This window comes from Amblyraja radiata, chromosome 1, assembly GCF_010909765.2.
Source record: "Amblyraja radiata isolate CabotCenter1 chromosome 1, sAmbRad1.1.pri, whole genome shotgun sequence".
Lineage (NCBI taxonomy): Eukaryota > Metazoa > Chordata > Chondrichthyes > Rajiformes > Rajidae > Amblyraja > Amblyraja radiata.
Window position 1 is genome coordinate 99,943,873 of NC_045956.1, and position 70,086 is coordinate 100,013,958.

Genomic DNA, 70,086 nt, shown 5'->3' on the forward strand with positions numbered 1-70,086 from the left:
TAACCAATCAACATCTTTCCTTGTAGAAACAAAATAAAGCAGATACGTGGAAACATGGTGGCTAAACAATGCAACAGCTGAAACATTAATAACGCATATGGGAAAGTATGAATGGTTACACAAAATCACCGTATCTAATGGGTGGCCTGCTGACCCGTCCGGCACGTGTGCGGTACGAATCCGCATCTCTTTCTTTCACCGGTGAAGTGACTGGGGAGGGGACAGGGGATGTGACCGGGGACAGCACCGGAGACCCGCCGGGTGGAGGTGGTGAAGTAGGCGAGCTGGGCGCTGAACGCCGTGGAGAGGCCACGGGGGACACAGTCTTTGGTAGTGGAGCAGCCGGCCCGGTAGTGGGAGGGTAGACAAAACCCGAGACCTCTGGATACGGAGTCGCAGGACGCGCTTCCTTCACAGGAAGGAGATGTTGACGGTTGCGTCAGTAAATGGCCCCGTCCGCGCTAACCAGGTAGGAGCGCAGTTCTTTGGCAAGGCTGCGGATGTGACCCAGACGGCCATAGCCCTTGTTGGTCTGGAGGCAAACAACCTGTTCACTGGAGAGAGCTTTAAGTGGCTTACTGGACTTGTCGAAAAAACTTTTTGTGCATCGCGCTTGAATTGTAGTTGTTTCTGGACTGTGGGCGGAGAACGGACCTGTGGCTGCAGAAGCTGCTGGGGTACAGGCAGGGCAGCACGGGTTTGACGAGACATAAGTCATTGGGCTGGGGAACCCAGTGTGGGATCCCTGGCAATGTTCCTTAAATTGAGCAGGTCCAGGTAGACGTCAGATTTAGCAAGGTAAGAACGCTCCATTAGTTGTTTTACGCATCGGACAGCCCGTTCGGCGAGTCCGTTAGACTGCGGAAACTCAGGGCTGCTGGTGATATGTCGAAAGTCCCATCGTTGTGCAACGTTTTTGAAAAGGTAGCTGGTGAAATGACTGCCGTTGTCGGATAGAAGGCATGCAGGGGAACCATGCACGGAGAAATGGCGTTGCAACTTCTGGATAACTGCTTCAGATGTGATGGTTTGGAGTAGATCAATGTCAAACCAGCTCATCAGGTGCAGAGGATTCTTCCCATCAATGAAAACCAAAAGTGTTATTAGTGTTTAAAAAATCTCTCTCCTGTCAATCACACCACGAAGGCTACACCTTTTCCGGTGGGAGGGGGAGGGATTATAAAATCCGGAAGTGTGGGTGTGGCTCAGTCTCTGCATGATTGGGGAGGGAGAGGTCACAACTCTGTCTGAGCTGTGAATCAACTGAACACACTGAATGTCTACTGAACTGTGAGTGTGGTGTTTTGTATGGTTTTATGGTGGTTTTATGGTGATTTCACCCTGCTTGAAATGATATGAAACTGCACTTGAATTTGGTGGCCTTGCACCCTGCTTGAAGTGGTATGAAACTGTACTTGAATTTGGTGGCCTAGCACCCTGCATGAAATGGTATGGAACTGCATTTGAATTTGGTGGCCTTGCACCCTGCTTGAAGTGGTATGAAACTGCATTTGAATTTGGTGGCCTTGCAGCCTGCTTGAAGTGGTGTGTAATTGGACTTGAATTTGGTGGCCTTGCACCCTGCTTGAAGTGGTATGAAACTGCATTTGAATTTGGTGGCCTTGCACCTTGCTTGAAGTGGTATCAAAACTGCACTTGAATTTGGTGGCCGTGCATCCTGCTTGAAGTGGTATGAAACTGCACTTGAATTCGCTGGCCTTGCACCCTGCCTGAAGTGGTATGAAACTGCACATGAATTTGGTGGCCTTGCACCCTACTTGAAATGGTAGGAAAATGGATTTGAATTTAGTGGCCTGGCACCATGGAGACCAGTCCCTTCAGCCCACAACACCCATACTAGCGCTCCAGAAATCTCTTCCTTCAATGGGGATGTGACCTTTTCCTTGTCGTATCTCCATCTCCGTCTGAGGCCTAATATCATGGAGCTGGCGGCCTCCAACTGGAATCGACCTTGGGGGCTCCGGTCGCAGAGCCTGTGGACTCACCATCGCGGAGCTGGCTGACTTCGGAGGCTGTTGTGGCGCTGTGGCTGCGATCCGACTTCGGAGCTTCGGAGGCTTCGGCCGCGAGCCCTGTGGATGGTAACATCGGGAGCTCGCAGGTCCCTGTTTGGTGACCGATTTTCGGGAGCTCCCGCAACAGCAGTTTCGTCGCCCCGAATCGCGGAGTTTGAATCGGCCCGCGTGCGAAGCATAAAATCGGCCGCGGGATTTACCGTCACCCGGCGGGGGCCTCAATATCAAGAGCCTCGATCGCCTCAATGCAGCGGGAGAACAAGCAAGGAAGAGATAAAACGTTTTGCCTTCCATCACAGTGAGAAGGTGCCTGGAGATTCTCTGTGATGGATGTTTGTGTTAAATTGTGTTCACTGCTTTTTTCTGTCATGAATGCATGGTATGAAATTTCATTCAAACTTGTTTGAATTACAATAAAGGAAATTCAATTCAATATCTCTCATCAACCAGTTTCCTAACCTTGCAAATTGCCCTTCACCCTAATAGGAACTTGCTGCCCCTGTACTCTCCATATCTCTATTTAAAGGCCTCCCACTTGCCAGACATCCCCTCACTACCAACACTCATCCAGTCAACCTCTGCAAGTTCCCAGCTAATGTCTCACAAACTTTCCTTGCTCCAGTTCAGGACCATCACTTATGGACCAGTCCTATCTTTCTCCACAGCTATTTAAAAACTAATACTGTAGAACTATAATTGAAAAACTGGCAGCGCAGAAGGCTGAAGGATGATCTTATGGGGGTTATAAGATCATGAGGGGAATAGATAAGATGAATGCTTTTACCCAGAGTAGGGGCATCAAGAACCAGTGGACATAGGTTTAAGGTGACAGGGGCTCCCAGAGGAGGTAGTTACTGTAAAAGCATTTGGGCAGGAACATGGATAGAAAAGGTTTGAAGGGATATGAGCCAAATGCAGGTAGGTGAGACTGGCATAGATGGGGCACTTTGGTTGTCATGGGCAAGTTGGGCCGAAGAGCATGTTTCCATGCTGTATGACTGTGACTCTAATTATGGGTTAAAGTGCTCCATTATTGACAATTAAGTCACTTGTCCTACCTCATTCTCCAAGAGGAGTTTCAGTGTTGTGGCCTCTTCCAAAGGGGCAGCAATATATTGATTAAGGAAGTTTTCAAATTCCATCCTGTCCAATCGTTTTATATTATGGGTGACCCAGTCAATATTAGGGAACTTAAAATGTCCTCTGATGCTACCCAATTATTCTTAGTTATCTGCGACCTTTGCCACGGCAGGAAACTGTAGAGTACAGAGAAAAGTAAAATCATAGAGTGAGGCAGCATAAAACAGGCCCTTTGACCCTCATTGTCCCCATCAAATATCCTGCACTTGCTTTATTGCTTTCTATACATTGGATATTCCAGTACTCGTGCAGATATTTCTTAAATGTTGTAGGAGTACTTGCTTGCACCTCTCACTCCAGGGCCGGATTTACGTATAAGCTTGACAAGCTTAAGCTTAGGGCCTCGAGATCTAGGGGGGCCTCACAGAGCCGGATTTACCACTAGGCTTCATAGGCCGAAGCCTAGTGCCTCGAAATCTGGGCGGCCTCCGGCCAAGGCAGGACCACCTGCTGTTCAACTCTCAACACACAACACACAATTTCCCTCCTGGGATTAATAAAGTTCTATCGTATAGTATCGTGTGTGTGGGAAGGAATTGCAGATGCTGGCTTAAACTGAAGATAGACACACAAAAAACTGGAGTAACTCAACAGGTCAGACAGTATCTCTGGACAAAAGGAAAATATTACGTTTTGGGTTGGGTCTGAAATAGGTTCCTGCACACCTTTGGAATGTGGAAGGAAACAAGAGCACCCGGAGAAAACCCATGCGATCAAAGGGAAAAGGAGCAAAGTCCCTACAGACAGCAGCCATATTCAGGATCAATTCCGGGTCTTTGGCACTTTTAGGCAGCAACTTTATGGCCAATGTACTGCCCCATAGACTTGAACTGAATTAAAATGTACAGTAGCTGCAAAGTGACATAGCGTCACTTGGAGATTTAAAACTGAAATTTGATATTTTCATTTTTTTAGTAACCAAAGTTATCAACGTATAATTTTTTGTGTGTTGGAAAACAAAATATAATGGCGCAGCTGGTAGACTTGCTGCCTCACACGCCAGAGATCTGTGTTCGATCCTGTCCTCGGGCACTGTCTGTGTTGAATTTGCACATTCTCCCTGCAAGCGTGTGGGTTTCCTCCCACATCCCAAAGATGCATTGGCTTTGTAGGTTAACTTGTCTGTAAAATTGCCCCTAATGTGTAGAGAGTGGGTGAGGAAAGTGGGATAACAGAACGTGTGTGACTGGGTAGACAAAATGCTGGAGAAACTCAGCGGGTGAGGCAGCATCTATGGAGCGAAGGAAATAGGCAACGTTTCGGGTCGAGACCCTTCTTCAGACTGATGTGAGGGTGGGGGGGATGGTAACAAGAAAGGAAGAGGCGGAGACAGTGGGCTGAGGGAGAGTTGGAAGGGGAGAAGAAAGCAGGGATTACCTGAAATTGAAGAAGTGAATGTTCATACCGCTGAGGTGTAAACTGCCCAAGTGAAATATGAGGTGCTGCTCCTCCAATTTACGGTGGGCCTCACTCTAGCCACAGAAGAGGCCCAGGACAGAAAGGTCGGATTCGGAATGGGAGGGGGAATTGCAGACCAAGTGCAGACCAAGTGGAGGTGTTGGGCGAAGCGATCGCCAAGCATACGCTTGGTCTCACTGATGTAGAGCAGCTGACACCTAGAGCAGTGGATGCAATAGATGAGGTTGAGGTGGTGCAGGTGAACCTCTGCCGCACCTGGAAAGAGTGCTTGGGTCCTTGAATGGAGTCAAGGGGGGAGGTAAAGCGACAAGTGTAGCATTTCCTGCGGTTGCAAGGGAAAGTGCCAGGAGAGGGGGTGGTTTGGGTGGGAAGGGACAAATTTACCAAGGAGTTACGGAGGGAGCGGTCTCTGCGGAAAGCCAACAGGGGAGGAGATGGGAAGATATGGCCAATGGTGGGATCCCATTTGTAGACAAAAAATCTGGAGAAAATCAGCGGATAAGGCAGCATCTATGGAGCGAAGGAATAGACGATGTTTCAGATTGATGTCGGGGGGGGGGGGGACACACGAAAAAGTAAGGAAGAGGCGGAGACAGTAGGCTGTGGGAGAGCTGGGAATGGGAGGGGAAGGAGGGAGAAAGCAAGGACTACCTGAAATTGGAGAAGCCAATGTTCATACCGCTGGGGTGTAAACTACCAAAGCAATTATGAGATGCTGCTCCTCCAATATTGCGAACTGAGTGGAGGTGTTGTGCGAAGCTTGGTATCACCGAGGTTGATCATACGCTGTAAAGTGTATAATATTTTTGACACTGTAATAGGCCTTTCTTACATATGCTGTCACAACGCACTGTAGTCTCTAATCAACCCTTCAGTAATTTTCCTTGCCCTCCAATTCAGAATAATAGTGTTATAAGCCAATAACTCGACACCAGCACTGGCAATAAATAAATAAATAAAGCACAGCTTCCCAGCCCCTTATCTCATTGGCCACACTCGGCTGCAAATCGGTGCAATCTGGTGGACCATCTTTCTCTAGTCGTGGGGGTGGGGGATTGGGAGGGGCCTCACAAGTGGAACAGCTTAGGGCCTCTCTTCATCTAAATCTGGCCCTGTCTCACACACATCGTGCTTACTAGATTCCAACCACCAACTGAGTACAAAGATTTTCCTCACATCATTTCTAATTTTATTGCCCTGTACCCTAAACCTATGCTTCAGTTCTGCATATACCTGCCATGGGGAAAGGTTTCCTTTCACCTATCCTACCTAAACCCTTCATAATTTTGTTTAACTCTATCAGTACATGATTTATTTATTTCACTTGGGAACATATCTACTAATCTAAAGAAATGTATCAGGTTATTATGTCCTATAAGGTATATGTGTAAATCAAAACAATTTTACATTCAGCAGCACCAAATTTGTGGGCTGGAAAATTGAAAAAGACTTTCAGCAAAAAAGATCTGATTTCAAGGTTTATTTTCCACCAGAAATAGTTCTGTCAATACACTTACAATTTATGAAATACTTTTGCAGAATGAAAGAACATGAAACTTCCTTTTACTTTTTTTCCCAAAAGTTTTGTGGTTTTTAAAACTTGTAGAAAATCCATCCAGGCCTTTCTTTCATCCTTTAGGAATTTAGGGCAGCACAGTGGCACTGCAGGTAGAGCTGTTGACTCACAGCACCAGAAATCTACGCTCAATCCTGACTTCTGGTGCTCTCTGCGTGGAGTTAGCATGTTCTCCCTGTGACCATGTGGGCTTCCTCTGGGGTCTCCAATTTACTCCCTACCTAATGTGTATGGAGTGGATGATGGGATAACATAGAACTAGTATGAACGGGTGATCAATGGTCGGCGTGGCCTTGGTGAATGGATGGGCCTGTTTCCATGTTTTATATCTAAACTAAACTCAACTAAATTCAATTAAAATTCATTAACGTTGCATAAATATTGGGCCAGTAGGTATTGTACCTTAATGTATGGGGCAGGTAGGTGCTGACTTTGCCCTGTGCATTTCAAACCTAGAGGTTGGATCTCAGTGAATCTGACAGTCTGCTCCACTGCTGGACTCAGTATTGAGTTTGTGGATGTTGCACAATTATCCTGAGCAAACTTAGCTTAATGTCAGTGATATCCAACATATGTAAAGCAATCACATTCATCTGAATGAATCTACTTGACTATGATTTGATAGAAAGGTGCATACTTATTTCTTGATTTTACTGACACTTCATATGCTGAGAGAATATGAGGGCGGCTGGGCTTGTATACTGAGAGGGGATGAGAGGGGATCTTATTGAAACATATAAGATTATTAAGGGTTTGGACACGCTAGAGGCAGGAAACATGTTCCCGATGTTGGGGGAGTCCAGAACCAGGGGCCACTGTTTAAGAATAAGGGGTAAGCCATTTAGAACGGAGATGAGGAAACACTTTTTCACACAGAGAGTTGGGAGTCTGTGGAATTCACTGTGGAGGCCGGTTCTCTGGATACTTTCAAGAGGGAGCCAGATAGGGCTCAAAGATCAGGGGGATATGGGGAGAAGGCAGGAATTGGGTTCTGATTGGGGATGATCAGCCATGATCACATTGATTGGCGGTGCTGGCTCAAAGGGCCGAATGGCCTACTCCTGCACCTATTATCTATGGTCTATTCAACTTTATTAATTCACAGCTGGTAGAGCCACTGCCTCGTAGCTTCAGAGACCCGGGTTCAATCTTGAGGTCATATGATATCTGTGTTGAGTTTGCACGCTCTCCCAGTGACTCCCAGAGACAACAACGTTTCTCTCAATGTCAGCAAGACAAAGGACATAGTGATCGACTTCAAGAAGTGAAGCGGTCCACATATCCCAGTTTGCATTGACGGCGCTGAAGTAGAGATGGTTCAAAACTTCAAATTCTGAGGAGTCAATATCACCAACAACTTCTCCTGGACCACCCATATTGCCGCAATGACTACGAAAGCACACCAACGCCTCTACTTCCTTAGAAGGCTTAGGAAGTTTAGTGTGTCCCCTACAACTCTCACCAACATGAGATGCACCACAGAAAGCATTTAATCAGGATGTATCACAGCTTGGTTTGGGAACAGTTCCATCCAAGACCACAAGAAATTGCTGCGAATTGTGGATGCAGCCTAGACCATCACACAAACCAACCTCTCTTCTAACATCACCCATTCCTTCTCTCCAGAGATGCTGCCTGCCCTGATGAGTTACTCCAGATTTTTGTGTCTATCTCTCTTCTATTAACTCCATTTATACCTCACGCTGCCTCGGCAAGGTCAGCAGCATAATCAAGGACGAGTCGCACCACAGCCGCTTCCTCTTCTCCACTTCAGGCAAAGGGTATAGAAATGTGAAAACGCACACCTCCAGATGCTGGGACAATTTCTTCCCAGCTGTTATCAGACAACTGAATCATCCTTCCACAGAGAACAGTGCTGAACTATTATCTACCTTATTGGTGACCCTTGAACTATCCTTGATCGGACTTTGCTGGCTTTACCGGCACCAAACGTTATTCCCTTATCATGTATCTATACATTGTAAATGGTTCGATTGTAATCATGTTTTGTCTTTCTGCTGATGGGATAGCATGCAAGAAAAGCTTTTCACTGTACCCAATAAACTAAACTGAACTGAACTACATTGGTCTTCTCCAGGTTCTCCGGTGTCCTCAATGTTAGAGATTAATTGGAGATTTGCAGGTTAATTGGACTCTAAATTGTCCCTAGTGCCGGGAATAGATGTGACTGTAAGATAATATTGAACTAGTGTGAAGGAGTGATAGATTGTCGATGTGGACATTGTGGTGGAAATACCTGTTTCCATGCTGTATCTTTCAATCAAAAAACATTTCATAAGGAGGCTGCATCTTTTTTATCCATATTAAAATTCAATTGGTCGTTAAAGCATGTAACATTTTCAAACGGTCTCAGTCTTTATTCAATCATGTTAATTGAGGCAGCTCAACGGGTCGGACAGCATCTCTGGAGAAAAGGAATAGATGACTTTTCAGGTCGAGACCCTTCTGCAGACTGAGAATCAGGGGAAAGGGAAACGAGAGATATAGACTGTGATATCGAAAGATATATAACAAAAATATGCAAAAACGTAATGATGATAAAGGAAACAGGCTATGGCCTAGGTGAAAACGAGTTACATAGGAGACAACAAGACAGCTTTGAAGCTAGTACTACGACTTGGGAGGGGGAAGGATGGAGAGAGAGGGTTGCAACGGTTACCTGAAGTTAGAGAAATAAATATTGGTACCGCTATGTTGTAAGCTACCCAAGCAAAATATGAGCCGCTGTTCCTCCAATTTGCGTTTGGCCTCACTCTGACAATGAAGGCCCAGCCATAAAGGTCAGTGTGGGAATGGGAAGGAGAATTAAAGTGTTTGGCAACCGGGAAATCAGGTAGGCCCCAGCGAACTGAGCGAAGGTGTTCAGCAAAACGATTGCCCGGTGTACGTTTGGTCTCACCGATCTATAATAGTCTACACCTTGAACAACGGATACAGTGGATGAAGTTGGAGGAGGTGCAAGTGAACCTCTGCCTAACCTGAAAGGACTGTCGGGGTCCCTGGACAGAGTCGAGGGAGGTGGTATAGGGACAGGTGTTGCATCTCCTGCGGTTGCAGGGGAAGGTATCCGGGGAAGTGATGGTTTGGGTGGGAAGGGATGATTTAACCAGGGAGTTGCGCATGGAATGGTCTCAGCGGAAGGCAGAAAGGGGAGGAGATGGGAAGATGTGACTAGTGGTGGGATCCCGTTGAAGGTGGCGAAAATGTTGGAGGATTATATGTTGTATGTGACGGCTGATTGGGTGTAAGGTAAGGACTAGGGGGACTCTGTCCCTGTTGCGACTAGGGGGAGGGGGAGCAAGAGCGGAGCTGTGGGGTACAGAGGAGACTTGTGTGAGGAACATCTATGATGGAAGAGGGGAACCACCGTTCCATAATGAATGAGGACATCTTGGAAGTCCTGGTATGGAACACTTCATCTTGGGCATAGATGGTGGAATTGGGAGTAGGGGATAGTCTTTGCAGGAAGCAAAGTGGGAAGAAGGTGGGAATCTTACAACCCATTGATGAATATTGATTTCTCTAACTTCAAGTAACCCTTAATAATAATAATAATAAATTTTATTTATGGGCGCCTTTCAAGAGTCTCAAGGACACCTTACAAAAATAGAGCATGTAGAGGAAAAACATGTAAGGGGAATGAAATAAATAGTAGAGACATGACTAGTACACAAAGTAAAGACAGAATTCAATACAAAACACAGTATGAGGCAATTAATGCACAGATGAAAAGGGACGGGGACGTGGGGCTAAGGATAGGCAGAGGTGAAGAGATGGGTCTTGAGGCGGGACTGGAAGATGGTGAGGGACACGGAATTGCGGATCAGTTGGGGGAGGGAGTTCCAGAGCCTGGGAGCTGCCCTGGAGAAGGCTCTGTCCCCAAAACTGCAGAGGTTGGACTTGTGAACCTTTGCAACCCTTGCAACCCTCACTCTCTGTCCCTCCCCCCACCCACGTTGTTGTACTTGTTTCAAAGTCATCTTGTTGAGTCTCATTGTATGTAACGTTTTCACCTAGGTCACAGCTAACACTGACCTGTCTTCTTTATCATTACTTTTTTGCATATCTTTCATTCTTTTGTTCTCTATCTCTCCATATCACTGTCTATATCTCTTGTTTCCCTTTCCCCTTATCAGTCTGAAGAATGGCCTCGACCCGAAATGTCACCTATTCCTTTTATCCAAAGATGCTGTCTGGCCCGCTGTGTTACTCCAGCTTTAAACCTGCATCTGCGGTTCCTTCCTACACATGTTATCTGATTAGAGTCAATGACTATGGCTGGTAGTTTCAAAAAGTGTCATCATGTCAAACATGGTGTCATCAAGTTCAAAGAACAATCATAGAATTGTACAGAAAATCATTGACAATCATTGAAAAGACAGAAAGAGGTCCTACAGCACACATTATCCGAGTTGACCATCATCAACATGAGAGTTTTGTAAAGGAATGAATTGATTTAGACAAGGGAACATTGCTTTTATTTAAACTTTTTAATTTACTCTTTCAATATATATCAATAAAAACAAGTTGCCTTACATCTGTGCAAAGTGATTCCCATCATATCCTGTAACTTGCTGATCTTCAAAACAAATCTGTTCTTTCATTTTGAAATAAGCACCTTTGCTTTTCACAGTTGCTAGAGTGAACTTTAGTCAAAATAAATCCACAACAGCGACTCTAATTTAAAAAGCAAATCATAAAAGTGACTTCCAATGGTAGGAAACCAAACATAAATTTAAATGAACATCGTCAATGTTTAAAACATAGAACATATAAAAGCACAACGCAGGAACAAGACCTTTAGCCCACAATGGCTGTGTCCAACACTATGCCAAATTAAGTTAATTTGAATTTGATTTTGAATTTGATTCCTTTATTGTCATTCAGACCTTTCGGTCTGAACGAAATTACGTTGCCTGCAGTCATACACAGTAACAATAAATAACAAAACATACAATAAACACAAATTAACATCCACCACAGTGAGTTCACCAAGCACCTCCTCACTGTGATGGAGGCAAAAGTCTTAGTCTCTGTCTCTTCCCTCCTTGTTCTCCCTCTGCGCTGAGGCGATCGATGCAGGCCGAAGATGCCGCTCTCCAGTCCAGCGGACCTCCGTGGTGATGTTGCCGCTGCCGAAAGCCGGAACGCCGTCTCCGCTCCGAGTCGGCCCGCCATTAGTCCTCAGCGCAGACGGAGGCAGAGAAGGGGGATACGACAAGAAAAAGTCGCATTCCCCCGAAGGGAGAGACAAAAAACATGTTTTACCCCCCCCCCCCCACACACATATACACAGCCTAATAAACTAAAATTTAACTAAAACAAGACAAAAAAAACAACAACAAAAGTAAAGACAAACGGACTGCAGGCGAGCCGCAGCTGTTAACACATGATCTGCTTACACATGATCCAAATCCCCCATTCTTTACATATCCAAGTGTCTATCTCAAAACCTTTTAAACATCATTATCGTATCTGCTTCCACCACCGCCCCTGCTGTGCATTCCAGGTACCCACCACAGCTGGGTTGTACTGTATATAAAACTTGTCCAGTACATCCCATTTAAACCTTCCTCTTCTGACCTTAAAGCTATGCCCTCCAGTCTTTGACATCTCCACCCTCATATAAAGATTTTGACTGTCTATCCCATCTATGCCTCTCATAATTTTATATACTTCTATCAGGGCCCCTGTCACTCTTCAATGCTCCAGAGAAAACAATCCAAGTTTGACCAACTTCTCCTTTTAGTTAATACTATAATACCAGCAGCATTCTGGTAAACCTTTTTGGCACCCTCTCCAAAGCCTTCACATCCTTCCTGGAGTACACCACCTCATAAACGACCCCCCCCAACAATGGAAATGTCTCCGGTTCCCACATTGACTTCATCAGTCACTTCAGACCCCCAAAAACAGAGTGGAGGAAAGTCATCCACAATCCCAACCAACTCCGTTTTCTGCTCTTCCCAACCAAAGCACTAATAAGACCTTCATTGTTCCCAAGGTAGTAAGTAATTAATTAGTGCTTTGGAATAGAACCCTAGACTGGTTGTCCAAGTTATGTTAGTGATGACAGACATCATTGCTTTCGGCTGCACTTCTAAATTACCTTCTGAAAATAATCAACTATTTTTTTGTTGAGGAATTAACATTCTGTTGGGCCCTTCTTAATGTCAAATTGCGATTCCAGTGAAATGTTTTGCGGACAGTGCACTATTTAAAAAAAGCATTGGATGGGATATTAGGTTCTCTGCAGCAATTAATCTTTCACCAAATCCATTCAAATAATGATCATGCTCTTCCCAGCAACTAGGGAAGTAAGATTATTGCATCGTTTTTTAATTGTGATTTGACCTCGTCCGTAGATTCAGGCATGGCTTGGCTTTCATTTTCAAATTCAAGGTAAATTCCTATCAGCAGGGCTTGCTGCAGTGGCATTTGTGTGGTTATCGTAAAGTCGAACCCAAGTTCCAGGAAAACTGCCCAACCTTCACTGGAGCATGACATCATAAATCTGAAATAGATGCTGCTCCACATGCTACCTAACACAACTAAAGAGTTTGGTTCAGAAAACAAAATAATAATCCAGTTGTGATTCCTAATGAACTCACACTACCATATTGTAAATGATCATGAGCCAAGTAATATGATTCTAAGTATCTCAAAAATAATACTTGTGTGGGTTTATATCAGGGAAGCAACTAGCAAATGTAAAATGTGAATGCTTATAAATAGACTACAATAGTTTCAAAACTAAAAATATAGGATAACTAAAGCTGTAGTCCGGGAGAATTTATCGGTTATTAAACTACAGTCATACCTGCGTGCGTAGACGATGTTCTAGGAGTGATGCAGAACGACAGATGTTTATCTATCATTTCCCAGTAATTACCGTTTCATGTCTTGCCACAGCCTGATTGTTGATATATGCTAAGACATCCTGGGTCTGGACACTGGTCCTTCCACTCTAAGTCTCGGACATGCCAATACTGGCAAATAGCCGCCACAAGTTTTCCGGAGTTTATCTCCTGCCCTGAATGATTGCGACTTTTGTTATCTCAGGGATAAATTAATGTTGCTTAACCAGTATGCTTCATGTCTTTCCTTTCCTTAAAACGGTTTTTTCAATTCCTTTGCTTTGCTGATCGTGAATGGAATCTTTGTTGCCTAATTTACCTACTAGGTAACTCTACCTTCACGGCCCACACCCTGCCCCTCCCCTTTGTACATCCCTTCCATGCACTTTATCCTACATTCTTGCATTGCTCACTTATTTTATTTTTATTTGCTCTCAGTCTGAAGTCCATTCATGGATGCAGTCCAAGTAATGCAGAAAGTGTTTTTCTGCAGTACTTATATCAGTAATCTCTGGATTATCTCCAACAATATAATTCTACAACATAATATATTATTTCATGAAGTGAACTAATAATAGAGGACAATGAAAATTCTTAAGATGTTGCTTGGAATACAATTGCTCAATATATTTACAGTAACGTTTCCTCAGTTTCAGCTGTTATTTTTGTTCCTATTGCTGCCTGTAAATTGGCCCAGAATAGTCTCTGTTTGCTTTTGTCCACAGGCCATTCTAAGTATGTCATCTTTGCCATAAGTGATTTTAGTTTATAATATTTGGATGGAATCATGTATTGAGGGATTGGTTCTAAAACAATCAGTATCAAGTTGTTAGACTGTTCACTTAGTACCCGGTGCTGGGCAAAATAAAGTTCATAATGACACCATTCGCTCTGAACAAAGTTGGGTGATAAAATAAATATTGACTTGTAACTCTTCTCTATACAACTGATTATATTTTGAATAATGCCTTTGCCGGGAATAAAATGTCTTTCATGGAGACAGATCCGAAATGGGTTTTCTCTCTCTTCCAGGTTTGGCAATAGGTGTTCTTTAACCCACCCAGAATCCTGCTCACTATAGGACACAAAAGCATGATAGACACAATTTTCATGTAATTGCTGGAGGTCAGTCTTCATCACCCTTCGTTTCACCTGCGTCCATTGATAAATCATCCTCAAATACCAAGGCAAATCCAAAAAATGACATGTCAATCCCATTACAACTGCTAATACAGTAATGCTACTCAGTATAATCAGCAATAAGAGAACTGGGTTGCACATCACTTCTGATAAATAAAAATCTTTCAACAGAGTTCCTCTGAGATTCACTGGGTAGAAGCACTGATATGACTCCGGCCAACCCACCAACTCTACTTGGGTATTTTCCTTAATCCGGCTGAAATCTCTTAGATGACAGGTGCATGCAAATGGATTTGAGGCAGCATTTAGTTTTGTCAGCCTTGAACAATTTTGAAGGAAATTACTGGAAGGTTCTTGATATGAATTTCCTTCGACGTACAAAATCTCAAGATTTCTAAAGTTGCTGCATTCAGGAAGTCTAACCAGTTTATTAGAGCCAAGGTATAATTCCCTCAGCATTTCCAGGTTGTTTACCCTTTGGGGCACAATATAAATATTATTTTTCTCCACATCAAGGACTTCGAGGTTACTGGGTAAACATGTAAAAATCAAATCTGTCAGTCTGTTTGAAGACAGGTTCAGTTTTTTCAAGCTGTTAGTCCAAAGACAATTTGTCTTCGCATCAAGAGTAAGTTGGTTTTGACTCGCATCCAAATGTTTAAGCGATGTCATATATCGCGTCATGGTACTCAATTTGTAAAATTGATGCAACTCGTTCTGCTGCAAAATAAGAGTCTCCAACAAATTCAGGGTTTTGCAATCTTGAAAAAAAAAATCACTGGTAATTGAATTATCTGTAAGGTCTATGAACTTAAAATGATTTCCTTGCTCTGGACAAGCAATGAATTTATTGCCTGAATTAGAAATGGTAAGATTTACAACCTTTAATTTGATAAAGAAGTCATAATAAACTGGTGGGTTGTAGTAGAATACAGAGCTTCCAATTCTTCTGAAAATCAGTGTTTCCAGTACTCTCTTTGAGTGCTGAATTACAGAAGATCTTATTCTATTCAATGTTGCATTTATAATGCTTAGCTTTTTAATCCTTGTATCCCAAATAGGCACAATTATGCTGGTGAATTGTAGCCATGACAGTGTTAGATCTTCCAACAACAACGTGCTAATCCTTACATTTCCCAGTGCTTTAAAGCCATTTATATAATTGTCGCATGTTTGTGAGCAATCAATGTTTGATAATTTCAAAGTATCAGAAGATGTGAAGGCATCATGCAACACTTTGTAAAGTAAAGCCGATGTGCCAGCAGATGGCAAAACTATGTGGAGTTTTGTTGTTCTCAAAACCAGTAAAGTACCCAACTCATATTCTGATAAATATTTTAATCCAATTGAAACCTCTTGCAACTGGTTCCTTGATATTTCTTTCAGATCATTTTGTTGTAACTTTATTGCTTCCCTACTGCCTAGCCCTAAATATTCCAGATTTTTCAAGAACCCAAATGCTTTCCCAAGTGTTAGGCTCAGAAAACGATTAGAAGAAATATCGAAATATTTGAGAGATGTAATATTATTCAAAAAATGGCATTCAATGTTTGAAAGTTCATTCCTGGAAAGGTCTAAACACTCCAGCTTTCGATTAAACCTGAAGGATGCATTCGCTACATTGCTGATCCTATTGATGGACAGGTTTAAACTTCTCAACCATTGAAGAGAAGCAAAGTCCTGGATATGGATCTTACTGATGTTGTTTTGTGATAAATCCAGTATTTCAGTCTGTTTTCGTAAGTTGCTTGGAACAACTATCAGTGAAGAAGATGAATTGTTTATCACAATGTTGTTTTCTGCAGGAAAACACAAACTACAACCTACTTTAAAAATAGAAATCCAAGCGATGAAGGACGTGGTGTTCGACATAATGAGTTACTCTCTCAGATTTTCTTCTTCTCCCACATTGGAACATGTACGTATTTCTTAGGTGAAATCCATTTAGAACAGCTGAAAGAAAAACACAATATAATCAAATCAAGTCTTGAGTAAAGCTGAGCTGCAAACAGTAGATGCCATCAAGTGATACAATCCAGGTGCCGTATTCAAGAATATACAGTGGAAAGGTTACACGGAAGCCAAACAAAACACATCTAGAACAATAAGGACTTTACATTTTGAATTAACATTGAATGCTTAGACTAAGGAAGTTTGGCATGTCCCCAGCAAACCTCATCAACTTCTACAGATGCGCTGTCAAGGACCAGTCTCACCTCGATTACTCCCTCTTCTCCCCACTACCAAGAGGCAAGAGATACATAAGATTGAAAACCCATAATTCCAGATTCAGGGGCAGTTTCTTTCCAGCTGTTATCATGTAACTGAATGGTCCTCTCGTTAGCTGGAGTATGATCCTGACCTCCCATCTATGTCATTGGAGATTTTGAACTACCTTTAATTGGACTGTCTCTTGCACTAAATGTTGTACCCTATATTATTTATTTATGCTCTGTGGGCGGTTTGATTGTAATCATGTATAGTCTTTTCTCTGACCTGATACATAAGCTTTTCACTGTACCTCGGTACTTGTGACAAAAATGAACAAACCTAAACTAACCACCTGCACATTTCAAAAAGATGAGATATGTGTTATATATTGTGAAAAATTCTGGATGCAATAATAATAATAATAATAATAATAATAATAATAATAATAATAATAATAATAATAATAATAATAATTTTGGTCTCAGTCAGAATACTCTGAAAGCTCTGATGAAAAAATTTACAATTGAATTAAAAAAAAACATTGAATCCTTTATTTTCTTGAGTGGTGACAAATATGCTGTCCCATGACCACATTTAAAATAACATTTTGTTCATCTGGTATGCTCAAAACTTTTAAAATATTTTCCCTGTATGGAGAACCCGACCGTTTCTCTGTGGGTTCTCCGTTGTCGTTGGGGCCGAGCACCGTGGATCGGCCTCCAACCGGAACAACCTGGGGCTCCAGTCGCGGAGCCTGCGGACTTACCCACCATCGCGGAGCTGGCCGAGTTCGGAGCGGGAGGAGCTGTGGTGGCGTGCTGCTGCGGCCCGACCCCGGAGATTTGGAGGCTCCAGCCGCCGGCCCGGTGGACGGTGACACCGGGAGCCCGCGGGTCCCAGCTGGAAGACCGCTTTATGGAGCTTCCGCAACGGCGACTTCTCCCGCCCGAGTTGCGAGGATGACCTGGAGCGGGGCCTTACATCGCCCGGCGCGGCTTCAAATTGCCGCGGGACTTGCTAGCACCCGCCTGGGGCTCCAACATCAAGACCCGGCCTTGCATCGCCCGGTGTGGCTTTAATGACCGCGGGACTTATTTACCATCGCCCGCCAGGGGCTTTGACTTTGACATCGGGAGGAGAATGGGGAGTGCAGGGGAGAGATAAGACTTTGCCTTCCATCACAGTGAGGAGGAGATTCGCTGTGATGGATGTTTGTGTAAATTGTGTTGTGGCTTAGTTCTTCTTCTTGCTTGTATGACTGCAGAAACTAAATTTCGTTTGAACTTCTGGGTTCAAATGACAACAAATAAAATCTAATCTAAAATCTAATCTAATCTAATCTAATTAACAATGGGCCCAGCACCGATCTCTGAGGTGCACCACAAGTCATGGGCCTCCAGTCCAAATATTCAACCAGCCATCATAAACCGCCATCTCCTACATTAAGTCAATGATGTGTCCAATTAACGAGCTCTGCCTGGATCCCATGTGATCTAACCTTCCAGACTAGCCTACCAAGGGCCTTGCTAAAGTCCATATAGACAATATCTACTGCCCTGCTCTCATCAATCCTTGTGCATAAATCTTCAACAAACTCAGATATGAGACATGATCCCCAAGCACAAATCAGTGTCGACCATCTCAAATCAGTCCTTATCAGTCCTAATACTGGAAGATCTTGTCCCGCAGGGTCCCTCCAGTGACATATATAGAACATGGAACATCAGGACACAGGAACAAGCTCTTCAGTCCCCAGTCAGAGACAAACATTATGCCAAGTTAAAATCTGTAAACTCAAGTTAAACCACATCATCCATATCCCTCTCTTCCCTGCACATCCACTTGCTTATCCAAATACCTCTTAAATAGAACACAGAACAATGCAGCATAGGAACACACCTACCCATCACTGATGTCAAACACAGTGGCCTATAGTTCCCTGGCTTCCCTTGCTGAACTTCGTAAATAACAGTACGGAATTAGCCACCCTCCAGTATTCCGAAACTTCAGCTGTGGCTACAGATGAAGCAAATAACTCTGCAAAGACCTCCACAATTTCTTCCCGAGCTTCCGACAAAGTCCATGAATGAAGTTGGTCAGGCCCTGGGGATTTATCCACCTTAATTTGTTTTAAGACTGCCAATGCCTCCTCTTTGCTTACTTGAATATGGTCCAGGACAACATAACTCTTTCACCTCAATTCCTTAGCTTCCATGATCTTCTGCTCAGTAAAAACTAATGAGAAATCTATCTATCTATATCTATAGCTATCTATCGCTATCTATCTATCTATCTATCTATCTATCTATCTATCTATCTATCTATCTATCTATCTATCTATCTATCTATCTATCTATCTATCTATCTATCTATCTATCTATCTATCTATCTATCTATCTATCTTCTATCTCTCTAGCTATCTTCTATCTATCTACCTATACATAACTAAAACTCTGATCATGTTCCGGTTTGCGCAGTCTTTCTATTTGCACAAAAACGGTTCGCGATAGCGCTACGATTTTTCGCCAGTTCAATCACCGGCCTCCTGTGCTGTGATTGCACCAAGTTTCGTTCCGATCGGTTGAATGTGCTAAAAGTCAGCGAGGTTTAAAAATCTTAAATACCTCGCGTGCGCAGATTGATCTCTTCTCCTGCCAGTCAGCACCGCACGGATTAGTCTCTTCCCCTGTTACTCCCGGGGTGTAATAAGTCGAGTCGTACGCACGTCAAGATACAACGCATATTTATTGAAGTCCACTTACAGCATTGGTCTGCAGGACATAACAGTAACTAGCAGCTACTCAGACTGAATTACGTAAGCAAGATCTTGGTGATATAAATCGCATATTAGGCGGAGCAGCTACTAACAAGCACTACAATTGGTTAGTAGGAAATAACCAATCAACATCTTTCCTTGTAGAAACAAAATAAAGCAGATACGTGGAAACATGGTGGCTAAACAATGCAACAGCTGAAACATTAATAACGCATATGGGAAAGTATGAATGGTTACACAAAATCACCGTATCTAATGGGTGGCCTGCTGACCCGTCCGGCACGTGTGCGGTACGAATCCGCATCTCTTTCTTTCACCGGTGAAGTGACTGGGGAGGGGACAGGGGATGTGACCGGGGACAGCACCGGAGACCCGCCGGGTGGAGGTGGTGAAGTAGGCGAGCTGGGCGCTGAACGCCGTGGAGAGGCCACGGGGGACACAGTCTTTGGTAGTGGAGCAGCCGGCCCGGTAGTGGGAGGGTAGACAAAACCCGAGACCTCTGGATACGGAGTCGCAGGACGCGCTTCCTTCACAGGAAGGAGATGTTGACGGTTGCGTCAGTAAATGGCCCCGTCCGCGCTAACCAGGTAGGAGCGCAGTTCTTTGGCAAGGCTGCGGATGTGACCCAGACGGCCATAGCCCTTGTTGGTCTGGAGGCAAACAACCTGTTCACTGGAGAGAGCTTTAAGTGGCTTACTGGACTTGTCGAAAAAACTTTTTGTGCATCGCGCTTGAATTGTAGTTGTTTCTGGACTGTGGGCGGAGAACGGACCTGTGGCTGCAGAAGCTGCTGGGGTACAGGCAGGGCAGCACGGGTTTGACGAAAGGTCGGATTCGGAATGGGAGGGGGAATTGCAGACCAAGTGCAGACCAAGTGGAGGTGTTGGGCGAAGCGATCGCCAAGCATACGCTTGGTCTCACTGATGTAGAGCAGCTGACACCTAGAGCAGTGGATGCAATAGATGAGGTTGAGGTGGTGCAGGTGAACCTCTGCCGCACCTGGAAAGAGTGCTTGGGTCCTTGAATGGAGTCAAGGGGGGAGGTAAAGCGACAAGTGTAGCATTTCCTGCGGTTGCAAGGGAAAGTGCCAGGAGAGGGGGTGGTTTGGGTGGGAAGGGACAAATTTACCAAGGAGTTACGGAGGGAGCGGTCTCTGCGGAAAGCCAACAGGGGAGGAGATGGGAAGATATGGCCAATGGTGGGATCCCATTTGTAGACAAAAAATCTGGAGAAAATCAGCGGATAAGGCAGCATCTATGGAGCGAAGGAATAGACGATGTTTCAGATTGATGTCGGGGGGGGGGGACACACGAAAAAGTAAGGAAGAGGCGGAGACAGTAGGCTGTGGGAGAGCTGGGAATGGGAGGGGAAGGAGGGAGAAAGCAAGGACTACCTGAAATTGGAGAAGCCAATGTTCATACCGCTGGGGTGTAAACTACCAAAGCAATTATGAGATGCTGCTCCTCCAATATTGCGAACTGAGTGGAGGTGTTGTGCGAAGCTTGGTATCACCGAGGTTGATCATACGCTGTAAAGTGTATAATATTTTTGACACTGTAATAGGCCTTTCTTACATATGCTGTCACAACGCACTGTAGTCTCTAATCAACCCTTCAGTAATTTTCCTTGCCCTCCAATTCAGAATAATAGTGTTATAAGCCAATAACTCGACACCAGCACTGGCAATAAATAAATAAATAAAGCACAGCTTCCCAGCCCCTTATCTCATTGGCCACACTCGGCTGCAAATCGGTGCAATCTGGTGGACCATCTTTCTCTAGTCGTGGGGGTGGGGGATTGGGAGGGGCCTCACAAGTGGAACAGCTTAGGGCCTCTCTTCATCTAAATCTGGCCCTGTCTCACACACATCGTGCTTACTAGATTCTAACCACCAACTGAGTACAAAGATTTTCCTCACATAATTTCTAATTTTATTGCCCTGTACCCTAAACCTATGCTTCAGTTCTGCATATACCTGCCATGGGGAAAGGTTTCCTTTCACCTATCCTACCTAAACCCTTCATAATTTTGTTTAACTCTATCAGTACATGATTTATTTATTTCACTTGGGAACATATCTACTAATCTAAAGAAATGTATCAGGTTATTATGTCCTATAAGGTATATGTGTAAATCAAAACAATTTTACATTCAGCAGCACCAAATTTGTGGGCTGGAAAATTGAAAAAGACTTTCAGCAAAAAAGATCTGATTTCAAGGTTTATTTTCCACCAGAAATAGTTCTGTCAATACACTTACAATTTATGAAATACTTTTGCAGAATGAAAGAACATGAAACTTCCTTTTACTTTTTTTCCCAAAAGTTTTGTGGTTTTTAAAACTTGTAGAAAATCCATCCAGGCCTTTCTTTCATCCTTTAGGAATTTAGGGCAGCACAGTGGCACTGCAGGTAGAGCTGTTGACTCACAGCACCAGAAATCTACGCTCAATCCTGACTTCTGGTGCTCTCTGCGTGGAGTTAGCATGTTCTCCCTGTGACCATGTGGGCTTCCTCTGGGGTCTCCAATTTACTCCCTACCTAATGTGTATGGAGTGGATGATGGGATAACATAGAACTAGTATGAACGGGTGATCAATGGTCGGCGTGGCCTTGGTGAATGGATGGGCCTGTTTCCATGTTTTATATCTAAACTAAACTCAACTAAATTCAATTAAAATTCATTAACGTTGCATAAATATTGGGCCAGTAGGTATTGTACCTTAATGTATGGGGCAGGTAGGTGCTGACTTTGCCCTGTGCATTTCAAACCTAGAGGTTGGATCTCAGTGAATCTGACAGTCTGCTCCACTGCTGGACTCAGTATTGAGTTTGTGGATGTTGCACAATTATCCTGAGCAAACTTAGCTTAATGTCAGTGATATCCAACATATGTAAAGCAATCACATTCATCTGAATGAATCTACTTGACTATGATTTGATAGAAAGGTGCATACTTATTTCTTGATTTTACTGACACTTCATATGCTGAGAGAATATGAGGGCGGCTGGGCTTGTATACTGAGAGGGGATGAGAGGGGATCTTATTGAAACATATAAGATTATTAAGGGTTTGGACACGCTAGAGGCAGGAAACATGTTCCCGATGTTGGGGGAGTCCAGAACCAGGGGCCACTGTTTAAGAATAAGGGGTAAGCCATTTAGAATGGAGATGAGGAAACACTTTTTCACACAGAGAGTTGGGAGTCTGTGGAATTCACTGCCTCAGAGGGCGGTGGAGACCGGTTCTCTGGATACTTTCAAGAGGGAGCCAGATAGGGCTCAAAGATCAGGGGGATATGGGGAGAAGGCAGGAATTGGGTTCTGATTGGGGATGATCAGCCATGATCACATTGATTGGCGGTGCTGGCTCAAAGGGCCGAATGGCCTACTCCTGCACCTATTATCTATGGTCTATTCAACTTTATTAATTCACAGCTGGTAGAGCCACTGCCTCGTAGCTTCAGAGACCCGGGTTCAGTCCTGAGGTCAGATGATATCTGTGTTGAGTTTGCACGCTCTCCCAGTGACTCCCAGAGACAACAACGTTTCTCTCAATGTCAGCAAGACAAAGGACATAGTGATCAACTTCAAGAAGTGAAGCGGTCCACATATCCCAGTTTGCATTGACGGCGCTGAAGTAGAGATGGTTCAAAACTTCAAATTCTGAGGAGTCAATATCACCAACAACTTCTCCTGGACCACCCATATTGCCGCAATGACTAAGAAAGCACACCAACGCCTCTACTTCCTTAGAAGGCTTAGGAAGTTTAGTGTGTCCCCTACAACTCTCACCAACATGAGATGCACCACAGAAAGCATTTAATCAGGATGTATCACAGCTTGGTTTGGGAACAGTTCCATCCAAGACCACAAGAAATTGCTGCGAATTGTGGATGCAGCCTAGACCATCACACAAACTAACCTCTCTTCTAACATCACCCATTCCTTCTCTCCAGAGATGCTGCCTGCCCTGATGAGTTACTCCAGATTTTTGTGTCTATCTCTCTTTTATTAACTCCATTTATACCTCACGCTGCCTCGGCAAGGTCAGCAGCATAATCAAGGACGAGTCGCACCACAGCCGCTTCCTCTTCTCCACTTCAGGCAAAGGGTATAGAAATGTGAAAACGCACACCTCCAGATGCTGGGACAATTTCTTCCCAGCTGTTATCAGACAACTGAATCATCCTTCCACAGAGAACAGTGCTGAACTATTATCTACCTTATTGGTGACCCTTGAACTATCCTTGATCGGACTTTGCTGGCTTTAGCAGCACCAAACGTTATTCCCTTATCATGTATCTATACATTGTAAATGGTTCGATTGTAATCATGTTTTGTCTTTCTGCTGATGGGATAGCATGCAAGAAAAGCTTTTCACTGTACCCAATAAACTAAACTGAACTGAACTACATTGGTCTTCTCCAGGTTCTCCGGTGTCCTCAATGTTGGAGATTAATTGGAGATTTGCAGGTTAATTGGACTCTAAATTGTCCCTAGTGCCGGGAATAGATGTGACTGTAAGATAACATTGAATTAGTGTGAAGGAGTGATAGATTGTCGATGTGGACATTGTGGTGGAAATACCTGTTTCCATGCTGTATCTTTCAATCAATAAACATTTCATAAGGAGGCTGCATCTTTTTTATCCATATTAAAATTCAATTGGTCGTTAAAGCATGTAACATTTTCAAACGGTCTCAGTCTTTATTCAATCATGTTAACTGAGGCAACTCAACGGGTCGGACAGCATCTCTGGAGAAAAGGAATAGATTACTTTTCAGGTCGAGACCCTTCTGCAGACTGAGAATCAGGGGAAAGGGAAACGAGAGATATAGACTGTGATATCGAAAGATATATAACAAAAATATGCAAAAACGTAATGATGATAAAGGAAACAGGCTATGGCCTAGGTGAAAACGAGTTACATAGGAGACAACAAGACAGCTTTGAAGCTAGTACTATGACTTGGGAGGGGGAAGGATGGAGAGAGAGGGTTGCAACGGTTACCTGAAGTTAGAGAAATAAATATTGGGTAGCTTATATGTTGTAAGCTACCCAAGCAAAATATGAGCCGCTGTTCCTCCAATTTGCGTTTGGCCTCACTCTGACAATGAAGGCCCAGGCCATAAAGGTCAGTGTGGGAATGGGAAGGAGAATTAAAGTGTTTGGCAACCGGGAAATCAGGTAGGCCCCAGCGAACTGAGCAAAGGTGTTCAGCAAAACGATTGCCCGGTGTACGTTTGGTCTCACCGATGTATAATAGTCTACACCTTGAACAACGGATACAGTGGATGAAGTTGGAGGAGGTGCAAGTGAACCTCTGCCTAACCTGAAAGGACTGTCGGGGTCCCTGGACAGAGTCGAGGGAGGTGGTATAGGGACAGGTGTTGCATCTCCTGCGGTTGCAGGGGAAGGTATCCGGGGAAGTGATGGTTTGGGTGGGAAGGGATGATTTAACCAGGGAGTTGCGCATGGAATGGTCTCAGCGGAAGGCAGAAAGGGGAGGAGATGGGAAGATGTGACTAGTGGTGGGATCCCGTTGGAGGTGGCGAAAATGTCGGAGGATTATATGTTGTATGTGACGGCTGATTGGGTGAAAGGTAAGGACTAGGGGGACTCTGTCCCTGTTGCGACTAGGGGGAGGGGGAGCAAGAGCGGAGCTGTGGGGTACAGAGGAGACTTGTGTGAGGAACTCATCTATGATGGAAGAGGGGAACCACCATTCCCTAATGAATGAGGACATCTTGGAAGTCCTGGTATGGAACACTTCATCTTGGGCATAGATGGTGGAATTGGGAGTAGGGGATAGTCTTTGCAGGAAGCAAAGTGGGAAGAAGGTGGGAATCTTACAACCCATTGTTGAATATTGATTTCTCTAACTTCAAGTAACCCTTGCAACCCTCACTCTCTGTCCCTCCCCCCACCCACGTTGTTGTACTTGCTTCAAAGTCATCTTGTTGAGTCTCATTGTATGTAACTTGTTTTCACCTAGGCCACATCTGTCTTCTTTATCATTACTTTTTTGCATATCTTTCATTCTTTTGTTCTCTATCTCTCCATATCACTGTCTATATCTCTTGTTTCCCTTTCCCCTTATCAGTCTGAAGAAGGGCCTCGACCCAAAATGTCACCTATTCCTTTATCCAAAGATGCTGTCTGGCCCGCTGTGTTACTCCAGCTTTAAACCTGCATCTGCGGTTCCTTCCTACACATGTTATCTGATTAGAGTCAATGACTATGGCTGGTAGTTTCAAAAAGTGTCATCACGTCAAACATGGTGTCATCAAGTTCAAAGAACAATCATAGAATTGTACAGAAAATCATTGACAATCATTGAAAAGACAGAAAGAGGTCCTACAGCACACATTATCTGAGTTGACCATCATCAACATGAGAGTTTTGTAAAGGAATGAATTGATTTAGACAAGGGAACATTGCTTTTATTTAAACTTTTTAATTTACTCTTTCAATATATATCAATAAAAACAAGTTGCCTTACATCTGTGCAAAGTGATTCCCATCATATCCTGTAACTTGCTGATCTTCAAAACAAATCTGTTCTTTCATTTTGAAATAAGCACCTTTGCTTTTCACAGTTGCTAGAGTAAACTTTAGTCAAAATAAATCCACAACAGCGACTCTAATTTAAAAAGCAAATCATAAAAGTGACTTCCAATGGTAGGAAACCAAACATAAATTTAAATGAACATCGTCAATGTTTAAAACATAGAACATATAAAAGTACAACGCAGGAACAAGACCTTTGGCCCACAATGGCTGTGTCCAACACTATGCCAAATTAAGTTATTTTGAATTTGATTCCTTTATTGTCATTCAGACCTTTCGGTCTGAACGAAATTACGTTGCCTGCAGTCATACACAGTAACAATAAATAACAAAACATACAATAAACACAAATTAATATCCACCACAGTGAGTTCACCAAGCACCTCCTCACTGTGATGGAGGCAAAAGTCTTAGTCTCTGTCTCTTCCCTCCTTGTTCTCCCTCTGCGCTGAGGCGATCGATCCAGACCGAAGATGCCGCTCTCCAGTCCAGCGGACCTCCGTGGTGATGTTGCCGCTGCCGAAAGCCGGAACGCTGTCTCCGCTCCGAGTCGGCCCGCCACAGCCTCAGCTCCGAGTCCCGCAGCCTCAGCTCCGAGTCCCGCAGCCTCAGCTCCGGGCCCCGCTGCATCAGCTCCGAGTCCTGCTGCAACAGCTCCGAGTCCCGAAGCCTCAGCTCCGGGCCGTTGCATCAGCTCCGAGTCCCGCTGCAACAGCTCCGAGTCCCGCTGCCCCAGCTCCGAGCCCCGCAGCCCCAGCTCCGGGCCGCTGCATCAGCTCAGAGTCCCGCAGTCTCAGCTCCGGGCCGCTGTCCAAAGCTGGAACGCCGCATCGAGTCGGGCCACCGCTGCCTCGGCCCCGAAGACGGCCAGCCTCGCGTTGGTAAGTCCTGGCTGGCTCTGTCTCTGGAACCTCGAGGTCGGTCGCAGGTTGGAGACCGCCAGCTCCGCCATTAGGCCTCAGCGCAGACGGAGGCAAAGAAGGGGGATACGACAAGAAAAAGTTGGATTCCCCCGAAGGGAGAGACAAAAAACATGTTTCACCCCCCCCCCACACACATATACACAGCCTAATAAACTAAAATGTAACTAAAACAAGACAAAAAAAACAACAACAAAAGTAAAGACAAACGGACTGCAGACGAGCCGCAGCTGTTAACACATGATCTGCTTGCACATGATCCAAATCCCCCATTCTTTACATATCCAGGTGTCTATCTCAAAACCTTTTAAACATCATTATCGTATCTGCTTCCACCACCGCCCCTGCTGTGCATTCCAGGTACCCACCACAGCTGGGTTGTACTATATATATAAAACTTGTCCAGTACATCCCATTTAAACCTTCCTCTTCTGACCTTAAAGCTATGCCCTCCGGTCTTTGACATCTCCACCCTCGGATAAAGATTTTGACTGTCTATCCCATCTATGCCTCTCATAATTTTATATACTTCTATCAGGGCCCCTGTCACTCTTCAATGCTCCAGAGAAAACATTCCAAGTTTGACCAACTTCTCCTTTTAGTTAATACTATAATACCAGCAGCATTCTGGTAAACCTTTTTGGCACCCTCTCCAAAGCCTTCACATCCTTCCTGGAGTACACCACCTCATAAACGACCCCTCCATCTGATGCCCCAACAATGGAAATGTCTCCGGTTCCCACATTGACTTCATCAGTCACTTCAGACCCCCAAAAACAGAGTGGAGGAAAGTCATCCACAATCCCAACCAAGTCCGTTTTCTGCTCTTCCCAACCAAAGCACTAATAAGACCTTCATTGTTCCCAGCCAGGTAGTAAGTAATTAATTAGTGCTTTGGAATAGAACCCTAGACTGGTTGTCCAAGTTTTGTTAGTGATGACAGACATCATTGCTTTCGGCTGCACTTCTAAATTACCTTCTGAAAATAATCAACTATTTTTTTGTTGAGGAATTAACATTCTGTTGGGCCCTTCTTAATGTCAAATTGCAATTCCAGTGAAATGTTTTGCGGACAGTGCACTATTTAAAAAAAGCATTGGATGGGATATTAGGTTCTCTGCAGCAATTAATCTTTCACCAAATCCATTCAAATAATGATCATGCTCTTCCCAGCAACTAGGGAAGAAAGATTATTGCATCGTTTTTTAATTGTAATTTGACCTCGTCCGTAGATTCAGGTATGGCTTGGCTTTCATTTTCAAATTCAAGGTAAATTCCTATCGGCAGGGCTTGCTGCAGTGGCATTCGTGTGGTTATCGTAAAGTCGAACCCAAGTTCCAGGAAAACTGTCCAACCTTCACTGGAGCATGACATCATAAATCTGAAATAGATGCTGCTCCACATGCTACCTAACACAACTAAAGAATTTGGTTCAGAAAACAAAATAATAATCCAGTTGTGATTCCTAATGAACTCGCGCTACCATATTGTAAATGATCATGAGCCAAGAAATATGATTCTAAGTATCTCAAAAATATTACTTGTGTGGGTTTATATCAGGGAAGCAACTAGCAAATGTAAAATGTGAATGCTTATAAATGGACTACAATAGTTTAAAAACTAAAAATATAGGATAACTAAAGCTGTAGTCCGGAAGAATTTATCGGTTATTAAACTAGTCATACCTGCGTGCGTAGACGATGTTCTAGCAATGATGCAGAACGACAGATGTTTATCTATCATTTCCCAGTAATTACCGTTCCATGTCTTGCCACAGCCTGATTGTTGATATATGCTAAGACATCCTTGGTCTGGACACTGGTCCTCCCACTCTAAGTCTCGGACATGCCAATACTGGCAAATAGCCGCCACAAGTTTTCTGGAGTTTATCTCCTGCCCTGAATGATAACGACTTATGTTATCTCAGGGGTAAATGAATGTTGCTTAACCAGTATGCTTCATGTCTTTCCTTTCCTTAAAACGGTTTTTCAATTCCTTTGCTTTGCTGATGGTGAATGGAATCTTTGTTGCCTAATTTACCTACTAGGTAACTCTACCTTCACGACCCACACCCTGCCCTCCCCTTCGCACATCTCTTCCATGCACTTTATCCTACATTCTTGCATTGCTCACTTGATTTGCATCTTACTATTTTATTTTTATTTGCTCTCAGTCTGAAGTCCATTCATGGATGCAGTCAAAGCAATGCAGAAAGTGTTTTTCTGCAGTACTTATATCAGTAATCTCTGGATTATCTCCAACAATATAATTCTACAACATAATATATTATTTCATGAAGTTAACTAATAATAGAGGACAATGAAAATTCTTAAGATGTTGCTTGGAATATAATTGCTCAATATATTCACAGTAACGTTTCCTCAGTTTCAGCTGTTATTTTTATTCCTATTGCTGCCTGTAAATTGGCCCAGAATAGTCTCTGTTTGCTTTTGTCCACAGGCCATTCTAAGTATGTCTTCTTTGCCATAAGTGATTTTAGTTTATAATATTTGGATGGGATCATGTATTGAGGGATTGGTTCTAAAACAATCAATATCAAGTTGTTAGACTGTTCACTTAGTACCCGGTGCTGGGCAAAATAAAGTTCATAATGACACCATTCGCTCTGAACAAAGTTGGGTGATAAAATAAATATTGACTTGTAACTCTTCTCTATACAACTGATTATATTTTGAATAATGCCTTTGCCGGGAATAAAATGTCTTTCATGGAGACAGATCCGAAATGGGTTTTCTCTCTCTTCCAGGTTTGGCAATAGTTGTTCTTTAACCCACCCAGAATCCTGCTCACTATAGGACACAAAAGCATGATAGACACAATTTTCATGTAATTGCTGGAGGTCAGTCTTCATCACCCTTCGTTTCACTTGCGTCCATTGATAAATCATCCTCAAATACCAAGGCAAATCCAAAAAATGACATGTCAATCCCATTACAACTGCTAATACAGTAATGCTACTCAGTATAATCAGCAATAAGAGAACTGGGTTGCACATCACTTCTGATAAATAAAAATCTTTCAACAGAGTTCCTCTGAGATTCACTGGGTAGATGCACTGATATGACTCCGGCCAACCCACCAACTCTACTTGGGTATTTTCCTTAATCCGGCTGAAATCTCTTAGATGACAGGTGCATGCAAATGGGTTTGAGGCAGCATTTAGTTTTGTCAGCCTTGAACAATTTTGAAGGAAATGACTGGAAGGTTCTTGATATGAATTTCCTTCGACGTACAAAATCTCAAGATTTCTAAAGTTGCTGCATTCAGGAAGTCTAACCAGTTTATTAGAGCCAAGGTATAATTCCCTCAGCATTTCCAGGTTGTTTACCCCTTGGGGCACAATATAAATATTATTTTTCTCCACATCAAGGACTTCAAGGTTACTGGGTAAACATGTAAAAATCAAATCTGTCAGTCTGTTTGAAGACAGGTTCAGTTTTTTCAAGCTGTTAGTCCAAAGACAATTTGTCTTCTCATCAAGAGTAAGTTTGTTTTGACTCGCATCCAAATGTTTAAGCGATTTCATATATCGCGTCATGGTACTCAATTTGTAAAATTGATGCAACTCGTTCTGCTGCAAAATAAGAGTCTCCAACAAATTCAGGGTTTTGCAATCTTGAAAAAAAAAATCACTGGTAATTGAATTATCTGTAAGGTCTATGAACTTAAAATAATTTCCTTGCTCTGGACAAGCAATGATGTTCATGCCTGAATTAGAAATGGTAAGATTTACTACCTTTAATTTGAAAAAGAAGTCATAATAAAGTGATAATTTGGAGTAGAATACAGAGCTTCCAATTCTTCTGAAAATCAGTGTTTCCAGTACTCTGTCTGAGTGCTGAAATGCAGATCTTATACAATTCAATGTTAAATTCATAATGCTTAGATTTTTAATCCTTGTATCCCAAATAGGCACAAGTATGCTGGTGAATTGTAGCCATGACAGTGTTAGATCTTCCAACAACAACGTGCTAATCCTTACATTCCCTAGTGCTTTAAAGCCATTTATATAATTGTCGCATGTTTGGGAGCAATCAATGTTTGATAATTTCAAAGTATCAGAAGATGTGAAGGCATCATGCAACACTTTGTTAAGTAAAGCCGATGTGCCAGCAGATGGCAAAACTATGTGGAGTTTTGTTGTTCTCAAAACCAGTAAAGTACCCAACTCATATTCTGATAAATATTTTAATCCAATTGAAACTTCTTGCAACTGGTTCCTTGATATTTCTTTCAGATCATTTTTTTGTAACTTTATTGCTTCCCTACTGCCTAGCCCTAAATATTCCAGATTTTTCAAGAACCCAAATGCTTTCCCAAGTGTTAGGCTCAGAAAACGATTAGAAGAAATATCGAAATATTTGAGAGATGTAATATTATTCAAAAAATGGCATTCAATGTTTGAAAGTTCATTCCTGGAAAGGTCTAAACACTCTAGCTTTCGATTAAACCTGAAGGATGCATTCGCTACATTGCTGATCCTATTGATGGACAGGTTTAAACTTCTCAACCATTCAAGAGAAGCAAAGTCCTGGATATGGATCTTCCTGATGTTGTTTTGTGATAAATCCAGTATTTTAGTCTGTTTTCGTAAGTTGCTTGGAACAACTATCAGTGACGAAGATGAATTGTTTATCACAATGTTGTTTTCTGCAGGAAAACACAAACTACAACCTACTTTAAAAATAGAAATCCAAGCGATGAAGGACGTGGTGTTCGACATAATGAGTTACTTTCTTAGGTTTTCTTTTTCTCCCACATTGGAACACATACGTATTTCTTAGGTGAAATCCATTTAGAACAGCTGAAAGAAAAACACAATATAATCAAATCAAGGCTTGAGTAAAGCTGAGCTGCAAACAGTAGATGCCATCAAGTGATACAATCCAGGTGCCGTATTCAAGAATATACAGTGGAAAGGTTACACAGAAGCCAAACAAAACACATCTAGAACAATAAGGACTTTACATTTTGAATTACCATTGAATGCTTAGACTAAGGAAGTTTGGCATGTCCCCAGCAAACCTCATCAACTTCTACAGATGCGCCGTCAAGGACCAGTCTCACCTCGATTACTCCCTCTTCTCCCCACTACCAAGAGGCAAGAGATACAGAAGATTGAAAACCCATAATTCCAGATTCAGGGACAGTTTCTTTCCAGCTGTTATCATGTAACTGAATGGTCCTCTCGTTAGCTGGAGTATGATCCTGACCTCCCATCTATGTCATTGGAGATTTTGAACTATCTTTAATTGGACTGTCTCTTGCACTAAATGTTGTACCATATATTATTTATTTATGCTCTGTGGGCGGTTTGATTGTAATCATGTATAGTCTTTTTTTCTGACCTGATAGCAGGCAAAAAAAAGCTGTTCACTGTACCTCAGTACTCGTGACAAAAATAAACAAAACTAAACAAACCACCTGCACATTTCAAAAAGATGAGATATGTGTTATATATTGTGAAAAATTCTGGATGCAATAATAATAATAATAATAATAATAAATGCAAATTTTGGTCTCAGTCAGAACACACTGAAAGCTCTGATGAAAAAAATTACAATTGAATTTTTTTTTAAAACATTGAATCCTTTTTTTTCTTGAGTGGTGACAAATATGCTGTGCCATGACCACTTATTTAAAATAACATTTTGTTCATCTGGTATGCTCTAAACATTGGTGGTGCACATTTTCCAGATTATTGAATATTATTCCTTTTAATACTCTGAAGCACTTTTAATTCACTTTTTCATAGCTTTGACATCTGGATGGCAGGAGGGCGTGGACATCATCATCGAACAGAAACTCAACTGGACTAACAATGGCTACAAGAGCAGGTAGGGCAGCGTCATCTATGGAAAGTAATCTATCTTCAAACACACCAAATTCTTCCCATCATCGACAAGGCACACATAAGAAATGTGATGGAATCCACAGCTGCCTGAATGAGTCCAGCTTGAATAACATTCAGAATGCTAGAAACTGTGCAGGAAAAAGTAAATTACTTGGCATCTTGGAAGCCCAAATGGATACTTCAAGAGGGAGGAATTATTCTGTGCAACTAATTTCGTGCTCATTACCATATAACCATATAACAATTACAGCACGGAAACAGGCCATCTCGACCCTTCTAGTCCGTGCCGAACACATAATCTCCCCTAGTCCCATATACCTGCGCTCAGACCATAACCCTCCATTCCTTTCCCATCCATATAACTATCCAATTTATTTTTAAATGATAAAAACGAACCTGCCTCCACCACCTTCACTGGAAGCTCATTCCACACAGCTACCACTCTCTGAGTAAAGAAGTTCCCCCTCATGTTACCCCTAAACTTCAGTCCCTTAATTCTCAAGTCATGTCCCCTTGTTTGAATCTTCCCTACTCTGTGGGAAAAGCTTTTCCACGTCAACTCTGTCTATCCCTCTCATCATTTTAAAAACCTCTATCAAGTCCCCCCTTAACCTTCTGCGCTCCAAAGAATAAAGCCCTAACTTGTTCAACCTTTCTCTGTAACTTAGTTGCTGAAACCCAGGCAACATTCTAGTAAATCTCCTCTGTACTCTCTCTATTTTGTTGACATCCTTCCTATAATTAGGCGACCAAAATTGTACACCATACTCCAGAATTGGCCTCACCAATGCCTTGTACAATTTTAACATTACATCCCAACTTCTATACTCAATGCTCTGATTTATAAAGGCCAGCACACCAAAAGCTTTCTTTACCACCCTATCTACATGAGATTCCACTTTCAGGGAACTGTGCACAGTTATTCCCAGATCCCTCTGTTCACCTACATTCTTCAATTCCCTACCATTTACCATGTACGTCCTATTTTGATTTGTCCTGCCAAGATGTAGCACCTCACACTTATCAGCATTAAACTCCATCTGCCATCTTTCAGCCCACTCTTCCAACTGGCATAAATCTCTCTGTAGACTTTGAAACTCTACTTCATTACCCGCAACCCCACCTATCTTAGTATCATCTGCATACTTACTAATCCAATTTACCACACCATCGTCCAGATCATTGATGTACATGACAAACAACAGTGGACCCAACACAGATCCCTGTGGCACCCCACTCGTCACTGGCCTCCAACCTGACAAACAACCATCCACCATTACTCTCTGGCATCTCCCATTCAGCCACTGTTGAATCCATCTTGCTACTCCACCATTAATACCCAACCATTGAACCTTCTTAACCAACCTTCCATGAGGAACCTTGTCAAAGGCATTACTGAAGTCCATATACACAACATCCACTGCTTTACCCTCATCAATTTCCCGAGTAACATCTTCAAAAAATTCAAGAAGATTAGTTAAACATGACCTTCCAGGCACAAATCCATGTTGACTGTTACTAATCAGACCCTGTTTATCCAGATGCTTATATATATTATCTCTAAGTATTCTTTCCATTAATTTGCCCACCACTGACATCAAACTAACAGGTCTATAATTGCTAGGTTTACTCTTAGACCCCTTTTTAAACAATGGAACAACATGCGCAGTACGCCAATCCTCCGGCACTATTCCCGTTTCTAATGACATTTGAAATATTTCTGCCATAGCCCCTGCTATTTCTACACTAACTTCCCTCAATGTCCTAGGGAATATCCTGTCCGGACCTGGAGACTTATCCACTTTTATATTTCTCAAAGGTGTCAGTACTTCCTCTTCTTTGATCCTCATAGTTTCCATAGCTACTCTACTTGTTTCCCTTACCTCACATAATTCAATATCCTTCTCCTTGGTGAATACCGAAGAAAAGAAACTGTTCAATATCTCCCCCATCTCTTTTGGCTCTGCAGATAGTTGGCCACTCTGACTCTCTAATGGACCAATTTTATCCCTCGTTATCCTTTTGCTATTAATATAGCGGTAGAAACCCTTCGGATTTACTTTTACCTTACTTGCCAAAGCAACCTCATATCTTCTTTTAGCTTTTCTAATTTCTTTCTTAAGATTCTTTTTACATTCTTTATACTCCTCAAGCACCTCATTTACTCCATTCTGCCTATAACTATTGTAGATCTCCCTCTTTTTCCGAACCAAGTGTCCAATTTCCCTTGAAAACCATGGCTCTTTACAATTTTTACGATTTCCTTTCAACCGAACAGGGACCTAAAGATTCTGTACTCTTAAAATTTCACCTTTAAATGTACTCCATTTCTCTTCCACATCTTTCCCATAAAACAAACTGTCCCAATTTACTCCTTTTAAATCCTTTCGCATCTCCTCAAAGTTAGCCTTTCTCCAATCAAAAATCTCAACCCTAGGTCCAGTTTTGTGCTTGATTTCAATCTAGGCAGCAAACCAACTCAATGTGTTATGCTCATTTGACCAATTTGCATCCAGCCAACATTACGTACTGTTCTTTGGTTAGATACGTTATAGGGTTCTCACTTAACTTTTTTTTTGTTTCCAGCCGGGCAACCTAGGCAGCTTTTTAGGTTGTCAAATGACAGTTTAGGTTTACCACGTCATTTAAGACGGCTTGCATGACGCGTGTGATAATGTGCTTGGACGAAGTGCGTAGTTACCAGTGAGAATTATGCTCAATGAAGCATTCACATATTATTTCTGCTTCAAAGTCACAAACTAAACATATTCACCAATCAAGACATGATATATACCACAATGATATGCAGCAAAATTATAATACAGTATAGACAGTATCTCAACTCTTTTTACACGTTGCAATGAATGCAATTTCTATTATTTCCTTCCACTTCCAAACAAAAATATGGTTGGATTATTCAGCGTATGATCAACCTCGGTGAGACCAAGCGTGGGCTTGGCGATCGCTTCGCACAACACCTCCACTCAGTTCGCAATAACCAACCTGATCTCCCGGTGGCTCAGCACTTCAACTCCCCCTCCCATTCCAAATCCGACCTTTCTGTCTTGGGCCTCCTCCAGGGCCAGAGTGAGGCCCACCGCAAATTGGAGGAACAGCATCTCGTATTTCGCTTGGGTAGTTTACGCCCCATTGGTATGAACATTGGCTTCTCCAATTTCAGGTAATCCTTGCTTTCTCCCTCCTTCCCCTCCCATTCCCAGCGCTCCCACTGCCTACTGTCTCCGCCTCTTCCTTTCTTTTTCTTGCCCCCCACCAGTCTGAAGAAGGGTCTCGACCTGAAACGTCGCCTATTCCATCTTCCTCACCCGCTGATTTTCTCCAGCTTTTTTGTCTACCGACGGGATCCCACCACTGGCCATATCTTCCCATCTCCTCTCCTGTCGGCTTTCCGCAGAGACCGCTCCCTCTGTAACTCCCTGGTCAATTTGTCCCTTCCCACCCAAACCACCTCCTCTCCTGGCACTTTCCCTTGCAACCGCAGGAAATGTTACACGTCGCTTTACCTCCCCTCGTCCCAGCTCTCCCTCAGCCCACTGTCTCTGCCACTTCCTTTCTTTTTCCCGCCCCCCCCCCCCCCCACCCTCACATCAGTCTGAAGAAGGGTCTCTACCCGAAACGTCGCCTATTTCCTTCGCTCCAAGTCAAGTCAAGTTTATTCGTCACATACACATAAGAGATGTGCAATGAAATGAAAAGTGGCAATGCTCGCGGACTTTGTGCAAAAAGACAAACAAAGAAACAACCAAACAAACTACAAACAGAATCACATATTCTTTTACATATTAAATATTGTGGGCGGAAGGAAAAAGGTTGAGTAAAGTTAGTCCCTGGTGAGATAGGAGTTTACAGTCCGAATGGCCTCTGGGAAGAAACTCAATCTCAACCTCTCCGTTCTCACAGCATGGCAACAGAGGCGTTTGCCTGACCGTAGCAGCTGGAACAGTCCGTTGCAGGGGTGGAAGGGGTCTCCCATGATTTTATTGGCTCTGGAGTTGCACCTCCTGATGTATAGTTCCTGCAGGGGGGCGAGTGAAGTTCCCATAGTGCGTTCGGCCGAATGCACTACTCTCTGCAGAGCCTTCTTGTCCTGGGCAGAGCAATTCCCAAACCAGATGGTAATATTTCCGGACAAGATGCTTTCCACAGCCGCTGAGTAGAAGCACTGGCAGATCCTCGGAGACACTCTGAATTTCCTCAATTGCCTGAGGTGGTAAAGGCGCTGCCTTGCCTTACTCACGGGTGCTGTGGCGTGTGATGTCTATGTCATATCCTCAGAGATGTGGACTCCCAGATATTTAAAACAGCTCACCCTATCCACAGTATACCCATTTATCCTCAATGGTGTGTACGTCCTCAGATGATGTGCCCTCCTAAAGTCCACGATCAGCTCCTTAGTTTTTTTGATGTTCAAGAGGAGGCTGTTGTCCTGACACCAGAGTGCTAGATCAGCCACCTCCTCCCGGTAGGCCTTCTCATCGTTGTCTGAGAGCAGGCCCACCACCACAGTGTCATCAGGAAACTTGATTATTGAGTTGTAGCTGAACCCAGCCACACATAGATGCTGCCTCACCCGCTGAGTTTCTCCAGCATTTTTGTCTACCCATTCACACAAGTTCTGTTATCCCACTTTCCTCACCCACTCCCTACACATTAGGGACAATTTTACAGAGACAAGTTAACCTACAAAGCCAATGCATCTTTGGGATGTGGGAGGAAACCCACACGCTTGCAGGGAGAATGTGCAAATTCAACACAGACAGAGCCCGAGGACAGGATCGAACACGGATCTCTGGCGTGTGAGGCAGCAAGTCCACCAGCTCTGCCACTATAGTTTGTTTCCCAACACACAAAAAATTATACGGTGATAACTTTGGTTACTAAAAAAATGAAAAAATCAATTTTCAGTCTTAAATCTCTAAGTGACGCTATGTCCCCCATTACAGCTACTGTATGTTTTAATTCAGTTCAAGATTATGGGGCAGTACATTGGCCATAAAGTTGCTGCCTATGTGCCAAAAACCCGGAATTGATCCTGAATATGGGTGCTGTCTGTATGGAGTTTGCTCCTTTTCCCTTTGATCGCATGGGTTTTCCCCGGGTGCTCTTGTTTCCGTCCACATTCCAAAGGTGTGCAGGAACCTTTTTCAGACCCAACCCAAAACGTAATATTTTCCTTTTGTCCAGAGATAGTTTCTACCCTGTTGAGTTACTCCAGCTTTTTGTGTCTATCTTCAGTTTAAACTAGCATCTGCAGTTCCTTCTTACACACACGATACTATACGATAGAACTTTATTAATCCCAGGAGGGAAATTGTGTGTGTGTGTGTGTGGGTATATATATTATACACATACACACACACACATATATATATTTATATAGTTATATATTTATATATAAATATACACTGTTTTCTCATTTAAAACATTGTTTGCAGAGTACTATGTTTACATATTCTGTTGTGCTGCTGCAAGTAGGGATTTCATTGTTCTAACTGGGACGTGAGAGAATAAAACACTCTTGACTCTTGACTTGCGTCACTAATGTGTGGGATAGAACTAGTGTACGGGTGATCGGTGGTCGGCGTAGAGTCCGTGGGCCGAAGGGCCTGTTTCCACGCTGTATCTACACTAAAACCAAAGGAAATCTAAAGAAGGGTCTCTACCCGAAACGTCACCCAATTTCTTCTATCCAGAGATGCTGGCTACTCCATGGAGTTCCACCGCACAATTAAAGCATGGAATAGTCTTCACCCTACCATAGTTACCCAACCAGACGCAACTAAATTTAAGGTAGCTCTTTTTTCCCCATGAACCCTTTTTTGCTTAAGTCCAAGTCAAGAGTCAAGAGAGTTTTATTGTCATGTGTCCCAGATAGGACAATGAAATTCTTGCTTGCTGCAGCACAACAGAATATGTAAACATAATACCGAACAAGAGATAAAAGTTCAGTGTGTCTATATACCATAGACCATATATATATACACAATAAATAAACAGATAAAGTGCAATAGGCTGTTATTTTTCAGAGTTTGGAGTTTGGTGGTGGAGGGTACACTCCAGTTTAAATGAAGCGGCCTTTTCACGGGGCGACTTGACGCAAGAGTTAACCGGAGTTTAACATCGTGGGAACCTCGTGCGATAACAGTGCGGCATTCGTGGACCACCGTGGACCACCGTAGCGCTAACGGCAGGTCATCGTGTAACTTGGTCACTCGGGAGAAAATTCAAGAAAGTTTGAATTTCTCCAAGATTGACTTGTACACTTGTGGTTGAGTATTGCAACATTATATGAACATAGTGGTCAGTGCGATATCCGTAATAACTCTTGCGGGTACCGTGGGAACTCCTGCGAACGGTGAACCCGGAAGCTGGACAGAGGGAACAGAAGGTGAGTAAAAATTATCTTATGTGGGATTGAATTTAAAAAATAAATAAAAATAAAGATTTGCATCCGCATATGGACATCAACTTATTCATGAGTTATGTTAATGAGATTCAAGAAAATAACTATAATCTTTAAAAGGGACTTTAAAAGGGACTTTACTGAAAGGTTACGCATTTTTATGGTCCGTGAGAAATTTTTCACATGTACTTCTTTGAGAGATACAGGTCGGAGTCCTCGGGTCCAGGGGTCCGGAACGCTACCAATCAATGTTGTACAGAGACCCGTGTAAGGAGTGAACTGCACATGCTGGTTTAAACCGAAGACAGACACAAAAAGCTGGAGTAACTCAGCGAGTCAAGCAGCATCTCTGGAGAAAAAAAGCTGATGTTTCGGGACGAGACACATCTTCAGACTCAATTCCGATTAGGCTGTCTGAAGAAGTATTGGGGGAGTCCAGAACCAGGGTCCCAGTTTTACAGTCTACCGTGGGAACTCTTTAACTCAGTAAAGTAAAGTAGCCTTTATTGTCATATCAGCGCACAGGCAGCAGTTGACTGTTGCTCTATTCAGTTTCCCAGGGGTCGGGACGGGACTGGAGTTGGGAGAGAAAGGTGGGGGAGTCGAGGGAGAGGAGGGGGAGACAGATGGGGGTGTCTTCATTTACTGACGGCGGGTGTCTGTCACTGAAACAGGCAGGTGAGATTTCACATCCACCTTGTGTGTGCCTCTCTCTCTCTCCCTCCCTCTTACACAGGCTGAGAGACTCTGCCTCTGTGAGTGTACGTCTCTTTCTCCCCCTCTCCCACACACAGTAAGACCGAGGTACTGTGCTCAGTCCATCTGTGTCTCCCACATACACAGTAAAATATGTCTCCAAATGAGCCAATTCAACCAAGGGAGGATATATATAGTGTGTGAAAAAAAAAGTTACATCATTTGTGTCACGTGTAGTTCACGATGTTCATTCAAAATTTAACGGGAAAGCTCGGGAAACGGACAAGTCACTCGCACAAATAACAGAAATGCCGAGTACCGTGGGAACTCTTTATCTACTGCCGTTATATCGTGCGAGATTCGTGCTGGACCACGACCTCTTCACTCTGGTGACATCTTGCGTCAACTCGCCCCGTGAAAAGGCCGCTTTACACTTGGAATATTTTTGGAGGACCAGGAAACCAAGAAGCAAAAGTTACTCCAGCTCCAGGGAGTGATTCTGCGTTGGTTTTCAGCGGTCGTGGCGAGGCGGAGACGGGACAGCAATGGCGGCCAGATCTCCCACAATGCAAACGGAGGGAGAAAGTGCCCGGCGCCGACCAGTTGCCGAGGCAGTGTGCATGTGCAGGGCGTGGCAGTGCGCATGTGCAAGGCGCCGGCCATGCCGGCAGATGAGGAGCAGGCGGGGAGCGGAGAACCGGCGGCCCGGACACGGATACGGATGGTGGGCGGAGGCGGAGAGTGACAGAGAAAGAGATAGAGAGGAGGGCCCTCTCGGAGTTGAACGATAGGTGTCCCGGGTGCTTGCCAAGCCGGGCAAAAGGGCACAGCTTTTAGGTTGCCCAGCGGGACTTTTGGTCACCATTTGCACCCGGGATCTTACTGGTATAAACCACATGATTACAAAAGACTCTAAATGCAAATAAGTCTTATTGTAAGGAATCTTTCTTTGATCTAAAATATCTTTGATATCTAAAATAATCAAATACATTTAGCAAAAAGGGTAAACCTACTTTCCAAAAGGATTAATTTATTTGAAAGTTAGCCGTCAATATTAACAGAATGTAGTAATATATTGAATATTCCAATAAAAATGACAGATAAAACATTTAACTTTTGCTCAGACATTTCATGAAGAGTCCAGAAAAGCATTTTTTTTTTTTACCTTACCACAGATGTTCAAAAAGGGAAGAATTCAAAATAGATGGCAATGTCAGTAAAAAATGAAAAAAATACTTCCTCTTTCTCAAGAAACTCATTTCACATAGGAATTGTATTTACATGCTCAAATGCTAGATATCTGACCCAAGGATAAGAAATAAAGAAAGACTGACCTACATTCATGACTTAAACAAAAGTTATTTAATCATAGATAAATTTATCATACATATTATTTTAAAGCCATTTTGAAATTAGAGGGAAATGGTAAAGGAGTTACATCTTAACCGTCACTAAACCCTACATCCATGTCCCACAGAGATGCTGCCTGACCCAATGAGTTACTCCAGCACTTTGTTCCAGAAGATTCCAGAATTCCTGCAAGATTCCAGAATCTGCAGTTCCTTGTGCCTGCTTCTTAATAAACCCTTAGTATGAAAAATTAACAAATGGTTATACTTTAGTGCCTGTGGAGTATTTCTTCTTTGGATATAGCAGTGAATATATGAGGAGAATGTGGCCATTACATTATTTCTACCATATTTTTGCCTCCATTTTGAGGCCACTTAGTGTTCAGTTACACAATGTGAAGCACGAGACATATCACTCTAATTTAATAGTGGCTCTTCAATGAAACAATCAAAGAGAAGTTAGTATTTTAATGTTAGCATCCTTCATTGAATTTTCAAAGGTGAAGAGAATAGCATATAAAACCATACAGAAGTTATTTAACCTCTTAAAGACATTTTGAAGTCAGAGAAATATTTCACAGCAATAAATTTACATAGGCTTAGATACCATTTAAAGCGCTAGAATTAATGATTATAACTTGATTTTAAAATTATTTTTCATTAATCTTCCCTCTGTCATAGGTCAGGTGGGAGCACAATGTTCAGTTTGAATTGCACACCTCAGATATTGAAGGAGCTTCTGCCTGCACAGATAAAAAATTGTGCAATTTGTGCCACACAAATGCCAGGCGATTATCATCTCCAATTAGAACAACTATCTCTCTTTGACATTTAACAGGATTACCAGTATTAAAGTTAACACCACCAAGAGCAGGCTAGAGCCAGTTATTGTTGCTGTGTGACTCGTATTTATGCCTTACCAAAGTCTTCCAACTTTCTGTAGGAAGTAATGTGCTGGAATATTTTCCATTTGTTTCAATGAAGGCAAAAAACATTCAAGAAGCTTGGTGGCATTTAGGAACAATTAATCCACTTGAATGTTGTTCAGTCTTCTGCCTAGGAGACATAAAGCCCTGTCCCACGGTACGAGTTCATTCTAAGAGTTCTCCCGAGTTTGCCCTGAATCGAACTCGGAGATTTACGGTAATGGCCACGCGTCAGTACTAGGGGCTCTCGTGGACATTTTTCATCATGTTGAAAAATCTTCACGAGTCTTCCCGTGCTTACCTGCCGTTAGCGAGTCTTCCCGAGTACCTGCCGTTAGCGCTAAGAGACGTCCCCGAGCTCCGACATACCGTCTACGTTCATTCTCCGTGCTTACCACGAGTTTGATTTTTTTAAACTCGGGAGAGCTCTTGGAATGAACTCGTACCGTGGGACAGGGCTTATAGGAGACAAAGAACCAAGGAATGGAGCATGATAGAGCAGCACTGATTATAACCTAAATGCTTATAAGCAGAATAGTTTTTTTTAAGCACATGTTTCTAGAAGCCAAGTGATGAAATTTGATGCAATGATTTACAGTTTGAACATCACATTTTTCTTGCTTTCATAGAATAAGGAGGACTTCCTGGTAACATTTTGCTGCTCCTGAGTTTAGATTAACACCCATACTGATAAACATATCAAAAGTCTTTCATGCTAGAATTAGAGGTGACCAAAAAGTTAATATGGGGGTTGCACGTAAGGTCATCGGGTCAAAGGGTCACGGAGCAGACTAGAAAAAGAACCAAACTCTAAATAATGTTTTCACTCCGACTTCCTGGGTCACTTACTTTGTGCAGTCAGGAATTTGCTAATTCTATTCCAACGTTTCCTTCCAGTTCATGTGGAAGAGAGGGAAATGATTTCCTCCTCTTTCCTTTGCCCCTGTGGAAAAGTCTGAAATTTCTCACTTATCCTCTAACATTTAAAGATTTATTCACTAGGTGTGGGGTATTTTCTCGTCATCTGTATTGTCTTTGTTTTTCACTTTGAAGGTCTGGGCTTCACTCACAAGGCTAACTTTGACTGACACCCGTTTGCTCCCGATAATGCCTTAAGTTGACGCGCATCACAGCACTTCTACAGATAAATAGGCGATTTGCAAAATTGTTAATGAAAATAAATTAGGAACCTCCAGCATGTATATAACATAAAAACTACAGTGGATAAATCCCCAGCTTTCAGCTCAGATTGTGATTTTTCATTCTTTATCGGACACAGAAATATGCATTTCTGTTCCATAATTCTTACTTTCCTCTGCAACTAATTGAAGATTACTTTTGATCCATGCCTTTAAGAAGAACCAACCCGAACAAATTGCAAACTATTACAAAGATTTGGATTCTTACCCCAGTTACCGACTTTGAACTAATTCTCCATAACAGCAGCTACAAACTGCTGCAAAACAGTCCGTCTGTGGCTTCATATTTCAGACAGGAAATGACAACGTTTCCAACACACTGTTGCAACATAAAAAAATCTGTAAAAACCACTGGGCTGAAACTATTGCTAATGTAATGTGAATTAGTTTCTGCAATATTTTTGTATTTAATTTTTTGTGGCTTGTACAGAACCGAGAGCCAAATAAATTGAACACATTGTCAAAAATATGAACACCTGCTTTCGTAATTTCTACTTTCTGAAATCATTTGCAGAATAAAGTCTCTAAACTAAACTAAACTAAAATGTGTCACAGAGGCAAAACTGGAAGAAAAACAGAACTGGAAGTAAAAGTGACAGAGGAAATACAGTTCAATTTAGTATTGCAAAATCCTTGAATTTTTGTATGATTAGAATAACATGTGTTAATGTAAAACTGGAGGTGTCTCGAGTTTCCAGGCTTAATGATTAAAACTGCATTAAATAGAACATTTTTCGATTAAAGTTTATGCAAGTAATACAGAAGCCAGCTCTCTCATTGACTAGCTTCTCCTTCAACTCTATTTACTTTGTCCAGATCAAAAGTGTGGCTGTGGGCAATGCTTGTCTTTTTGTGGGATATGTGGGACTTTGCTTTATTCCAGCATGGGCCCACTCCTTTTCGTGTAAATCAAAGATCACATTAGTGCTGCCTCGTGCAGAATTCAATAATCCCATTACCGTTGCTGTCAATTTCCAACCTGCTCTCATCATTAACATGGTCCAATTGATTATGGTATTGGTACTGGTTTATTATTGTCACGTACCGAGATACAGTGAAAAAAATGTTGTTTTACGTGCTATCATGTCATTTACGAGTACACCAGGCAGTGCAAAAGAGAAAATAAACAGAGTGCAGAATATCATGTAACAGCTGCAAAGAAAGTACAGGTGGAAAAAAAGACAGCAAGGGTCACAACAAGGTAAGTTGGAAGATCAAGAATTAATCCTTAAAACATGAGAGGTTAAAGATGTTTGTGAATACACCTGCCAGCTGGGTCACTCTTCATGGGTTCTCTCTCAGGAAGCCTGAGCTGATATCTGTACTGGTGACCTTAGATACAGGTGGGCGCCAGGTGTTGGGGAGGGTGACATCATTCTACTAAATCCCTGATTCTCAGTTTCCATCTCAGGAGATATGCTAACTACAAATATCCATTATTGGCTTACCAATTCCCACAGCTATCTCACCTACTTTTCGGCCCACACTGCCGCCTGGAAGGACTCTAGTTCACTCTCTCAGTACCCGAATCTCCAGTACATTTACTCTGATGATTAGACATTCTGATGTTTCTGAAATGTTTTCCTTCATCCTAAAGTGTGGATTCTTCTCTACCATTGCTAACAAAGTCATTGATCACATTTCATCCATTTCCCATGCCTCTGCTTTCAACTCCTCTCCTCTGGAACAGGAGAAGGATAGAGTTCACAAGTCCTCACATACCAGCCCACAAGTGCCCCCATATTCAACAGATCATTCTCCACAATTTCCATCACCTTTAAATAGATCCCATCATCAAACACAACTTTTTCTCTTCGTGCCTTACAGCATTTTGCAGGAAGTGTTCCCCTCACCCCTCTTTCTTTCCCACCAACCACCCACTTTCTTAACGCATTTTCCCTTGCAAATACAGGCGATGCAGCACCGAGTGACTCACTTCCACTGCTTTCAATCTACTGTACTGCATTTAGTAACTGCATTGCAGTCTCCTCTACATTGGAGAAAGCAAGAGCACATGGGGCCATCCTGAGCTTTCCATTGCTTTTCACTTTAATTCCTCAACACACCCCTCCCTGATCTATCGGATTGTGGCTTCCTGTACTGTCACTATGAGGGCCATTGCAAGCTTGAGGAACAGTCAAGTCAAGTCAATTTTATTTCTATAGCACATTTAAAAAAAACTCTCGTTGACCAAAGTGCTTTATATCAGTGCAGGTACTAACGTGCTACAAACAGTGGTACATAGATCTAACAATACATATATAAATACATACATACAGCTCTCCCTCAGAGGACCTCAAGAAACTCTTGCGAGTAGAAATAACTTTTAAGTCTAGACTTAAAAAAGTTGATGGAGGGGGCAGTTCTGATGGAAAGAGGGATGCTGTTCCATAGTCTAGGTGCTGCAACCGCAAAAGCGCGGTTGCCCCTGAGCTTATGCCTGGACCGCGGGATGGTCAGTAACCCCAAGTCGGCCGACCTGAGGGACCTGGAGGTAGTATGGTTGGTTAGCAGATTTCTGATGTAGGTGGGGGCAAGCCCGTTAAGGGCTTTGTATACATAAAGGAGGAGCTTGAAATTGATTCTGAACCGCACTGGGAGCCAGTGGAGAGAGGCCAGAATCGGGGTCATGTGGTCCCTTTTTGGCGTGCCCGTCAGAAGTCTCGCTGCGGCGTTTTGGACCAATTGCAGGCGGGACAGGGATGATTGGCTGATGCAGTGTAAAGGGAGTTGCAGTAATCAAGGCGGGAGGAGATAAATGAGTGGATGATCTTTTTGAGGTCGTCAAATTGGAGGAATGGTTTTATTTTACCAAAGACTCTTCTTTCTCCGTCAGCTCAAGAAGTTCAGAGTGAGGAAACATCTCCTAATCTGATTTTACACAGCCATCATCCAAAGCATGCTCACTTCATCAATAACAGTTTGGTACAGCAGTTTAGACACTCACTCCCGTAATAAACTACAGCGCATTGTCAACAAAGCATCCAAAATCATCAGCACTCCCCTCCCATCAATAGAATCACTCAATCTCAAACGGTCCGTGTCAAGGGTGAAGAAAATCATTTCTGATCCCTCCCACCCAGCTCACCACATCTTCCACCTGCTGCCCTCAGGAAGGCGCTACAGCTCACTGCCTGCCAAAACATCACAATTTAAAAACAGTTTCTATCCATATGCAATTCGAACTCTGAACACTCTATGATAATATCACAAAGCCACCTCGTGCATGTACTGTATACTGTATGTTGTTTGTGTTTTATGTTATGTTTGATGGGAATCAGCCTATTGTATAACATCCTGTACTGAATATGAACTCCACCAGCTTGACTGTGTGGTCATTAAATAATCTGAATCTGAATCTGAATTTTAGCTATCGTGCAAAGCTGGAAGAAGCTAGCTTTTACCACGGCTTTGACTTGTTTGTCAAACTTCAACGCGGAGTCAAATATCACGCCAAGGTTTTTGACGTGAGGTTTAAGGGGGTAAGGCTTTCAAGGCTGCCTGCTATAGTTTAGATGGAGTCCGAGGGACCGAGTAGGATGACCTCAGACTTGCTCTTGTTTAGTTGGAGGAAGTTCTGGGCCATCCAACACTTTATATCCTCGAGGCAGTGCATAAGGCTGAGTAGATTTGATCGGTTGTTGGGTTTCAGGGGGAGATAGAGCTGTCTATCGTCTGCATAGTAGTGGAAGGAAATGCCGTGCCTTTGAATGACTTGGCCTAAGGGGAGCATATACAGGAAGAAGAGAATGGGGCCTAGGATGGAGCCTTGTGGAACCTCGCAGCAAAGGCTAGCTGGGGAGGTGAAAGAGTTGCCTATGTTTGTAGAGAAACTCCTATCTTTGAGGTAGGAGACGAACCAGCTCGGGGCAGTGCCATCAATACCAACCCCGTACCGGAGACGGTCAATTAGGATGGTGTGGTCCTCTATATCAAATGCTGCGCTGAGGTCGAGAAGGAGCAGGATTGCACAGTCGCCCGAGTCAACGGTGAGAAGCAGGTCGTTATGTACCTTCAACAAGGCAGACTGTGCTGTGGTGAGCCCTGAAACCGGATTGGAAAATTTTCAGGACGGTATTTTGGTGTAGGTAAGGCATTAGTTGATTTAAAAATACCTTTTCCAGGACTTTTGAAAGGAAAGGCAGTTTGGAAATAGGTCTGTCGTTGCTAAGCAAGGTGGGGTCTAGGTTAGGTTTTTTCAGGAGGGGCTGGACCAGTGCCTGGGCATGTCCAACCTTCTGGATTCAATATTGAATTCAACAACTTCATGTGACTTATCTCTGCTGGTATTATAGTATTAACTAAAAGGAGAAGTTGGTCAAACTTGGATTGTTTTCTCTGGAGCATTGAAGAGCGACAGGAGTCCTGATAGAAGTATATAAAATTATGAGAGGCATAGATAGGGTTGACAGTGAAAATCTATATCTCAGGGTGGAGATGTCAAATACTAGAGGGCATAGCTTTAAGGTCAGAAGAGGAAAGTTTAAATGGGATGTACTGGACAAGTTTTATATACAGTACAACCCAGCTGTGGTGGGTACCTGGAATGCACAGCTAGGGGTGGTGAAGGAAGCAGATAAGATAGTGATGTTTAAAACGTTTTGAAATAGACACCTGGATATGTAAAGAATGGGGGTATATGGATCATGTGGAAGCAGACAAGATTAACTTAATTTGTCATCGTGTTCGGCACAGTCATTGTGGGCTAAAGGGCCTGTTCTTGTGTTGTACTTTTCAATGTCCTATGTTTTACATTCTATAATGTATTACAATGCCTGACAATATAAATTAACCATTGAGGATGTTTATTTAAAATTATGTTGTTGTTCCTAACGAAAGGAAATTTATGATTATCTTTTTAAAATAGTTACTGTTGTGGATTTATTTTGACTAAAGTTTAAGCAACTGTGAAAAGCAAGGTGCTTATTTCAAAATGAAAGAACAGATTTGTTTTGAAAATCAGCAAGTTACAGTATATTATGCACAGATTTAAGGCAACTTGTTTTTATTGGTTTACATTTAAAGAGTAATTAAAATAGTTTAAATAAAAGCAACGTACCCTTGCTTTAAATCAATTAATTCCTTTACAAAACTCTCATCCCGAAACATCACCCATTCCTTCTCATAGAAACATAGAAAATAGGTGCAAGAGTAGGCCATTCGGCCCTTCGAGCCTGCACCGCCATTCAATATGATCATGGCTGATCATCCAACTCAGTATCCTGTACCTGCCTTCTCTCCATACCCCCTGATCCATTTAGCCACAAGGGCCACATCTAACTCCCTCTTAAATATAGCCAATGAACTGGCCTCGACTACCTTCTGTGGCAGAGAATTCCACAGATTCACCACTCTCTGTGTGAAATTTTTTTTTCTCATCTCGGTCCTAAAAGATTTCCCCCTTATCCTTAAACTGTGACCCCTTGTTCTGGACTTCCCCAACATCGGGAACAATCTTCCTGCATCTGCATTCTCTCCAGATATGCTGCCTGGCCGCTGAGTTACTCCAGCTTTTTGTGTCTATCTCATATTGATGATGGTCACCTTGGATAAAATGAGCCGAAGGATCTCTTTCTGTTTTGTACAATTCTATGATTGTTCTTTGAACTTGATGACTCCATGTTTGACCTACGGCTGACACTTTTTGAAACTACCAGCCCATGATCGTTGACTGTATTCAGATAACATGAGATTGAATAAAGACTGAGAGCTCTTGAAAATGTTCCATGCTATAACGACCAATTGCATTTTAACATGGAAAAAAAGATGCTCTCCTTATGAAATTTTTGTTTTGATTGAACGATACAGCATGGAAACAGCCTTCGACCACCAAGTCCACGCCGACCATCTATCAATCCTTCACAAGTTCTATGCTATCCTACATTCACATTCATTCCCTGTACACTATGGACAATTTTGAGAAGCTAATTAACCTTCAATATGGAAGGCACCGGAGCTGCTGGAGAAAACCCATGAGGTCACAGGGAGAGCGTGCAAACTCCACACAGACAGTACCTGATGTCAGGATTGAACCCGGGTTTAGTTTAAGTAAGTAAGTAAGTTTATTGGCCAAGTATTCACATACAAGGAATTTGCCTTGGTGCTCTGCCCACAAGTAACAACATAACATACAGTGACAGTTACGAATGACTCAGAAAACACTAAACATTAATAATAATAAAACATTAATGATAAATCTCCATTGATCAAGCATGTGAACCAACAAAATACCAGATCAAAGGGAGGCTACAGATTTTTGGCTGTTGCGTAGAGCAACTACTCTTGGATAAAAACTGTTTTTATGTCTGGCCGTGGCAGCTTTGACAATCCGGACAGAGGGAAGTGATTCAAAGAGTTTGTGGCCAGGGTGAGAGGGGTCAGAGATGATCTTACCCGCCCGCGTCCTGGCCCTTGCAGTGTACAGTTCATCAATGGAGGGAAGGTTGCAGCCAATATTTCTGCTACTTTAATGGATTGCAATTAAGTTTAGTTGAGTTTAGTTTAGATATAAAACATGGAAACAGGCCCATACACCTACTTAGTCTACGCCAACCGTTGATCACCCATTCATACTAGTTCTATGTTACCCCATTTTCTCGTCTACTCCATACGCATTAGTGGGGAGTAATTGAAGCAGCCAGAGGAAACCCACATGGTCACAGGGAGAACTTGCAAACTCCACGCAGACAGCACCAGAAGTCAGGATCGAGCCTAGATTTCGAGCGCTGTGATCCAACAGCTCTACCTGCTGTGCCGTTGTGCTGTCCTAAATTCCTAAAGGATGAAAGAAAAGTTTGGCAAGACCTCCTACAAGTTTTAAAAAGGAAGCTTCATGTTCTTTCCTTCAGCAAAAGTATTTCATAAATTTTAAGTGTATCGACAGACTATTTCTGGTGGAAAATTAACCATGAAGTATAATATAGAAGTTGAGAGGTCATGTTGCAGTGAAACTGTAGGTGAACCGAGGACATAGGTTTAAGGTGAAAGGGAAAAGATTTAATAGGAATCTGAGGGGTAACTTTGTCCAGAGTATAGGGAATCAAGAACTAGAGAAGTTAGATTTAAGATGAAGGGGGAAAGATTTAATAGGAATCTGAGGGATAACTTTTTCATACAAAGGATGGTATGTGTATGGAACAAGCTGCCAGAGGAGGTAGTTGAGGCTGGGACTATCCCAACATTTAAGAAGCAGATAGACAGGTAAATGGATAGGACAGGTTTGGAGGGATATGGACCAAACACAGGCAGGTAGGACTAGTGTAGCTGGGACATGTTGGCCGGTGTGGGCAAATTGGGTCGATGGGCCTGTTTCCGCACTATATCACTCTATGACTCTATGTATCGACAGAACTATTTCTGGTACACACCATGAAATCAGATTTTTTTTGCTGAAAATCCTTTCCAGCCCACAAATTTGGTACTGCTGAATGTAAAAATGTTTTGATTTACACATAAACTATAAAGGACACTATTCTATGTTGAATTTCTTTGAATTAATAGATATGTTCCCAAGTGAAATAAATAAATAATGTACTGATATTAGTGGTAAAGGTAGGATAGATAAAATGAACTTTACCCCATGTGTAGAACTACATTTTCCAAGATCTTGCCATGAACCTTTATCATTGGTGGCTGATGGTGCAGGGTATGTTTGTATCTGGAGCAACACTAGCCACTAGAGGGCAATGTTACGACATCCTGCTTTTTTAAATTTTAGTTACATTTTTACTTCACAACAACAAAATACTGTGTAAGTAAATAGATAATCTTGCATAAGATATCATCTTATGCAGTTGTACAGGGTATTGGTGAGACCACACCTGGAGTATTGTGTACAGTTTTGGTCTCCAAATCTGAGGAAAGACATTATTGCCATAGAGGGAGTACAGAGAAGGTTCACCAGACTGATTCCTGGGATGTCAGGACTTTCATATGAAGAAAGACTGGATAGACTCGGCTTGTACTCGCTAGAATTTAGAAGATTGAGGGGGGATCTTATAGAAACTTACAAAATTCTTAAGGGGTTGGACAGGCTAGATGCAGGAAGATTGGAGTGTTGGGGAAGTCCAGGACAAGGGGTCACAGTCTAAAATCAGTACCCCGTTCCTACTTTTTCCCCATATCCCTTGATTCCTTTAGCCTTCAGTTAAGAGAGTTAAATCTCTCTCTTGAAAACATCCAGTGAATTGGCCTCCACTGCCTTCTGTGGCAGAGAATTCCACAGATTCACAATTCTCTGGGTGAAGAAGTTTTTCCTCTTCTCAATTCTAAATGGTCTACCCCTTATTCTTAAACTGTGACCCCTGGTTCTGGACTCCCCAACATCGGGAATTTTTTTCCTGCATCTAGCCTGTTTAATCCTTTAAGAAATTTATATGTTTTATTAGATTGAGCTTGTCCACGAGGATTCTCTCAAACTTGTCACTTCCCTCCATCCAGGTCTTCCTGGTGCATTGCATCGTCATTGGATTTGGATTTGGATTCAATTTATTGTCATTGTCTTCAATTAAGAGACAACGAAATACTATTTTCCTTACAGTCATACAAATAAAAAAAACACAAAACACAGAATTGAGTAGTCCACAACACAAACATCCCCACAACGGCACTAAAGTTCCCCACTGTGAGGGAAGGAACCAAAGTCAACCTCCTCGCTGATGTTCCCCAATGTTCGCCCATGGTCACAATAGGCAATAGGTGCAGGAGTAGGCCATTCAGCCCTTCGAGCCAGCACCGCCATTCAATGTGATCATGGCTGATCATCCCCAATCAGTACCCCGTTCCTGCTTCTCCCCATATCCCCTGACTCCGCTATTTTTAAGAGCCCTATCTAGCCCTCTCTTGAAAGCATCCAGAGAACCTGCCTCCACCGCCCTCTGAGGCAGAGAATTCCACACTCACCACTCTCTGTGAGAAAAAGTGTTTCCTCATCTCCGTTCTAAATGGCTTACTCCTTATTCTTAAACTGTGGTCCCTGGTTCTGGACTCCCCCAACATAGGGAACATGTTTCCTGCCTCTAGTGTGTCCAAGCCCTTCTTCTTCTTATCGAGTCCACACACAAGATTAGAAGTTGTTCAGCCAGAGCTGAACACACTTCTCGGCATCTGCACAATGGTGTCTGTCTTGCGCTTCTTGTGCGTCTTGTGCGTGGTGGTGGAAAGATTGGTTGAAACAGGGCCGCGACGTGAACGCTCTTTCCTTGACCCCGTCCAAGCCCTTAACAATCTTATATGTTTCAATGAGATACCCTCTCATCCTTCTAAACTCCAGAGTGTACAAGCCCAGCTGCTCCATTCTCTCAGCATATGACACTCACAGAGAGTGGTGAGTCTGTGGAATTCTCTGCCTCAGAGGGCGGTGGAGGCATCCGATAAAAGCAAGAAAAATCTGATGTTACAACTGTAAATCATTGAATCAAATTTCATCACTTGGCTTCTCGAAACATATGTGCAAAAGTAAATATTCTACTTATCAGCATTCTGATTATAATCAGTGCTGCTCTATCATGCTCCATTCCTTGGTTCATTGTCACCTTTGTCTCCTAGGCAGAAGATTGAACAACATTGGATTAATTGTTCCTAAATGCCACCAAGCTTCTTGAATGTTTTTTGCCTTCATTGAAACAAATGGAAAATATTCCAGCACATTACTTCCTACAGAAGGTTGGAAGGCTTTGGTAAGGCATAAATATGTCACACAGCAACAATAACTGGCTCTAGTCTGCACTTGGTGGTGTTGACTTTAATACTGGTAATCCTGTTAAATGTCAAAAGGAGATAGTTATTGTTATTGGAGATGATAATCGCCTGGCATTGGGTGGCACAAATTGCACAATTTTTATCCGTGCAGGCAGAAGCTCCTTCAATATCTGAGGTGTGCAATTCAAACTGAACATTGTGCTGTCATGAGAGACTCCCGTCTGACCTATGACAGAGAGAAGATTAATGAAAAACAATTTTAAAATCCTGTTATAATCATAGCCAACATTTTCTTTTTTATTAGCATCACTAATTCTATCGCTTTAAGAGGTATGTAACTCTAAGCCAATGTAAATTAATTGCTGTGACTTGTTTCTATGACTTCAAAATGTCTTTAGGAGGTTAAATAACTTCTGTATGGTTTTATATTCTACACAACTGAACATGGTGGCATCAAAATGGAGGCAAAAATATGGTAGAAATAGCATAATGGGCACATTCTCCTCATACATTGATTAGTAAATCTAAAGAGGAAATACTTCACAGTCACCAAAATATAAGCATTTGTTAATTTTCCATACTAATTGTTTATTAAAATGTAGAAACAAAGAACTGCAGGTGTGGAATCATGCATAGAACACAAAGTGCCGGAGTAACTCAACAGGTCAGGCAGCATCTCTGGAGGACGTAGATGTAGGGTTTAGTTAAGGTTAAGATGTAACGCCTTTAACATATTCCTCTAATTTCAAAGTGGCTTTAAAATATTATGTATGATAAATTTGTCTGTGATTAAATAACCTTTATTTAATTCATGAATATAGGTCAGTCTCTATTTCTTATCTTTGGGTCAGATTTCTCGCATTTGAGGACGTAAATACAATTGCTATGTGAAGTAAGTTTCTCACGAAAGAGGAAGTTATTTTTTACTGACATTGAAAGTTATTTTGAATTCCTCCCTTTTTGAACATCTGTAGTAAGGTTAAAACAATTCAACTCTTTATTAAACTATTCAGGAAATACCTGAGTAAATGTTAAATGTTTTTAATGAGTATTGACAGCTAACTTTCAAATAAATTAATACTTCTGGAAAGTATGTTTCCCCTTTTTTCTAATTGTATTTGATCATTTTAGATATCAAAGAAAGATCCCTTCCAAAAGGCTTACCTGCATTTAGAGTATTTGTGGTTTATACCAGTAAGATCCACGCATTATTTGTTGCTTGGACATTTTGTGCCTCTTGCTGCAATAAACCACGCAATTGTCATTGTTTCCCAGACAAATTTAATTTCCTGCATGACTGCTGCCATCTGCTCCAACTCCTTTAGGTAACAAAGGCAGACCACAGATAATGCAGATTAAATTTTGTTTGATACTGTGGTCTCCAAATGGATGCAAAAATATGGTAGAAATAATGTAATGGCCACATTCTCCTCATATATTCACTGCTAAAGAAGAAATACTCCACAGGCACTAAAGTACAACCATTTGTTAATTTTTCATACTAAGGGTTTATTAAGAAACAGGCACAAGGAACTGGAATCTTGCTTAGAACACAAAGTGCTAGAGTAACTCATTGGGTCAGGCAGCATCTCTGGAGGACATGGATGTAGGGTTTAGGTTAAGGTTAAGATGTAGCTGCTTTACATTTTCCTCTAATTTCAAAATGGCTTTAAAATAATATCTATACTATTACTAAAACTCTCATCTTGACCACTTCCGGTCTGCATTGTAATTACATTTGTGCAAAAACGTTACCCTATATCGCTAGGATTTTTTCACCACCTTACTCACCGTTCTCCTCTGCTCCAAGCCACCAAGTTTTGTTCCGATCGATGATATAGTAGAAACGTTATGAAGGTTTATAAAATCATGAGATCAGCAGAGATTAGTCATCTCGCCTGTCATTCACCATGAAGATAACGCCCCTTCCGGGGCAAGGAGAATAAAGCCCTGGAGACCGGGCTTGAGTCAGTCAGCCCGGAAGCCATGAATGAGAGTTGAATCCAGAACTGTGAGTCTACTAGCCGTTAGTGAGTGAACCGTGAGTCTACAATCTGTGAGTGAGTGAACTGTGAGTCCGCCAGCCATGAGTGACTGAACTGTGAGCCCATCAGCCATGAGTGACTGAACTGTGAGTCCACCAGCCATGAGTGACTGAACTGTGAGTCCACCAGCCGTAAGTCCACCAGCCGTGAGTCCACGTGCCATGAATGACTGAACTGTGAGTCTACAAGCCGTGCTGAGTGAACTGTGAGTCTACAAGCTATTAGTGAGTGAACTGTGAGTCTACAAGCCGTGGCTGAGTCCGGATGTCGCGCTCAGTCCGGAAGTTGCGCTCAGTCTGGAAGTCGCACTCAGTCCAGAGGTCGCGCTCAGTCCAGAGGTCAGACCTGAGTCTAAGGCCGCGCTCAGTCCAGAGGTCAGACCTGAGTCTAAGGCCGCGCTCAGTCCAGAAGTCGGGCGTGAGTATAGTCAAGAGAGTTTTACTGTCATATGTCCCGAATGTGTGTGATGGAGGGCGTATGTGTGTGTGAGTGTGTGAGAGATGGAGGGTGTGTGTGTATGAGATGGAGGGTGTGTGTGTGTGGTGGAGGGTGTGTGTGTGTGATGGAGGGTGTGTGTGTGTGTGTGACAGATGGAGGGTGTGTGTTTGAGAGATGAAGGGTGTGTGTGTGTGAGATGGAGTGTGTGTGTGTGTGTGATGGAGTGTGTGTGTGTGTGTGATGGAGGGTGTGTGTTTGAGAGATGGAGGGTGTGTGTGTGTGAGATGGAGTGTGTGTGTGTGTGATGGAGTGTGTGTGATGGAGGGTGTGTGTTTGAGCACTGGCGGGTGTTGTGGGTGTTGTGTGGGCATGGAGGGTGTGTGTGTGGTGTGGGCGATAGAGGGGTGGTAATGTGTGGGTGTGAGAGAGATTGAGGGTGTGGTGTGATCTGGAGGGTGGATGTGGGTGTGTGATGGAGGGGTGGTGTGGTGTGATGGAGAGTGGTGTGGGTGTTGATGGATGGAGGTGTGTGTGGTGGTGATAAGGGTGTGTGGTGGTGTGAGGGAGGGTGTGTGTGTGTGATGGAGGGTGTGTGTGGTGTGATGGACGGGTGTGTGGTGTGTAGATGGAGGGTGTGTGTGGGTGATGGAGGGTGTGTGTTGTGTTGTGATGGCGGGTGTGTGATGTTGATGGAGGGTTGTTGGTGGTGTGAATGGAGGGTTGTGGTGTGTGTGATGGAGGGTGTGTGTGTGTGATGGAGGGTGTGTGTGTGAGTGTGTGACAGATGGATGGTGTGTGTGTGTGTGAGATGGAGGGTGTGTGTGTGTTTGTGTGAGAGAGATTGAGGGTGTGTTTGTGAGATGAAGGGTGTGTGTGTGAGATGGAGGGTGTGTGTGAGTGTATGTGTGTGTGAGAGATGGAGGGTGTGTGAGTGAGATGGAAGGTGTGTGTGTGAGATGGAGGGTTTGTGTGTGAGATGGAGGGTGTGTGTGTGATTGCGGATGTGTGTGTGTGTGATTGCGGGTGTGTGTGTGTGTGAGATGGAGTGTGTGTGTGTATGGAGGGTGTGTGTGTGTGTATGTGGGTGAGATGGAGGGTGTGTGTGAGATGGAGGGTGTGTGTGTGTGATGGAGGGTGTGTGTGTCTGTGTGATGGAGGGTGTGTGTGATGGAGGGTGTGTGTGTGTGATGGTGAGTGTGTGTGTGTGTGTGTGTGTGTGCGTGTGGGCGCGTGTGTGTGTGTGTGTGTGTGTGTGTGTGTGTGTGTGTGTGTGTGTGTGTGTGTGTGTGTGTGTGTGTGTGTGTGTGTGTGTGTGATGGTGGGTGTGTGATGGAGGGTATGGGCGTGATCGATGAGTCCACCAGCTGTGAGTGAACTGCGAGTCCACCAGCCGTGAGTGAACTGTGAGTCCACCAGCCGTGAGTGAACTGTGAGTCCACCAGCCGTGAGTGAACTGTGAGTCCACCAGCCGTGAGTGAGTGAACTGTGAGTCCACTAGCCGTGACTGACTGAACTGTGAGTCCACCAGCCGTGAGTGACTGAACTGTGAGTCCACCAGACGTGAGTGACTGAACTGTGAGTCCACCAGCCGTAAGTCCACCAGCCGTGAGTCCACGTGCCATGAGTGACTGAACTGTGAGTCTACAAGCCGTGCTGAGTGAACTGTGAGTCTACAAGCTATTAGTGAGTGAACTGTGAGTCTACAAGCCGTGGCTGAGTCCGGATGTCGCGCTCAGTCCGGAAGTTGCGCTCAGTCTGGAAGTCGCACTCAGTCCAGAGGTTGCGCTCAGTCCAGAGGTCAGACCTGAGTCTAAGGCCGCGCTCAGTCCAGAAGTCGGGCGTGAGTATAGTCAAGAGAGTTTTACTGTCATATGTCCCGAATGTGTGTGATGGAGGGCGTATGTGTGTGTGAGTGTGTGAGAGATGGAGGGTGTGTGTGTATGAGATGGAGGGTGTGTGTGTGTGGTGGAGGGTGTGTGTGTGTGATGGAGGGTGTGTGTGTGTGTGTGTGTGTGTGTGTGTGTGTGTGTGTGTGTGTGTGTGTGTATGTGAGTGTGTGTGTGATGGAGTGTGTGTGCGTGTGTGATGGAGGGTGTGTGTGTGTGTGATGGAGGGTATGTGTTTGAGAGATGGAGGGTGTGTGTGTGTGAGATGGAGTGTGTGTGTGATGGAGTGTGTGTGTGATGGAGGATGTGTGTTTGAGAGATGGAGGGTGTGTGTGTGTGGGCAATGGAGGGTGTGTGTGTGTGTGTGGGCGATAGAGGGTGTGTATGTGTGGGTGTGAGAGAGATTGAGGGTGTGTGTGTGTGTGTGTGATGGAGGGTGTGTGTGTGTGATGGAGGGTGTGTGTGTGTGTGTGATGGAGAGTGTGTGTGTGTGATGGATGGAGGGTGTGTGTGTGTGATGGAGGGTGTGTGTGTGTGATGGAGGGTGTGTGTGTGTGATGTAGGGTGTGTGTGTGTGTGATGGAGGGTGTGTGTGTGTGATGGAGGGTGTGTGTGTGTGATGGAGGGTGTGTGTGTGTGATGGAGGGTGTGTGTGTGAGTGTGTGACAGATGGCCGGTGTGTGTGTGTGTGAGATGGAGGGTGTGTGTGTGTTTGTGTGAGAGAGATTGAGGGTGTGTTTGTGAGATGAAGGGTGTGTGTGTGAGATGGAGTGTGTGTGTGTGAGATGGAGGGTGTGTGTGAGTGTATGTGTGTGTGAGAGATGAAGGGTGTGTGAGTGAGATGGAAGGTGTGTGTGTGAGATGGAGGGTTTGTGTGTGAGATGGAGGGTGTGTGTGTGCGGATGTGTGTGTGTGTGATTGCGGGGTGTGTGTGTGTGAGATGGAGTGTGTGTGTGTATGGAGGGTGTGTGTGTGTATATGTGGGTGAGATGGAGGGTTTTGTGTGATGTGTGGTGGAGGGTGTGTGTGTGTGTGATGGAGGGGTGTGTGTTGTGTGTGTGTTGGTGTGTGTGGTGTGTGTGGGTGTGTTTGTGGGTGTGTGTTGTGACAGATGGAGGTGTGTGTGTGTATGTGAGTGTGTGGTGTGTGTGTGATGGAGTGTGTTTGGTGTGTGATGGGGGTGTGTGGTGTGTGATGGATGGTGTGGTTTGAGAGTGGAGGGTGTGTGTGGTGAGATGGAGTGGTGTGTGATAGAGTGTGTGTGTGTGTGTGTGATGGAGGGTGTGTGTTTGAGAGATGGAGGGTGTGTGTGTGTGGGCAATGGAGGGTGTGTGTGTGTGTGTGTGGCGATAGGGGTTGTGTATGTTGTGGGTGCTGAGAGAGATTGTGGGTGTGTGTGTGTGTGTGTGAGTGAGGAGGGTGTGTGTGTGATGAGGGTGTGTGGTGAATGGAGAGGGTGTGTGTGTGATGGATGGAGGGTGTGTGTGATGAAGGGTGTGTGTGTGTGATGGAGGGTGTGTGTGTGTGATGGAGGGTGTGTGTGTGTGATGGAGGGTGTGTGTGTGTGATGAAGGGTGTGTGTGTGTGATGGAGTGTGTGTGTGTGATGGAGGGTGTGTGTGTGTGATGGAGGGTGTGTGTGTGTGATGGAGGGTGTGTGTGTGTGATGGAGGGTGTGTGTGTGTGATGGAGGGTGTGTGAGTGAGATGGAAGGTGTGTGTGTGAGATGGAGGGTTTGTGTGTGAGATGGAGGGTGTGTGTGTGATTGCGGATGTGTGTGTGTGTGATTGCGGGTGTGTGTGTGTGTGAGATGGAGTGTGTGTGTGTATGGAGGGTGTGTGTGTGTATATGTGGGTGAGATGGAGGGTGTGTGTGTGTGGTGGAGGGTGTGTGTGTGTGTTGGAGGGTGTGTGTGTGTGTGTGTGTGTGTGTGTGTGTGACAGATGGAGGGTGTGTGTGTGTATGTGAGTGTGTGTGTGTGTGTGATGGAGTGTGTGCGCGTGTGTGATGGAGGGTGTGTGTGTGTGTGATGGAGGGTGTGTGTTTGAGAGATGGAGGGTGTGTGTGTGTGTGAGATGGAGTGTGTGTGTGTGTGATGGAGTGTGTGTGTGTGTGTGTGATGGAGGGTGTGTGTTTGAGAGATGGAGGGTGTGTGTGTGTGGGCAATGGAGGGTGTGTGTGTGTGTGTGGGCGACAGAGGGTGTGTATGTGTGGGTGTGATAGAGATTGAGGGTGTGTGTGTGTGTGTGATGGAGGGTGTGTGTGTGTGATGGAGGGTGTGTGTGTGTGTGTGATGGAGGGTGTGTGTGTGTGATGGATGGAGGGTGTGTGTGTGTGATGAAGGGTGTGTGTGTGTGATGGAGGGTGTGTGTGTGTGATGGAGGGTGTGTGTGTGTGATGGAGGGTGTGTGTGTGTGATGAAGGGTGTGTGTGTGTGATGGAGTGTGTGTGTGTGTGGGGGTGTGTGTGTGTGGTGTTGCCGGGTGTGTGTGTGTGTGGCGGGTGTGTGTGTGTGTGGCGGGTGTGTGTGTGTGTGGCGGGTGTGTGTGTGTGTGGCGGGTGTGTGTGTGAGTGTGGCGGGTGTGTGTGTGTGTGTGACAGCTGGCGGTGTGTGTGTGTGTGGCTGGAGGGTGTGTGTGTGTTTGTGGAGTTGGGTGTGTTTGTGAGCTGCGGGGTGTGTGTGTGGTGAGGGTGTGTGTGTGCGTGGAGGGTGTGTGTGCGTGTCATGTGTGTGTGCGGATGGCGGGTGTGTGCGTGCGATGGAAGTGGTGGTGTGAGATGGAGGGTTTGTGTGTGAGATGGAGGGTGTGTGTGTGATTGCGGATGTGTGTGTGTGTGATTGCGGGTGTGTGTGTGTGAGAGATGGAGTGTGTGTGTGATGGAGGGTGTGTGTGTGTGATGGAGGGTGTGTGTGAGATGGAGGGTGTGTGTGTGTGATGGAGGGTGTGTGTGTCTGTGTGATGGAGGGTGTGTGTGATGGAGGGTGTGTGTGTGTGATGGTGAGTGTGTGTGTGTGCGTTTGCGCGTGTGTGTGTGTGTGTGTGTGTGTGTGTGTGTGTGTGTGTGTGTGTGTGTGTGTGTGTGTGTGTGTGTGTGTGTGTGTGTGTGTGTGTGTGTGATGGTGGGTGTGTGATGGAGGGTATGCGCTTGATCGATGAGTCCACCAGCCGTGAGTGAACTGCGAGTCCACCAGCCGTGAGTGAACTGTGAGTCCACCAGCCGTGAGTGAACTGTGAGTCCACCAGCCGTGAGTGAGTGAACTGTGAGTCCACTAGCCGTGACTGACTGAACTGAGTCCACCAGCCGTGACTGACTGAACTGTGAGTCCACCAGCCGTGAGTGACTGAACTGTGAGTCCACCAGCCGTGAGTGAACTGTGAGTCCACCAGCCGTGAGTGAGTGAACTGTGAGTCCACTAGCCGTGACTGACTGAACTGTGAGTCCACCAGCCGTGACTGACTGAACTGTGAGTCCACCAGCCGTGAGTGACTGAACTGTACAAGCCCTCTGGAAACCAGTCCCTTCGGCCCACAACACCCATACTAGCACTCCAGAAAGCTACCCCCCCCCCCCCCACTGGCCACCAATATTGGAATTGGTGAAGAGATGAAATATTGCATTGGGGGACCAGCCCTCCCATGTGACAATGGGGCCCAACGGGTCCCAGCTAGTCTAGTGTATGATAAATTTATCTATGATTAAATAACTTTTGTTTAATTCATGAATGTACGTCAGTTTTTCTTTATTTCTTATCCTAGGTCAGGTACTGCAATATAATAAGTATGTATTGTATCCTGATATGTGTTTGGCTCGACACATTACACTATGTGAAATAAGTTTCTTAAGAGGAATGTTTTTTTCATTTTTTACTGACATTGCCATCTATTTTAAGTTCTTCCCTTTTTGAACATATGTGGTAAGGTTAAAAAAATAAAATGCTTTTCTGGACTATTCATGAAATGTCTGAGCAAAATCTGAATAATTTTTTTTCTGAAATATTCTTCAATATATTACTACATTCTGTTCATATTGACGGCTAACTCAAATAAATGAATTCTTTTGGAAAGTAAGTTTACCCATTTTTCTAAATGTATTTGATTATTTTAGATATCAAATATATTTTAGATCAAAGAAATATTCCTTACAATCCCTTATCTGCATTTAGAGTCTTTTGTAATCATGTGGTTTATACCAGTAAGGTCCACAAATTGGTAATTGCTTGGACATTTTGTGGATCTTGCTGCAATAAACCATGCTATTGCCCTTGTTTCCCAGACCAATTTCATTTCCTGCATGACTACTGGCATTTGCTCCAACTGCTTTAGGTAACAAAGGCTGACTTCAAGTAGTGTAGACTAATTTTTGTTTGACACTTGCAAATCGAGTGAGCAATGCAGAAATGTAGGATAAAGTGAAGGTCATAAGTAATAGGAGCAGAATTAGGCCATTCGGCCCATCAAGTCTGATCTATCTGTCCCTCCTAACCCCATTCTCCTGACATCCTCATAGCTCCACACACTGGTACTAATCAAGAATCTATCTATCTCTGCCTTAAAAATATCCACTGACTGAAAAGAATTCCACAGATTCACCACCCTCAGACCAAATAATTTCTTCTCATCGCCTTCCTAAAGAAAAGTCCTTTAATTGTGAGGCTATGACCTCTATTCCTAGACTCTCCCACTAGTGGAAACATCCTCTCCACATGCACTCTATCCAAGCCTTCCACTATTCGGTATGTTTCATTCTTCTAAACTCCAGCGAGTACAGGCCCAGGGCCACCAAACGCTCAACACGAGTTAACCCACTCATTCCTGGCATAATTCTTGTAAACCTCCTCTGAACCCTCTCCAGGGGCACCGCATCCTTCCTCAGATATGTTGCCCAAAATTGCTCACAATATCCCAAATGCCAGCAATGGCAGCCTCGCCAACAGTCTGTCTGTCCCTTCCATCTTTTGTTGTTTGTTTGAATGTGTTAAGTGTATGTTTTTAGTGCTCTTTAGCTTGTTTTATGTGGTGGGGGGGGTGGGGGGGGGAGTTTGGGGAAACTTTTTCTAATCTCTTACCTCGACGGAGATGCAATTTTTTTCCATATCATATCTCTGTTCGCACTGCGGCCTAACATCGAGGACTTGGTGGCCTTTGCTGGAGACCGATTTCGAGAGTTCCATCACGGGTGTCTGTGGACTTACCATCATGGAGCTCGCAAACCCTTTGCCAGAGATTGACCTCTGAGCTGTACCGCAGGAGTCTGCAGAACTTTAACATCACAGAGCTCGCAGTCTCTGGTTAGAGACCGACTTCGGCAACTCCAAGCCGTAGGGGCTTCGACCGCTCCGACGTGGGAGCTTTGATCGCCCCGACGCGTAGGCTTCGACTGCCCCAACTGAGGATGGTTCGACTGCTCCGACCGCAGGAGAATAAAAGAGGAAGCAGATTGGACTTTATTGCCTTCCATCACAGTGAGGAATGTGGGGAATCCACTGTAGTGGATGTATATGTTAACTTTTATGTAGTCGTGTGTCTTGTTGCTATTTTTTAGTAAGGCTGTATGTTAATTTGAATTTCACTGTACCTTAATTGGTACATATGACAATAAACTGAACTTGAAACCTTGAAATGCGGCCTGACTAGCGCCTTATAGAGCCTCATCATTACATTCCTATCTTTGTATTCTAGCCCTCTTCCAACAAATGCTCGCCTTGCATTTGCCTTCTTGACTACCGATTCGAATCCTGCACAGGCACTCCAATCCCTTTGCATCTCCGCCTTTATTCCTACCACCAAAATGCCTGACTCCACACTTTGTTACACTATATTCCATCTACCACTTCTCTGCCCACTCTCCCAACCTGTACAAGTCCTTCTGCAGAGTCCCTGCTTTCTCTATACCACCTGGCCTTCCACCTATTTTTGTATCATCTGCAAACTTGGCCACAAAACCTTCAATCCCCTCATCTAAATCATTAATATACAACGTGGAGTAGAGGGCCCAGTTCCGACCTCTGCGGAACTCGCTAGCCACGGGCAGCCAACCAGAAAAGGCCCCCATTATTGCCACTTTCACTTCTGCCATCCAGCCAACCTGCTATCCATGCTATAATAATGAGAACTAAATCTGGATGTTGGGGAAGAGGGAAGAACAACATTTTAATCTAACTAAGTTCTATTGCACAAGAATGCATTTTTAGTTTACTGAGGTTACCATTTAATCTTTCCACGTGTGAACACAAGAACCGAATGCTGTTTGCAGTTTCAGATTGCAGTAATGTTACTAGGTTAATGACCTGCATTCAATTTATTTTCTTTTAGCTTAGAAAGTTCTATTGCACTGGTTCAGAGATTGAAAAAGACGGGAGAAATTTATTTTTCAGGTTTAAAACAAAAACAATAGACAATAGACAATAGGTGCAGGAATAGGCTATTCGGCCCTTCGAGCCAGCACTGCCATTCAATGTGATCATGGCTGCTCACCCCCAATCAGTACCCCATTCCTGCCTTCTCCCCATATCCCCTGACTCCGCTATCTTTAAGAGCCCTATCTAACTCTCTCTTGAAAATATCCAGAGAACCGGCCTCCACCGCCCTCTGAGGCAGAGGATTCCACACACTCACAACTCTCTGTGTGAAAAGGTGTTTCCTCGTCTCCGTTCTAAATGACTTACCTCTTATTCTTAAACAGCGGCCCCTGGTTCTGGACTCCCCCAACAACGGGAACATGTTTTCTGCCTCTAGCGTGCCCTTAATAATCTTATATGTTTCAATAAGATACCCTCTCATCCTTCTAAACTCCAGAGTATACAAGCCCAGCTGCTGCATTCTCTCAGATTGTGACAGTCCTGCTATCCTGGGAATTAACCTTGTAAACCTATGCTGCCCTCCCTCAATAGCAAGAATTCCTCAAATTAGGGGACCAAAACTGCACACAATACTCCAGATGCGGTCTCACTAGGCCCAGTACCTGTAGAAGGACCTCTTTGCACCTATACTCAACTCCTCTTGTTATGAAGGCCAATATGCCATTCGCTTTCTTCACTGCCTGCTGTACCTGCATGCTTAATTTCATTGACTGATGAACAAGGACCCCCAGATCCCGTTGTACTTCCCATTTTCCCACTTGACACCATTTAGATAATAATCTGCCTATCTTTTTTTGCTACCAAAGTGGATAACCTCGCATTTATCCACACTAAACTGCATCTGCCCACTCACCCAACCTGTCCAAGTCACCTTGCATCCTCATAGCATCCTCCTCACAGTTCACACTGCCACCCAGCTTTGTGTCTGCACATTATCATCTGCTAATTTGTCAAATGCTACTTTGAATCCCTTCATCTAAATCATTGATGTATGTTGTAAATAGCTGCGGTCCCAGCACCGAACTTTGCCGTACCCCACTAGTCTCTGCCTGCCATTCTGAAAGGCACCCGTTAATCCCTACTCTTTGTTTCTTGTCTGCCAACCAATTTTCTATTCATGTCAGCACTTTACTCCCAATACCATGTGCCCTAATTTTGCCCACTAATCTTCTTATCAAATACTTCCTGAAAGTCCAGGTACACTACATCCACTGTCTCTCCCTTGTCCATTTTCCGAGTTACATCCTCAAAAAATTCCACAAGATTAATCAAGCATGATTTCCCCTTCGTAAATCCATGCTGACTCAGACCGATCCTGTTACTGCTATCCAAATGTGCCGCTATTTCATCTTTTATGATTGACTCCAGCTTCTTCCCCACCACCGATGTCAGGCTAACTGGTCTATAATTTCCTGTTTTCTCTCTCCCACTTTTCTTAAAAAGTGGGATAACATTAACTACCATCCAATCCACAGGAACTGATCCTGAATCTATAGAACATTGGAAAATTATCACCAATGCTTCCACGATTTCTAGAGCCACTTCCTCAAGTACCCTGGGATGCAGACCATCAGGCCCTGGGGATTTATCAGCCTTCAGTCCCATCAGTCTACACAACACCATTTCCTGCCTAATGTGGATTTCCTTCAATTCCTCCGACACCCCAGATCCTCTGGCCACTAGTACGTCAGGAAGATTGTTTGTCTCCTCCTTAGTGAAAACGGATCCAAAGTACCTTTGCATCTGCCATTTCCTTGTTCCCCATAATAAATTCACCTTTTTCAGTCTTCAAGGGTCCAACTTTGGTCTTACCTAATTTTTTCCTCTTCACATACCTAAAGAAGCTTTTACTATCCTCCTTTATATTCTTGGTTAGCTTACCTTCGTACCTCATCGTTTCTCCCCATATTGCCTTTTTAGTTATCTTCTATTGCTCTTTAAACATTACCCAATCCTCTTGCTTCCCTCTCATCTTTGCTACGTGGCACTTCTTCTCCTTTATTTTTATACTGTCCCTGACATCCCTTGTCAGCCATGGTCGCCCCTTACTCCCCTTGGAATCTTCCTTCCTCTTTGGAATGAACTGATCCTGCACCTTCTGTATTATTCCCAGAAATACCTGCCATTGTTGTTCCACTGTCATTCCTGTTAGGGTGTCTTTCCAGTCAACATTGGCCAGCTCCTCTCTCTTGGCTCCATAATCCCCTTTATTCAACTGTAATACTGACGTCTCTGATTTACCCTTCTCCCTCTCCAAGTGTAGATTAAACCTGACCATATTATGGTCACTACCTCCTAATGGCTCCTTAACCTCGAGGTCCTTTATCAAATCCGATTTGTTACATAACACTAAATCCAGAATTGCCTTCTACCTGGTAGGCTCCAATACAAGCTGCTCCAAGAATCCATCATGGAGGCACTCCTCAAACTACCTTTCTTGGGGTCCAGTACCAACCTGATTTCCCCAGTCTACCTGCATGTTGAAATCTCCCATAACAACTGTATCATTACCTTTACTACATGCCAATTTGAACTCCTGATTCAACTTGCACCCTATATCCAGGCTACTGTTTGGGGGCCTGTAGAGAAGTCCCATTGGGGTCTTTTAACCTTACAATTCCTTAGTTCTATCCACACTGAGTCCACATCTCCTGTTTCAATGTCATCCCTTGCAAGGGACTGAATTTCATTCCTCACCAACAGAGCTACCCCACCCCCACTGCCCACTTGTCTGTCTTTTTGATAGGAGGTATATCCTTGAATATTCAGTTCCCAGCTCTGGCCCTCTTGTAGCCATGTCTCTGTAATTCCCACATCATACTTGCCAATTTCCAACTGAGCCTCAAGCTCGTCCACTTCATTTCTTATACTTTGCGCATTCATATACAACACTTTGACCTCGGTATTCACCTTCCCTCTCGCACAGCTCGCAATTGGCCCTGCCCTTACTCTCTTATCCCTTCTCGAACTTACCTTCCCATTAATTCGGGAGTCTTTTGTAACTTCCCCTTCAACTCCATCTTTATACTCCCAATTTGTCAATACTTCCCCCCCCACTATTTAGTTTAAACCCACACGTGTAGCCCTAGCAAACCTGCCTGCCAGAACGTCGGTCCCCCTCCAGTTAAGGTGCAACCCATTCCTTTTGTACAGGTCTAGACCCTAGAATTCCTGCTTTTCAGTCTTCTTCCTAACTCTCTAAACTCACGTTGCAGGACCTCCTTCCTCTTCTTCCCGATGTCGTTTGTGCCCACGTGCACAACTACTGCCGGCTGTTCACCTTCCCTCTCGAGGATCTGTATCCTCATGGCTGAAAACAATTAAAAACAAATCAAATGGCTGGGCCGAATTGGTATATATTAATGATAGTATGTCAAAATATAAATAATTCAGACTATGAATTCTGGTAAATCCCGTATTTACTGTATTTATGTTAATTTTAGCTGATCTGGCAATAATAAGACTGCTCCAAATAAAAAGGACTGGAAAAAAGCAGCTCAGAGAGTAAAGTTAATAAGGTCATAACTTTAAGGTAGACAAAAAATACTGGAGTAACACAACGGGTCAGGCAGCATCTCTGGAGAGAAGGAACGGGTGACGTTTCGGGTCGAGACCCTTCTTCAGACTGATGTCAGGGGAGGGGGTGGGACAAAGATAGAATGTAGTCGGAAACAGTAAGAATAGTGGGAGAACTGGGAAGGAGGAGGGCTTGGAGAGAGAAAGCAAGGGTTATCTGAAGTTAGAGAAGTTAATGTTCATACCGCTAGGTAAACTACCCAAGCAAAATATAAGGTGCTGTTCCTTCAAATTGCGCTGGGCCTCACTCTGACAATGGAGGAGGCCTAGGACAGAAAGGTCAGATCGGGAATGGAAGGGGGAGTTGAAGTGCTGAGCCAACGGGAGATCAGGTAAGTTAAGGCGGACTGAGCGGAGGTGTTCAACTAAACGATCGCCGAGCCTGCGCTTGGTCTCACCGATGTAGAGAAGTTGACACCTGGAACAGTGGATACAATAGATGAGGCTGGAGGAGGTGCAAGTGAACCTCTGCCTCACCTGGAAAGACTGTTCGGGTCCTTGGATGGAGGTGAAGGAACAGGTGTTGCATCTCCTGCGATTACAGGAGAAAGTACCTGGGGAGAGGGTGGTTTGGGTGGGAAGGGTCGAGTTGACCGGGGAGTTTCCGAGGGAACGGTCTCTGCGGAAAGCAGAAAGGGGTGGAGATGAGATGTGGCCAGTAATGGCATCCCATTGGAGGTGGCGAAAATGGTGGAGGATTATATGTTGTATCCGATGGTTGATGGGGTGGAAGGTGAGGACAAGGGGACTCTGCCCTTGTTACAAATGGGGGGAGGGGAGCAAGAGCGGAGATGCGGGATATTGAGGAGACCCTAGTGCAGGGGTCGGCAGCCTTTTCTGCCAAGGGGCCAGGACACATGTCTGTGAGCAGATGGCAGGCCATATCTATCACGTGCAGACATGGATCCCGCCCCCATCCCGCCCCGGATGGCAGGCATCAAATCACGTGTTCACATAGATCCCGCCCCTTCGAGGACGCCACCCGGAGTACTGAGCTCAAATATCATACCCACTTGTCCCCGGCCTACTGACAACCCCGATCCCAACAGTGAAACCCAGACACAGAAGGTGCGCGGCCGTACCGGTGGCTTTACGCAGGATGCGGTACAGCCAGAGCTCGGCGCTCGGCCATTGCTTCCGCCAGCGCAGGCCTCCTTGCGTCCTTGCGTCACCACGCCTGGGCCCGGGAGGAGGAGTCCGGCCTCACGCAGGGCGATGGACAGCACATTTTCAGTGTTTCACCCGACCCTCGGTCTGAAAATCACCTTCCAGGTACCGGAGGTAGAACAAATGCTGGAGAAACTCACTTCAGCATTTTTTTCTACCTTAGATTTTTCCACCATTTGCAGTTCTTTCTTAAACATTCCAGGTACCGGAGATGACGGAAGTCTGCAGGCCGGATGATTCAGGAAATAAAATACGCCTGCGGGCTGCATGATTTCAGGTTACAGGCTGGATTCGGCCCATTGGTCATAGGTTGCCGATCCCTGCCCTAGGGAGAGCCTCATCTATAATGGAAGAAGGGAACCCCCTTTTCCTAAAGAATGAGGACATCTCCGATGCCCTGGTATGGAACACCTTTGAGTGCAGATGAGGCGTAGACGGAGGAATTGGGAGTAGGGAATAGAGTCTTTACAGGAAAGAGAGTTGGAAAAAGTATAGTCAAGATAGCTATGGGAGTCAGTAGGTTTGTAGTAGATGTCAGTTAATAGTCTGTTTCCTGTGAGGGAGACGGTGAGATCTAGAAATGGTAGGGAGATGTTGGAGATGGTCCAAGTAAATTTCAGTGCAGGATGGAAATTAGTGGTGAAGTTGATGAAGTCAGTGAGTTCTGCATGGGTGCAGGAGGTAGCACCAATGCAGTTATTAATGTAGAGGAGGTAGAGTTTGGGGATAGGGTCAGTGTACGCCTGGAACAGGTATTGTTCGACATACCCTACACAGAGGCAAGCATAGCTGGGCCCATGCGAATGCCCATAGCTACACCTTGGATTTGGAGGAAGTGGGAGGAGTCGAAGGAGAAGTTGTTTAGAAGTTGTTCAGCTCTGCTTGGCGGAGGAGAGTATTGGCTGGCTCAGCAGTCGAGGAAGAAATGGAAGGCTTCCTGGTGGGGGATGGAGGTGTAGAATGACTGGACATCCGTAGTAGAGCTGAGGGAGTGGGGGCCTGGAAAACGGAAATCATTGAGGAGATGAAGAGCGTGTGAGGTGTCTTGGACATAAGTAGAGAGGGATTTGACCAGGGGGGATACTAGGATGGAGTCAAGGGTTGTGGAAATTAATTAGGTGGGACATGAACAAGCAGAAATAATGGGTCTGCAAGGACAGTTCTGTTTGTGGATTTTGGGGAGAAGATAAAATCGGGCCATGCAGGGCTAGAGAACGATAAGGTTGGAGGCCTTAGAGGGCAGAGATTCAGAGGTGATGAAATCAGTAATGGTGTTTGAGATTAAGGCCTGGTGTTCTTCTGTGGGATCATGGTCCAAGGATAAGTAGGAGGAGGTGTCTGAGAGTTATCGCCTGGCCTCAGTCCGGTAGAGGTCAGCGCGCCAGACTACCACGGCACCTCCCTTGTCGGCGGGTTTGTTTATCCAGTCAGGGTTGCTGCAGTGGCTGTACATTCAGGTGGGGAGAGGTTAGAGTGAGTAAGGGGAGTGGAAAAGTTTAGGTGGCTGATGTCCTGCCGACAGTTGGAAATGAAAATGTCTACAAAAGGTAGAGGGCCATCCGGGGGAGTCCAAGAGGAGGGGTCATCACTGGGTGGTGAGGACTCCTTCCCATAGGAAAAAGCCCGGAGGCGGAGGCGACAGAAGAAGAGTTCTACATTCGTGGCGGTCCTGGAACTCATTGAGCTGGGGGCAGAGGGGAACATAGGTGAGGCTTCTGCTGAGGACAGACCATTCCGTATCAAAAAGGGGGAGATCAGGGGATATGGTGAACACATGGC

The 70,086-nt window shown here is 43.9% G+C and overlaps 2 protein-coding genes across 2 annotated transcripts; both read right to left on the minus strand.

Moving 5' to 3' along the window:
* Positions 1 to 13,580: 13,580 nt before the first annotated feature.
* LOC116980894 (toll-like receptor 6) lies at positions 13,581 to 19,902 on the minus strand. Its single transcript, XM_033033523.1, has 2 exons — positions 19,874 to 19,902; positions 13,581 to 15,195 (listed from the first exon to the last, which is right to left on the minus strand). Exons 1-2 carry the CDS (start codon positions 19,900 to 19,902, stop codon positions 13,680 to 13,682), a joined length of 1,545 nt encoding a protein of 514 aa, XP_032889414.1. The 3' UTR covers positions 13,581 to 13,679.
* Positions 19,903 to 28,352: 8,450 nt separating this feature from the next.
* On the minus strand, positions 28,353 to 43,402 carry LOC116976921 (toll-like receptor 6). The gene is made up of 2 exons (XM_033026986.1): positions 43,345 to 43,402; positions 28,353 to 31,492 (listed from the first exon to the last, which is right to left on the minus strand). The coding sequence occupies exon 2, from the start codon at positions 31,409 to 31,411 to the stop codon at positions 29,033 to 29,035; it is 2,379 nt and encodes a 792-aa protein (XP_032882877.1). The 5' UTR covers positions 31,412 to 31,492; positions 43,345 to 43,402; the 3' UTR covers positions 28,353 to 29,032.
* Between the last annotated feature and the right edge of the window lie 26,684 nt (positions 43,403 to 70,086).

Bases quoted from the DNA above. Each gene is read 5' to 3' on its own strand.
- LOC116980894 (XM_033033523.1), bottom strand. From the start codon at position 19,902: ATGCACAAAAAGTTTTTTCGACAAGTCCA. The intron at 15,196-19,873 runs GTAAGCCACTTA...AACATTGAATAG, and splicing joins AAGTTTTTTCGACAAGTCCA to AATAAGATCTTCTGTAATTC.
- LOC116976921 (XM_033026986.1), bottom strand. From the start codon at position 31,411: ATGTCGAACACCACGTCCTTCATCGCTTGGATTTCTATTTTTAAAGTA.